Source organism: Paramisgurnus dabryanus, chromosome 7 (genome assembly GCF_030506205.2).
Source record: "Paramisgurnus dabryanus chromosome 7, PD_genome_1.1, whole genome shotgun sequence".
In the NCBI taxonomy this organism is placed as follows: domain Eukaryota; kingdom Metazoa; phylum Chordata; class Actinopteri; order Cypriniformes; family Cobitidae; genus Paramisgurnus; species Paramisgurnus dabryanus.
The window spans coordinates 2349418-2421506 of record NC_133343.1 but is presented as its reverse complement, the minus strand read 5'-3'; the positions used below and the strand labels follow the sequence as shown (position 1 = coordinate 2421506).

Genomic DNA, 72089 nt, shown 5'->3' with positions numbered 1-72089 from the left:
GTATTATTCAGAACAAAGACATTTATACGGGTTTGTAACAACATGAGAGTGAGTAAATGACGACAAAATTTTCATTTTTGGGTGAACTATTCCTTTAAATATATGCTAAATTCATTTTGTTGAAAGTAAAGCTTAATTAAATATATTTTTACATTTGAATATATTTTTACATTTAGTTTAAACCCTCATATATTAAAGGAGTAGTCCACTTTAGAGATGGGGTCCATTGACTTTTTATAGTAGGAAAAAAAATACTATGGTAAGTCAATGGGCCCCATCTATAAAGTGGACTACTCCTTTAACATATATTTCAAAATGTGTTTAAGAAGGCAACAAATACATTTCTAATTTTACAACCAATATAGACGGTTTCAGCAATAATAACATAAACAAGCGGCTGTCGCGGTCCGCACGTAACTTCCGGTAAACTCCGCTAATAATACATAACAACAAAGTACTTTAAACGAAGTTTATTTATATAACAAGCAAAAAAACAACACATAGATTACCTAGGAAACCAAAGCATGTGTTATTTTCGACGAGGCATTTGTTCAAGAGATCAGTTTAGCAACTAGTCAAAACGAAACCGGAAGTAAGGTTCGGATCCAGACGTGTATCACGTGCATCAGGTGAAACCGTCTATGGCAAAATATATATATATATTACTGTCTTTTGCGGTTGAAAAATTTAAAATTTTAACCTTTTCAAATCTATTATTTTTTACAGGTTTATGACATAAAAAGTTTTTCTTCCAATGTGATGTAAATATAATGCTTCAAAATATACTTAAAAATATCAAAAAATATATATTGGTGAATACGGAGCCCCTAAGGGGAGATGGAGAAAAATGTAATAAAGTTTAGTTTCGCGTGCGCACGTGAAACTATTGCGTGCACACGTTAACGCAAAAGTTTCATGTGCGCATGCAAATCTAAACTTTTTAAAAAAAATTCTGCAAGTGAAGGTTTCGCATGAGCACATGCTCCAATGTCACCTTAGGGGCTCGGTAGGTGAACAATACATTAAGCAAATATATTTTTTGAATATTTTAAAAAATATATATTTTTTTATTAAAAAAATTATATTTACATTTTTTTTTGCCAAAAGTAAAAAAAACTACAAATTTAATATTTTTGCCATATGGGGCAGGTGCTCCGAAAAGCTTTGGATCTCTGCTAAGATCTTCAGAAGCATGGAAATAATTTGAGATTTTTTTATAAAGCATCAAGAGAACATGCAAAAGCCGCAAAACGCCACTTCGATCAAAAATGAGATAATGATATTAGCCGAATGCTCTGGGCTAATAAGCTCTATATTATTTGATAATATTATATAAATTACTTTTCCTTTAAACTGTTTAATTTCGGCCTCAGTCCATTCAGAAATTGTCGGCAAAATCCCCTAAACGTCACATAGATTTTTCAGTTATAAAACTTCACAGAAGACAAATGTGCAATGGACTGAATATGGCCCGAATGTGGTATCTGCATGCATCACAGCGCCCTGTAATGTGTGGTTCTCTTTCTTTATTTTTTAAATTAATTTGGCTTTATTTTTACTTGCTATTATTTACTATTTTGATTTCTCACTTTCATCATTGTAATGTTTCTAGTTGCATCTTTAGTGATTTTTGCAACTGTTTACTGTCTAGTCTAAAGAGGTGGATTTTTTTTTTTTAAATAGAGGTTTTGCAAAAAAGCTTGCATGCACTGTAATTTTTTTTACAATCAACCAAGATTTACAAGTCATTTCAACTTACTATTATTTATCTTGACTAGAGATAAGTTGTTATAACTTAAAAACAATCCAGCTATATTTTATAAGTTGTACCAACTCATCTCTTGTCAATATAAATAATAATATGTTGACATGACTTGTAAATCTGAGTTGATTCAACAAAAATATTTAAGTTTTTTTTACAGTGTGGACTTAGAGGTTTTTGCATTGAAAGACACCAATGAAATGACTTTGAAGTGACATTTGTGAAAATAAGGCATTGCAGTAACTGACTAATAACCTTTTTATTGCCATTAAAGTGAAATTGCTGAACCTAAGAGCCTGCTTAAATTGCTGGTTTACAAGAAAACACATCAGACGCACTTAGAGGGTTTCGCATCGGAGCTCCTCATGTTCTCTTCACTTCGTAAATTAGCGAGGTGTTCATTACGTTGGCAGTTTCTTAGCTTTGCCAGTAAAAGCACTGTAATATCATCCTCACATCTATTAAAACAGGAAACAGATCGGCCGCGCCATTTATCTCTGAATCCATTACTAAAAGGCTGTAAGGCTGCTAATGTAATTTATTTGTGTGACTCAAATATTGAGCGACATCTTGTTTCCTTAAATCTCTAATAAATACGCACATATGGTGTATTAAACAAGGGATGGCCATGAGCAAACACACGCACACACAGATGAGTTTTCCATCTGTCTATCATACTTCACGTTCCAGGAACTAAAACACATCTGAATATTCTCTGGTAATTGCTTACTGCGAGAGGAGGCGGTGACTCTGACTAATGGACGCCTCCGTCGTGTGAGCGCGAGGTCGAGGGCGACAGACAGAACTAAAATGAGAAGTAAGCTAATACCAGCAGTCAGAGACAAAGGTCAGAAATGATTACCAAACACTGTTTCTTACCATTTGGACTGTGCACTTTTGGGACTTTTAAATAGGAGTGTGTATTGAGATGTATTGTCCTTATATTCAGTACTGTGCAGGTTAAGGCCCTCGGTAGTCCTTGAATTCACTATTTAGTCATTCACAACGCAGAGAGCCCGATCAGACTCGCTCATCATAATTATGACTTTAGAAGTAAAAAGTCAATTCTTCCATAAAGCATGTGAAGACAGGATTACTGTGAATGTTACCATAGCAACCGGAAGATTATGAGTCCTGTCAATGATGCTGCCGGAGAAAGAAAATCAGGAGAGATTAAATCTTACCTTTTATCCATGGCTTTTTTCTCATGTCAGAGTCGTCTTTGCATTGCATTTTCCATTTTGACATGATATTATATTAGAATCTTATTTTTAACATACATATTGTGTTTTATTTTTAAAGTCTATTTGTACAGCGTGATGCTCTGTTATTGTTTCATTTGCCCTTCTGATATATTTAAACATGAACCAAGACACTTTTCCTCTCATCTTGCTAAATGTGCTCATTAAAAGATGATAGTTCATTATCTTTTGGAAACATGTGGGCTGATATTTTGTGATTTTATTACAGGTTTAAAAGTTTGCTCACGTTTTTAAAATAATAATTGTAAATACGGTTAACAGATATTACAGGTTTTTAAACTACAGTAACCTTTTTCTTATGTCATGTTGGTTAACACTTATCTTGGTGTGTTGTATCAGTTGATCAATTATAATGTTTGGGTCTATTATATGGCACTCCCCGGACCGTGACCTAAAAAAAGAGACGCACACCAATCGTCTCAAGTTCATTCTTAGGGTATTTTATTTGATTAAAATTTTAATAGATGTCGAACATAAGTGCGACGAGGTGACAGATTGGGACAATTGCCTTTAACATTGATGGACCAACACCAGCACTCCAAACACCGCTTAAAGCTACTTCCTGCGCACAAGCTTGCTCTCAAGTGGCAATGTTGCCAGATTTGCATAAAAACTACTCAATGCAAGATAATGACTCTAGCCAAAATGCCAAATCTTTACTTTCATAAATACAAATAAAGATAAATACACACAAAGGTAACAGATACAGTGTTACAGCAGTGGCGGCTGGTGACTTCTCTTTCAAGGGGCACGAATTCAAAATATGTTGGGAGTGTCCTGTGTGTTGCTCATCATTTCAAAATATGTGTTCGTTGACGTTGCGCAATGTGAACCATGTGCATCATGCATCTTGTCAAAATATGTGCGGCACACACATCAAAAGTTTGTGATAAAAGAGATTCACAAATTCCTCGCAAGACACTAACTTAACATTAAGCTTTGATTACATGAGATTAAGCGAGTATCTGGCAAACACAATATCTTTTATATTAAACCCATTCGAAGCATCTGCAGCAAACATGTATTTTGACATCATGTGTGATGCACGTAGGTTCACACGACGTGCCGAACACATATTTTGACATGACAAGCCACACACATGACGGGCTACATACATGTTGTGAGGTGCTTCACATCGTGTGCCCTTAAAAAAATGTCACTGGCCGCCATTGGTTAACTCTTTCCCCACCATTGATGAGTTATCTCATCAATTAAGAGAAAACGCCTCCCAGCCAATGACAAGAATTTCTGGCTTTTTGCAATACCGCTATTATCCAGCAGGTAGCACACTTCAGCAACTTATAAAACCCGGAAGTATCACCCTAGGGCAAGCAGCTGCATGATCGCCCTACATCTGATCTTTTTCAAAATTCATTCACAAAAATGGAATTATCTCAGCTTTTTGTTCAAAATTTTGTGTTTTTGAAGAAACCTACCCATACTTGAGAGTTGATAAAAAAGAACTAATGAAGGTAGGATAAAACTGATTTTTTTTAAAAGCAAAGGATCGGTTCTTTTATTTGATATATTGTATGTTTATATATTTAAAGAAGAACATTTTCTGGAAGGTATTAAACTTGAGTGTGGGGGGGCAACTTTTTTCAAAAATGCTGGCGGCGAAAGAGTTAATGTGTGAACTGTGTGTGTACTGAGCATTCATTAATATCAGTCAAAGTACATTTCATCTATTACGCCGTACTGTAACAACATCTCTGTTTTTCTGAACTACTGTACCTACATGTTACCTTTAACTTCACTTTGGTGTAAAGTGTTTTTGAATGCTGTGACAGATCAGATCTTCTCTCAGGATTGTTTACATGCTTTTCACATTGACTGTAACCTCTGAATCACGGAAGAAACAGACAGCATTTGTTGAAAGCAAGTGTTGCTTTAGCGCTGTACTGTACACAGGTTTGTGGATTTAATAAGGATATAAAGTTTTATTTCCAGACAGTGAATCTCTGAGTCAAAGTCAGATAAATATAGCTAAGTAAAATTAAACTACCTTTCTGGATTATGGTGAAAACAAAATGGTCAGAAAATTGTTGCTTGCTGTCACTGGACCGGTGCCTTTTAAAAAAATACATCTGTGCACATAAAGAGTTCATTTAGTACCTCAAACAGAGTTTCTATACATATCTGTACCTATATTAAGACCTTTTAAAGGTCCCCTACTTCCTACTGACAGCTTGAGACAATTTTTGAGCATTTTTTCTGTCAAAGTAGTTTTCCTCAGTGCTGTATATCAAGTATAAAACTAACAGGAACATGAAGCTTCAGCTCTGTTTATTGGATTAAGATGCAGTCATTGAGATGAGTGAATGATACTTTCATGGATGTTACGCTCCTTTGTCTCTTCTGAGGACTTTAACAGTGCATTTAAATTAAATTACAAATGAAAATTGAACGAGAGATTACAAGTGTCTGACTAACACCATTACATCTGGGCCTGCACTCTGTATTTTCATTCAAGACATTGTTACAGACGGAAACATTGATTCAAGATGTTGCATACACCCATAAAAGAGATCAGCTCAATAGCGTATTTCTTTTTACAAAAGATATGTTTTTGCTAATGGAATTAAAAGTGATTTTTTTCAATCTGATATAACATCTCAGAACTGTTTAGTACTTCCTCAAGTTCCCAACCAGACAGAATAAAATATGATATTGATATAATGAATCAAATCCTCTCAATAAAGCAAAACATTTCAACACATTAAAAAATAACAGATCTGTGCGGTGCAAAATAAATGGGAGAAAACAGGACGCTTAATATGTCTGCTGTGAGATTTAAAGTGTCAGCAGTATTATAGGCGATTGCACTTCATGCCCGGGGTGCAACATAACTCGCTGCCTAACAACCACAACACAAAGCATCGTTCAAGAAACCAACAACCTACGACTATTTCACCAAACCGTATAAACTCTTACAGAGATTCATGGTTTGAACCATGTTTGTTAAAACATAAAGCTGTGGGATTAAATGTTCATTTACATGTGAGCAACAGATGCTATACAGAACTTCAAATTTACATGCTGGAGTGTTTTATTTATTTTTTTGTATTATTTTTATTTTAGTATTTTTTATTTGGTTTTTGTGTACGTCACTTTTAAGTTTGCAGTCATACTCTTCAAAAAACATAAACATTTCAATTAAATATATAAATGTATGTGTTTGTTTAGGCTATATATACAAACACATTGTGTGTATGTATATATAATATATTTACAGTTTTATAGTAAAAATGGTGTTTATATTTACAAAATAATAGTCATACACACATAAAATAAAAGACTGTCTCTCTTAAAATAAAAACTCAGTGACTGATCAAGCTGTAGCGCACATGTTGCTGGTTTAGTTGAAAAAAAAAAGAAGGTGGTATTGTATCCATACATTTTCTTGAATGCAAATAAAGATGAAAAAAAATTTTGGCAATCCTAAGAGATCCCTACACTGTAAAAAAAATCAGTAGAAATTGCAGCTGGGTTGCCGGTAATTTACCGTAGATTTAAATTTATGTTATTTACTGGCAACATTTTGTTCAAAGTTAAATGAACATTAAACATTTACAAGTCTTTGTCTTTACAGAGTAAAACTTAAACAACAGCATCAAGCAAAACGTTCTGGGAAACAAAATCTGAAGCAAAAAACAGAAAAAGGTTGATGATGATTTCTGGTTCCCAGAATGCTTTGCATGAGGCTGTTACTGTATAGTTTATTCTGTAAAGATAAAGACTTGTTAATATTTAAAATTTATTTAACTTTGAACAAACTCTTGCCAGTAAATAACATAAATTTAAATCTACGGTAAATTACCGGCAACCCAGCTGCAATAACATTGTAATTTCTACGGATTTTTTTTACAGTGTACCCAGGTAAAAAAAAATAGTAAACACTCATAATGTACTTAAAGTGAGCTATGTTTTCATTCACTAATTTGTATTTAATATAGTAAATGATTCTTAAGTACTTCTTTTAACATATCTCTATATTTTAAAAAAATCATTTACCACTTGTTGGGGCGGTTTCCCGGACTGGGATTAGATTACTCCTAGACTAAAATAAATGTTAGAGCTGTCAAAACTGAAAACAACGGCATTGACATATCTTAAAATACATCAGTACCTTTGGTTTGCCTCAAAGTGCACACAAGTAATGTTTTAGTAAGGCATGTTTGTTAAAACTAGCTATATTTCCTAATTAAACTAGACCTAGTCCTGGCCTAAACTAATCCCTGTCTGGGAAACCACCCTGTCTTTCATACAAATGGGTTAAAATTTACTACAAGTGGTACCTAAATATATTTTTTTAATATATTTATAGCACATTTTAGTTCATATTAATAGTGTCTCAAATCTCACAGACACAAGTACATTTAGATGTTCTTAAAATTATCTTAAGAAAAAAGTCTTTTAAGTATTATAAGTACAAAATTAGTACGCAAAAATACTGTAAAGCACTTTGAGTACATTATGAAAGTGTACTTTTTTCACCTGGGTACAAGCATAACACATGTGCTTTAAGACAGAAGAGACAAGATCATTATTTCTTTTTTAATATTTAAAAAAATGTATGCAATTTACGAAATACAAAATGCACAAACTGTAAACACAAGCATTGAATGTTAATGTAAGGTTTGTGACCCTGGACCACAAAACCACTCTTATATTAAATCAATATCCAACAGTTCAATGTATGGGTCAAAATTACAGATTTTTTGCATATGCCAAAAATTAGGATATTAAATAAATATTTGCACATTTCCTACCTTCAATATATCCAAAATGTATTTGTCATTAGTAATATGTCTTGCTAAGGACTTTATTTGGACAACTTTAAATCCTCAGATTCCAGATTTTCCAATAGTTGTATATCAGCCAAATATTGTCCTATCCTAACAAACCACACATCAATGGGAAGCTTATTTATTCAGCAAAATATGGACCCTTAAGGTATGTGGTCCATGGGGGTCACATATAGCTTAATTATCAGCTGACTCATGGATGGGCAGTATTTTTGATACAAAATGGTATTTTGTATTTGATGGGGTTGATAAAAATGCCTAAATATTTATTTTGTATGAAATGTTTTTGATTTTTTAAATACTGTAAAAAACTTTGTGAGAGGTCTACATTATGACATAATAGAAATGCGGCCTCTGATTGATGCCTACTGAGAAGTTTGCTCAGCACCAGACCAGAAAATTGATCCATAAGAAGGGTGGTGGTTTTTGATAAATAAATAATTGATTGCTAAATATTGTAGTTGAAGTAGCTGTTTAATACGATCATAATATTTTGGTTTGCATACAATTGCATGAACGACTGCCTGACACACAATATATGATTATATTTATGATAACAATCAAACACAATAAATTAGTTAGAAACTAGTTGCTATGAATACAGGTGTCTTCTTACGAATGATTTGTTTGTGAAAAGTAGGCCCTTCATTACCGGTTGCATGTGTCAGATTTTTGCATGATTCAATGTAATGGTGAAGCAATAGATCAAATAGTCCAACTGATGGAAGGTTTGAAGAAGTTTCATGCTCCCTTGTAAAAGGATTTTTAAGTATTTTCAAAATACATGAATAGTTTATTTTGATACACTTAAAACTAATGTATTTGGTATTTTATTTTAAAATACATGTTGATGTATCTTTGCCCAACCCTGACCTGACTCCCCTGAGCACATGAGATTATTAAGATCTTTGTGACATAAGTCATCCTGCCAGCAGATGGCGGTACAGCATGTCATGCAGGTTCATTTCCATTTCACTAAACACTTCTGGAAATGTTTTTTAGTCTTTATTAACTTATTCTATAACTATAATAAAATATAAACCATGGCTATTAAATTAAAACAAACCTCAATGGTATCTGAAACTAAACAGAAATGTGGGGTAAATTTAAGCATTAAAACTAAATTTAAAATGCAATAGCATTATTCTCATAGTATTTTTCCCACTCTTTAATTTTTTTCTATACCAAATAAATAAACTCACAGGTGGAAAACGATCCAGTGTTTACAAGAATCATAGTATTTATTAGTCTGTTAGGAGCAAACTGTGTAAGATTATCAAGGTGACCTTGCTGAAATATACAGCCAGACGCTGCCAAGACTTCCCGAGGAGTTATTTATCAAACACTGATCTTCTGTATAAAGCTGTAAAACTATAGACGTCAACACAAGTCTGCAAAAATACACAAACACACACTGCGTCTTTCAATACATCTGTCTGCATAAAAAGAGCTTCTAGAGAATTTACGACGGCACATATACATTTAATCAGCAATTTAAAATCACATTTACTTTGCAATTATCCAATCACTTTCTGTCATTTGGTCTTATTTTATTCACACACACAGAGTTATCATCTGTATCTCTTGCATTCACAACCTCCTTTAAGACTTTAGGAAATACATAAAACCTTTAGAAAAGTTTCACATTTTATCTCACATTTTGTAATATTTTATGTTTTGTTTTTGTGTTGTCAGTCATTTTCTCCGACTCAATGTTTGGATGAAGCTCTGCGTCCTCTTTCTTCTCAGAGATAAGCGCCTCTGTTTAAAACATGAGTCTGTGTGTCGCGGCTCGACTTAAACCTCTGACCTTCACATGAGAAGCTCTGAAGGTCAGCTCAGATTCTTACAGTTTGTTTGTGGAGTATTAAGATAACACATCCAGAGGAGATTTTCTGTGCAGATGGAACGATTGATCGATTTTGGATGGCAGCTGGTGGTGGATGATTAATAATTCACAAACAGGGGGAGAGTTTTAAAGATCTGGGATGAGCGAGTAGAGGACAACCGTTCTGTCAATCACTTCATACAGAAAAGAAAAATTACAATCGCGATTTAATTAATATCTCAAAAGTTTTTTTCAAGAAGTTATAGATTCTACATTGAGACCAAATGGAGAGAACTACTTTTCCTAAAATCTGCCACATCATAGATGCTCATTTTGAGAATGTCTACATTAATGTTTATTTATGCATTTGCCAGATGATTTTATCAAAAGCGTCTGGCAGGGAATTACATTGAAGGTAACATTTTTTTTTCTTCTTTATTATAGATTCTTTAGAGCAGGGTTTTAAAAAAAAAAACTGGGGTCCAGGGACCCCCAAGGGGCCTCCAGGAGGTTCTAGAGGGTCCCCCCAAAAATGTCAATTATTCACTGTAAAAAATGATTACGGTTAACTTGTTGCATTAAAATTTTGAGTAAATTCAACTTAAATATTAGTCGTTTTAGTAAAATATTAGTAAAATAACCCGAACAAAGTTGTGTAAAATTGTGTCAAATAATATTTTTAAAGTCATGTTTTAAAGGCAACCTAACTTACCTAAGTTACCTTTTTAGTTTCAACCAACTGTTTTTTACAGTGAATGTATTTTTTTCTAATTTCTTGCTACATACATTGCAGAATAATTAATATAATTATATAAATTGTATCTTTGTTTTTTTCTTATTCGAATCCATTTTATGTTACTGGGGCTTGTAAGGCAGAATTATTTGTAAAGCTGATATGAAACCTGATTTATTGTCATTATTACGGTTAACTTATTGCATTCAAATTTTGAGTTAATTCAACTTAAATATTAGTCGTTTTAGTAAAATATTAGTAAAATAACCCGAACAAAGTTGTGTAAAATTGTGTCAAATAATATTTTTAAAGTCATGTTTAAAGGGCAACCTAACTTACCCAAGTTACCTTTTTAGTTTCAACCAACTGTTTTTTACAGTGAATGTATTTTTCTCTAATTTCTTGCTATATATATTGCAGATTAATTAATATAATTATATAATTTGTATATTTGTTTTTTTCTTATTCGAATCCATTTGATGTTACTGGGGCTTGTAAGGCAGAATTATTTGTAAAGCTGATATGAAACCTGATTTATTGTCATTATTACGGTTAACTTATTGCATTCAAATTTTGAGTTAATTCAACTTAAATATTAGTTGTTTTAGTTAAATATTAGTAAAATAACCCGAACAAATTGTGTAAAATTGTGTCAAATAATATTTTTAAGTCACGTTTTAAAGGCAACCTAACTTACCTAAGTTACCATTTTAGTTTCAACCAACTTTTTTTACAGTGAATTTATTTATTTTTCTAATTTCTTGCTACATACATTGCAGAATTATTAATATAATTATATAATTTGTATCTTTATTTTTTTCTTATTTGAATCCTCTTTACGTTACTTGGGCTTGTAAGGCAGAATTATTTGTAAAGCTGCTATGAAACATGATTTATTGTCATTTTTGCTGCAGTATTGAATTAAAAAATGTGTCTTTGGGTTTATACATCCAGCTTTACTATAAGTTTACCCAATAATATTTTCGTTATAAAATATGTCAATTGTTACATATTTTAGGAAGGGGGTCCCTTACAAAAGGACAGTCCATCGTATCTGGGGGTCTTTGGCATCGTAAGGTTTGAAAACTCCTGCTTTAGGGACCACACAACCAAAAATGGTTCTTCTATGACATCATGAGTCAGTGTACCCTATGTAATCAATTGCCTTACTTATTTGTGTCTATTTATTATTAAGTAATTTTAAAAGTCAAAGAACATACAGATATTAAACTCATAGGTAAGAAGTCCATTAGGTTTCCTGAGCTATAAACGGGCAGCCTATGAGTAACAGAAATGTCCTCTACAGTAGATCCTCATTCGACTGGCAGACTGGAAAATCAGCAGTTACCAAAAATTATAACTGTAAAAAACTGCTCAAGGTAACCAAGACAGAGCTGAGCAGACCAACCTGAAGCATTGAGATCTGTCATCTCTCAGCTCTCTGTAAGTCCCCGCGGCTCTGGGTCGTACAGAATTAGAGTCTCTCCGATGACGCAGGTCTGTTCGATAGCCGACTCATCCTCTGCGCACAGGAAAAAATGATCTGTCAGAATGTAGTTTTGAGTTACACAGCCGCTCAACTGCATAGAGAGAGAGAGAGAGAGAGAGAGAGAGAGAGAGAGAGAGAAAAGAGAGAAAGAGAGACTTAATAGAGCTCAACATCCAGAGATCACTCACACCAGAACCACACCAGACGGGCGTACAGAAACACCATCACCTGTCCATCTCAGCATCATTCAACTATTGGTCTATATTTTAGGAGGATCTCTTGACAGAAATGCAATATAATCTACTTAACTATATGAACAGTGGTGTATGAAGACCTTACTAAATAAACTGTATTGTTTTTATTAGATTAGAATGAGACTTTTTATCTACATACACCGCAGGTCTCCTTACATGATAGTCACCATATGAACACATGAATGCAGCAAATCTCACGTTACACAACTACACTCTAAAAATGGTTGTGTTAAAAACAACACAATCTGTGTTTTTTTTAGGGACAACAGACTAAATGTTTTGTATTAAACTGAACACATCTCTGTGTTATTGTTAAAACAACACATTTTGTGTTACCTGTAGCTTTAAGTTGACACTGTTATTTTTCAAATTAAAAATATATATTAAATATCATTAGGTATTTATTTTTATTTATAGTGTTTTTGAGTTTACACTTTAATTTAATTTACTTTTATTTTATTTATTTATTTGTTTTAAAAGGACACATAGTGTGCTAAAAACAAAAACAAAATTAACACATCCTTATTTTAGAGTGTTCTTAATAAATGTATTAATTTGAAATATTGATTTGAGTTGAACATATTCATATTTAACAAAAACTATTTGTTAATCGAAATCAGAAGAAAATAGCCCTACACATTAGTAGAAGCAAATGAAACTTAGAAATTCTGCCAGCAATAAACTGATATAAGGCACTAAAATAATTAACTGTACAAATAAAACCAAACTAAACCAAAATAAAGTAATTAAACATAAATAGAAAAATTAGTTAAAATAATAATAATAATAATAAAATGACAAAAGTTCAAAGCAGTTTTACTAAAAATGTAACTCAAATTCATATGAAAACAAAGAATATAAAAATGAAAGCATATTAAATTATTAATAAATCTACAATAACATTAACATTAAAACTTTGTACAAATAAGTCTGTACTTTGTACAGTAGACAACCTGGGATGACAGTCAATTATACACAGCGGCCATAATATAAAAATATACAAAAATCATGTTATATTATTGCATCTACTTAATAGAATTGAAAAAGATTTTTTATTTGGCAAGTATGTTTGTGAAACAGATAGCAGGGGTCTATAGTCTACAGCAGTGGTCTCCAACATGGTGCCCGCGGGCATCGGGTTGCCCGCATGGAGTCTGTAAGTTGCCTGCCAAAGCACATTCTAATATTAGCCTTAGTTTTAATATTTATTTATTATATATTTGGCTTCTTTTATGTATGTTAACATTTTAAACAATGATAAAACATATCAACAAGTAAAATAAAATAAAATCAACAAATAAAAGAAAAAAACTTTTGAGCAGACTATATCAAAAAGTAGATCCCAGATTGTTTTATTTATTGTGGTAGCCCTTGCTCACAAAAAGTTTGGAGACCCCTGGACTACAGTATAGGCGGTGATTTTTTTCAGCCGGTGGGCACTTTGTCACACAATGCTTAGGTTGCTTAATAACGACAGATGCTATACAGGAGCACACAAAAGGAGAAAAGGGGCGTAGTCACGCATTCCGCATGGTTTTAGAGCCGAAATGTTTAGCGCCCCTGTTTCAGCTTATTCATCAAAGCATTGTAGGTGTTACAACTTGTGAGATCCACCAATCACAGAGTCTCCTGAATTTCAGAAGTGTTTTTGATTTTAATTAATTGAGCATATCTGGCGTTTTTCCCTGGGTACTTGATCATGTGATCGTGCCTATGCCAATGCAGATGTCCTCATGTAAACTTGTTCTCTGTTCTCTTATCTGTCCTCTTATCTTTTCCTCTGACTGTCTAAACAATAACATAACAGCTTTAGCTTTACACAGATCAACACGATGTTACTTTGGCCCAACAGGCTGGGATTTGTTCGACAAGGGTTAAGCCGTCTGCTAGTGATCCGCCCAACATGGACAGAGGTTTTCCCTCAATGCCAATGAGAGAAGACACGGCAGGTCTTAGTCGAGGATAAGACCCCGGCTTATTGTCTTCATTCAGTCACCTGTTGGCCTGACCTCCTGGCTTAAACCGGACGTGTTACCCATCATTAAACAAAGCAATATGTCCGAAATCCGCTTGGCTGCTACGCCGGTCTAAATCGAAGGATTACCAAGCAGATTTCCAGGCTGGCGTTCCTGCAAACAGACCTCGGCATCCAGCCGATATGAATGCTGGCTTTTTCTGACCTGTGGCTAAATTTCACAGCAGGGAGATAAAGGAGAACTCCTGAACTTTATTGAACAAACCCAGAGTCCACAATTAATCATAGGTTACCGTACGACCCAGAATCTGACCCAACTCGATTTATAGTCTACTGTTCCAGAGATGAATTCCTGCCTGTTTTTACTATGGTGTCAATCAAATGCAAATAATAAAAACAAGTCTCTCATGATCTGCAGACAGGAGTAAAGAGTCGACCTTCAGCTTGTCATTCCATCACCATTTGCTTTCTTATTTAATATGACAAAATGCAAAGCATGTTCAACATCTACATGACCTGTGCTCTCTCATGAGTCTAATGTTCCTGTAATCAATTAGGAGAACAATGCGTTAGGAGCCCAAAGGTCATGGATTCGGATCCCAGGATAAAAGTGTCTGTGTAACGCAAAATATACAGTGTTTAAATAAGGCTGTATAACTTTTCACCGTCATCTCACATTGGAATGAGAAAACAAGAGGAGGAACTCACACTATAAAAATATTTGTTGGTTCAACTTAAAAAAGTTAGTTCTTGTTGTTTTAATCTATTGAGTTATTTAACTTAGAAATATAAGTTTCTAACTCAAAAATTCAACATATCCTCCAACCCATACGATGGGCTTTGGTCGTTTGTCCATTTCACCAAATACGATCAAAAGATGCGTTTACTAAATTGGCGCATCTGCCGGTAGCAGGTGAAACTTAATATATTAGGGTATAAAATTATATTTTGGGGGGGGGGGGGTCATTTTACTATTATGATGTAGGGATAAGATTTTTAATTTAAACCGCCAGGAGGATTAATTGCACTTTTTATTACACATTACATTATTCAGGCATTTAGGGCAAATAACGTACCAATTTATTTATTATATGATATAAACACAGCATAACTATGGAAGTCTATGGTTACTATCTGCTGTGTGTTTACTATCAATTCTCAAAAGATCTTCTTTTGTGTTCATCAAAAAAAAAAAAAAAAAATTCATACAGGTTTAGAACAACATGAGGATGAGTAAACAATTTTCATTTTAAAGTGAACTATCCCTTTAAAGCACGTTGTCAATGTCTAAATACTGAGCAGGTGTTTACCTCTGGACTATATTAAAGGGTACCCCAACTATAAAAACATATATGGTGTAATAGATTAACATTGGCTATATGAATGTGAAATTAAAACATGAAACTATTTTTTTTTGAAGTCTAAGTCGCAATTTTGTTTACATAACATTACATTTATGCCTTTGGCAGACACTTTTATCCATGGCGACTTATAGTGCATTACAAGTTATACATTTTTTAAATCAGCAGCTGGGTTTGAACCCATGACCATTTGTAATGCTAACACGGAGCTATACACTATGGTTGCAATCAAAACCCATTATACTACAGTAAGGTAAACATGGTAAACATGTCTTATTCTGTAAATTAATGACGTGAAACAGAAAATGTAAGTTATACATGCACACAGACAGTAGGTGGCGATATGTGGTGATGCCATTCAAAATACAACAACATTAACGTCTTCTGTTCAGGCCTTTCAATATGACAGAGAGTAACATAAATGATGAAAAATACACATAAAAGATGAAAAATAAAGACGATCTGAGAGGTAAGAAGGACAAAACCTTCTCACATGTAAAACTATAGTAGATAACATCTACTATATGGATTTTAGTAGTAAAAGGCAAATACAAATTATTAAAGCAGTCAAGTCTTCATAGTCGAGATAACCTTTAAAAAAACTATTCAGCCAAACATGAAAATGATCTCATAATTGCCTCACTATGTTCTATCTAGATGTATCTGACTGGCTTTCCTCAGCTGAACACAAGCAAATAATTTCATAAAAATGCTGTCACGTTATCTTCTTATTTGGACGCTAACATGCTGAAACACATCCGTCCATCATTAAAGTAATCCGGTGGGTTATTATATGACTTCTGAAATGAAACATGTTGAGCCCCATATAAGATGATAACAGTAACATGATGACATTGTAACATAATAATATTCATTTGTGTTTAGCTGTAGAAGGGCGGTCATATGTCATGATGGTCAGTAAAGGATTTTCATATTTCTTTAAGCCACAGCACTGTGGGTCGGCCATGAGGGACTGAGTTGAAAATACACAACCATGCTGATTCAACTAAAGAAATGGGCTTCAATCATTGCAGATTGAAAGAAATTGCAGACCAATCGTCCCTGAGCGAATCTCAGTATAGAAGTTATTTGCAGGAGGGCTGTAATTCAGTGTGCTGGACAGAGAAGAACAGGTGACCTAATGCATTTTGAAAGTGATAAAACTGAGGTTGGCATGTAACTCATGAAGTCTCCTGAAGCTATTTATCGCCTGCTGGTTGTGTTCTGGGTGTAAGCGGTGAACATCTGCAGAGTAAATTCATACACTTTAAGATTGATGCCCATCTGATTAAAGACACTTTGATTCTCATATAAAGAAAAAAAAGTAAAACCATTTTGGTTTTGCTCAACTGAGTGACCATCCAGCAAGGGCGTTTTAAGTACGAAGATTGCACAACGTGTAATGAAAATGTTTTTGTAATGAGGTCACACACTTTGACATCACTTTCAGTCATGTTTGGATGAAATAAAGCAGCAAATGAAATGATCCAGAAGTACAGTTTTCTGTTCATGTTTTTCTGTGTTTTCTTTACTCCATGTTAAGGAATGTACAATTGTGAAACTCACTACATATATTTAATACATTTGAATTAACCTAAATAGTGATTATTATTTAAAATAAAACTGTTTAGTGTTGAATAAAATAGAATTGTGTCTTTTCTACTGTAAGTGAGAGAGAGAGACAGAGAGATTCAAGACGATTTCAGTGTTGCAAACAGGAAGTTCTTTATCTTTGCTTAAGCTAAAGATGAGCAGTAAGGAGAGGTGTGAAAGACAGAGAGAGAAATAGAAAGAGAGAGAGAAACAGTTTAGGACGACTTCAGTGTTGCAAAAAGGAAGTTCTTTATATTTGCATAACCTAAAGATGAGCAGTAAAGAGAGGTGTGAAAAGAAAATTTACCTAGAACAAAGATGCATGTTGAGTCAGGAAATGGAAACGTAACACAGTATTTTTTATAGTGAAGGATAACAGAACAAACAATAGGCCAAAACATTCCTCAACATATCGGCGATTAGTAACTTCTTTCTATTATTTGCAACTTTTGTGCAATTTTTTTGACACCTCTAACCTGTTTATGACACCCTGGTCTCTTAGCACAGCTGTGTGTTCCTGTGTGAACATGTAAAAGTAAAAACAAACATAAATCTTTAAGTGTTTTTGTGCGTTCTGTAGATATAGGTTCATATAAGGTTTATATTAACAAAATAAAATGTGGCGGATAAAAAATGAGAACTATATTGAATGGCGGAAGAGCACTTAGTTTGCAGCCAAGTCAAGACCGAGTCTTTGAAGGGTCAAGACCGATTCCGTTAGTTTTCAAATAGAGTCGAGTTCGAGTCAAGACCAAGTCTGAGTTAAGACCAAGCCCTTTAGGAGTCGAGACCATGTCAGTTTTCATATTCATGATTTAATATCACTCCAGTTAATAATCAATAGTTAGGTCTACAGACTAAGCTAGATTGGGAATTGGTTAGAGCAGTGGTTCTCAAACTGGGGTCCGGGGCCCCCAGGGGGACTGCGAGATTGTGCCGGGGGGCCCCAGTTTTATGACATTTTATAAAATACATTAATTTATCATGAATTCTGTGTAATTAAACCTTAAAAAATAAGGCTACTAACCAACAGCACTACTTTGTATAATTGAATATGTTTTGTTTAATCTTTTAGAACAAATTTGTCTTAATTTTCTTTGAGGGGCCGCGAAGGAATGCACCGTACACAAGGAGGGCCACACACTGAAAAAGTTTGAGAACCACTGGTTTAGAGAAGCAGTCTTAACGTCTTAATATTGACTATGCTTTTACTATGATTAAAAAAATCCCTACCACATGCATCATCTTCTGCCTATTTTTCTCGAAATAAATAAATGGCTCTGATGGCAGTAAACTTGCATTGCACCATGGGATGTCATTTTCAAATCATGCCCGTCAACACTGCATTTTATTATTATTGTTATGTGGTGTGTGGTTTTTTTATATGAACATAAAAAATGCGTTGGTCTCAAGGACTCGGCCTGAAATTATGAGTCCTTCTCCTCCCACTGTGGTGCGAGATGAGTCAAGACGAGTCTTTGAAGGAACGAGTCCGAGACAAGTCCGAGATGGACTAGAGTACTACATCACTATTTAGCACAAATTTTTTTTGAGTGTAGTTCTCATTTTTATTCGCTAATTTTTTATTTTATTTTGTGCCACCATACTTACTCGTGTATGTAGTTTAAATAGGGAAAACATGGAAGTGTTTGGTGTCTTCTAAATTCATCCCTGTTTGGATCCTAAGGAATGAATGGGGCTAGGCTAAATGCTAACACATTCACGATGTGCTGTACAAAGATTAAGTGCACGCATTGAAAAAAGATAAGTATGTGTTAATTTGTCTAAATTGAGGTAAGAACATAGGAAAATATTGAAAAACGGTGGTGTTTTTCTTTAACATGAGATTAGCAGAAACACTGTGTGCTATCTGACCTTTAAAATAATGAGGAAATGTTATAAACTCACAGTGTACACTGCAGTCTCCAGGCTCACGAAATCACAGACAACAATATATGAATAATTTGTAAAGAATCCATGTCTGGTCATCTCGGATTTTGATATGGAGATAAAAATTAGGATTGGGTGTTTTTGATAGTTTTGCAGTATAATACAAGTGTATATTAGCCAGGATCTGGAAGCGTTGCAGGACAAGCAGATCATGGGTGTGTACTGTTGGAGGGGGCTCAGTGATCTGGCCAAATATTTTGCAATGTTTTTAAGTTACAGAACTATTGAAACCTCAGGGCGTGAAACTAATGAAGAACAGATGTCAAAATATTTATGTCAAACTGTTACAGTATAGATATAAAATATGTTTCTATAGATAATAACAGATTAAAATGTCTTTACCAAGATTTTGTAAAAAATAAAAATAATGCAAGTTTCATACTACACTCTTAAAAAAGGGTGGGTTTGGGGTCAGCATTTATTGGCAGAAAACTAGCAGTCAAAATAGGAAGAAGATGAAATGTTTTCAGATCTTGAAGTTTATATTAATTTTTAAACAACACAATAATAATGTTTTTACATGTATTTGACTACATGTACTGGAGTGAACACTGTAAGGGTTTGTCATGTTTGTTTAGTTATTAAAGTTGAAGTTTTAATATGGATATTTCTGCATTGTCTTTTTTTAACACACAGGGTGCGGCACTTCTCTTTTTCGAGATTTGGCAGTACAGACAACAAAGAAAACAGCACAGTTTAATGGATTTTATTTTAAGAACGTTGTACGAGTAAGGTGAAGACTTAAAAATTTTTTTAGATGTTGTATTACATTATTTAGCATCTAAATCAGAGTAAATGTATGTTACAAGCACATTATTATTACTGTTATTTCAGTCAAAGTTGCCCTTCTATCAGCTTGAATCAGTCGGCCCATTCTCCTCTGACCTCTAGCATCATCAAGACATTTTCGCCCACAGGACTGCCGCATACTGGAAGTTTTTTCCCTTTTCACACCATTCTTTGTAAACCCTAGAAATGGTTGTGCGTGAAAATCCCAGTAACTGAGCAGATTGTGAAATACTCAGACCGCCCATCTGGCACCAACAACCATGCCACGCTCAAAATTGCTTAAATCACCTTTCATTTCTCATTCTAACATTCAGTTTGCAGTTCAGGAGATTGTCATTGACCAGGACCACACCCCTAAATGCATTGAAGCAACTGCAGTTTGATTGGTTGATTAGATAATCGCATTAATGAGAAACTAAACAGGTGTTCCTAATAATCCTGTAGGTGAGTGTTTATGCAACTGCAAAAATAAGTTAAATAGGTAGAGAGTTAGAATTTCAATATCTAGAAAGATAGCAAAGTAATCTGTTACAATACATATCAAAATGTGCCTTGCTAAATGCATAATAACACCACTAATGCCACACTGGTTAAAATAGTGATACTAGTACTCAGATAGGAAATGCCTTGGCACAAATACAACAGCACAAAAGATATGACCGCACAGCAAAAACAGCAATTTCACCTTTATTGTCCCAATACTTATGGAGGTCACTGTACATGTATGAAGCAAGATTATGACAAAGAGATTTAACGACGGTTTTCTCATTTATATGGAGCGTTTCCAAATGATATATGATGGATGTAATTATAAAATCAATCATAACTCAAGACACGATCTACAACCCATTGTGCATAAATAAATACCTGTAAAAAATATAGTTTAAGATTGTCACTAAAATGTAATTATATTATTGCAAACAGTATCTATGCCACCCAAGTAGTGTGCGCTGATATATTTTAAGAAAACAGGAAACTCATCTGTGGCTTTGCAGATGGTTACTGTGTGTGTTTGTGTTTGCATGTGTGTGTGTGTGTGTGTGTGTGTGTGTGTGTGTGTGTGTGTGTGTGTGTGAGTAGGGTAGAACAGAACTGACATAAAATCAGATCTTGTGTGGAGGCGAGTACATCTTTCCTAAAAGGTAAGACAATATGAATATCTTTCTCTGCTTATGTTTTATGACAGTCAGGCGTGATTAGTACCAAATAAGGGTTACAGGTCTGCTGTTCTTCTTGAATTATAGGATCTTCACGTCAAAATGTCTAAAGCAAATTACTGGACATTCTGGAATGAGTGAAGGAGATGCACAAATTGAGCCTTTACATTACATACAAAAAGATCTGTTAAAGTATTTAGAACGTTGTTAAGGACGACTAAAAAACAGATTGAAATGAAATACTCCATTGAGAGTCCATGAATGGACAGAAGGTGCGATAAAAAGAGCTTGGGAAGAAACACAACAGATGAATTGGCAAAAAAAAGGTCATCTGGCTGCTGCTGCCAACCACAAGTGGTGTCAGAAAGCAAGAGATGAAACAAACCTCCTCAGCAACATCGCACCACGGCATAAAGACCTAAACGGGGAAAAATGAAAAACATCTCTGTCGAACATACGTTGATGGCGTATAATCTAAAGCCTAGGTCTTACATATAATGCATTATTATATTTTGAAATATAAATATGTAAACAAGGACTAGATACAAGTTTCTTAACACACGCATGTTCACTGGCGCCAATTTCTTTTGCTAGGTAGGTAACTAAGAAATGGCAGACGCTCTGGAGTGCCCAAGCACGGTTCTGGCTAGAGGGGATACAACTACGGCCAAAACTAGCAAAATGTTGGGTTTAGTGTTAGGTTTAGGGGAAGAATTAAAATGAAAACAGCGGTTCTGACTACACTGTTAACCCAGATATTGTCTTTACTTAAACAATCAAGTAAACATCACTTAATATTAATAATAATTAATAATAACTTTCTGTTTTGAAGCCAAGCTTTAAAAGTTTAGTTGATTTAACTTTTAAGCTTACAAAATCCATTAAACTGAAACATTAAAGTAAAATGAACTTAAAATTGTTAGTTCATCTTGTGAGCAATACCCATAATCCTTTGCGCCTGAATATTTTAAGCTTTTTCACAGAATAAAAACTGATAAGAACTTTCACTACTTAAATATTTGTTAATAAAATGTCATATACTGTAGGTTCAATCTTATATTATTGATGTTGTTTTGTTATAAATTATAATTTTGTGAAGTCACCGTTCAGGTGATCAGTATTTCCGTACATGAACCCTGTTCAGAAAATTTTATCGTATTTCTCTCCACAGTACTGACAATGTATGTCAAAAACATAGTTTTGTGTGTGTTTCTGTGGAGAATCACGTTTATTCAATGATTGACTTAAAGTCAGTGATTCATTTTGTGTTATAATACCACATCAAAAGTAATGTAAAGTGATAAAAACAAAAGTTATATGCAACGAGTTTCCTCACAAACTTCTAGTAATGTCAACTAATCCGGGTTAAGTGTGCAGGAATATTGGAAGAAATTAAAACATTAAGTCTAGTCAACTTAAAATTGTTGTTAGAACAACTTATATGTTTAAGTAAACTTCACTTAAAGGTTTTAAGTATCAATACTTAAATTTTTAGAGCAACAAGTTACCTTCATTTTTTTAAGTAAATTAAACTTATCCGGACTTACAGTTTACAGCTATAGCCTAAATCCTGTGAAATGTTGGATTTAGGGTTAGGTTTGGTGGTAGATTAAGATGAAAAAGCAGCACAAGATTTTTCTGTTGTATCCCCCTTCTAGCCACAAACCCCAAATGCTTTGAAAAGTATGTATCAGTGAATGATGCATGGTCAGATGCTTATCTTGTACTGTGCGTACTGTACTGCTAGCATGAGCTACTAATCTCTTCATGACCAAAATGATCTTTGTCTAGTTCTTCAGGAGCTTCATGCAAATACAAATGTTTGTGGAGGATTTCACAGCTGCAATGCGTTAAACTTTGACATAAATTTAAGATCTTCCTTTATATAACATACACTTCTGCAAATTTTGGTGATACCCAAAAAGAAGAACCCAGCAGTTTTATAGTGAATGATACGAGAACAAACTTTTAGCAACATATCGATGCTTAGTCCAGCAGACACACCCTACTCTCAAAAATGTGGCTAAACAGCACTAAAAGTGTTCATAATCAGATGGGAAATTAATTTTTAGTGCTAAACATCACATAACACCTGTGTAGATCAATATTGTGCAACGTTGAACCATAAGTGTACTTTAGTCATACTTTAGCACCACTTTAGGCTCTACAGGGGTGCTATATAGTGTTAAAAACGGTTCCCCTATGATTTTTTACTTTTAGTACTATTTAGCGCATTTTTGTTGAACATGCCTGATCTCTTATAACATCACATCTGTGTGTCCCTGTATTGTCTATATATACAATATAGAATATATATTGCAAAAATAGAGCAAAAAAGTTACAAGTTGACAAGTTATTTTTGCACTCCTTGCAAGATAGAAAATGGGAAGTAGATTAAAAAACTCCATGTTCAAAATATTATTTTTTATGTTCAGTGAAATAGTTTTGATAATATCTAATATTTGATATACTGTATGGCCACGATTTATTTACAACATTTAACTTTGTGTAAAATCAAGTGGCTCAAGGGAGAAAGATTTTAAAACAAGTGCAGCATTTACAGAAGTGACAAAATACATATTCACATTTATGCATTTGGCAAATGCTTTTATCCGAAGCGACTTAGCATGCTTTACATGTTATCAGTATGTGTGTTCCCTGGGTTTGAACCCATGACCTTCTGTCCTGCTCTACCACTGAACTATAAAGGAGCAAAATATAAAACAAAGGGAAAAAAGGAAGGATTTTAAAATAATCTGTAAAAACCAAGAAACAGATTTTGTGGTGAGAGGGGTGGAGATTGTAATAATGGGGGGACTGAGGGAGGGCTCAGTGATCTGGTCAAATACAGTTTACAATGTTTTTAAGTTTCACAGCTATTGAAAGCTCTGGGCGTGACACTTATTAAAAACAGCAGATGAAAAGAAGATCTGTGGAACTGGACTATATAGATTTTAATGAAGAAACCAGCACAGTTTCTTTAAGTTAGCAGAATTTCATTTTTCATTTGTTTGTGAAAATATTACAGTGAAGTTTGCTTGAGTTTATAAGAACGCTGCATGAGCAAGGTGAGGACTTTAAAAGCTTCTTTTCACTAACAATGCAATGTAAACAAAGACTGTCATATTGCATTAGCTCATTATTTAGAATAAAAGAAAGTCAATTAAATAAAATAAAAAAGATAAAATAAATGTATGTTACAGAAATGTAACACATAAATGTTTCTGAGTAGATGCAATAGTGCAACTATAATTATAATGCACGTTATTGAAAACATTTTATATATGGAGCTTCACGCTGTTGTCAGATCAATTATAATTTAAATAGGGTATAGAATAACCATTTGAAATGTATAAAAAGGGTATTTTAGAGCATAATTTATGTTAATTTTTCTCTCTGTTTGCATGTGATAGAAGAAATGCAGTTTCTTCTCCAACCAATTAAATAATGAACTATAGAAAACATGGGAGGAAAAACTATGTCTAGAAAGACAATACAATGACTATAGTGCTAGATAGTAGCCTACTACACCTCAAAGTCTTGTGTTTAGATTAAGTAAATAAGTATATAAGAATATAAGAAATAAGAAATAAGTAAAAAATATAAATTGAAAATGTTTAAATATTTAAGGTCTTTCCAATTTTTAAAAGTTTGTAACATTTTTTAGGTGTTACCAATTCTGGCCCGGCTCCACGAGGGGGCAAAAGGGGGCATTGCCCCCTCAGATCTGATTTGTGTCCCCTCTGTTTCATTTTTGTATTCATGGTTACAAATAAAATGTTCAACCTTTTGAGTTAAATAATAATTTAACCTTATCCTCATATGGGATTTAGAATGTTCACTGACGTGACATTACTGCCAGATTCAAACGTCTTTCGCGTTTGTTTGGCGCTGAGCTAGACGGACGAGCTCAGCGCTGTCATATAGCAACACTATGCAGTGTTTTCATAATGATTATTTTAGATTTCAGACATTTTAATACACATAAACAAGCACTGGTAAAACAATAGCCTCCATTTAGTTTGTAAAATACACACTGATGTCTGTGGAAGCAGCAATACAAATCTATTTAAATAAGATAATTTGCAAATAATAAATAAATATTATTTTCTAATAATTTGCCAACGTTTATAAAACAGACTCTCTGTAATAACGTAGAAGACGTGCTGAAACAGTGGAGACGGCAGATGATCATGATGTTTATAATGTTTCTGGCATTACATTTGCTGCAACTCGCGGACGCTGTAGATACACAAAGATAAAACCTAATTGAAGGGAATATATCATGAAAATCTGACTTTTCCATGTTTGAGTACTAAAATTGTGTTCCCAGTGCTTCTATAAACCTAGAAAATGTGAATAAAACCATTAACTAGTCTTGGTAAACCATTCTCTGCAAGCATGTGGAAGAATAGGTAATTGAAATGTGGCTCCCCTTATGATGTCATAAGGGGATGTTATTAAGTAACACTGCCCCTTAATCTGCACTATCCAACCACTGCACTGCCATTTAGTGCAGAGAGAGAGAAAGAGAGAGAGAAAATAATTGACAGCACAGTTGAGTTTCAATTTAAACAAACCACTATTATGGTGATCAGTGTTTGCATTTCATCAGCTCATTTGCATTTAAAAGGACACATCCAAAAACGGCACATTTTTGCTCACACCAACATTTTTGCAACTGGCATTTTTACCATGCTAATAATCTATCTATATGGCATTTTGTGATAAAACTTCACATGCGCACTCTGCGGACACCAAAGATTTATTTTACATTTTTTTAAATCTTGAAATGTCCCATTTAAAGTGTTTTTTAAGTTGGCAAGCAATCAGTTGTATTATTGCACTTTGTATTTGTGTTGATCAGTAAAAGTAATTTTAAACTTTCAAACAGCATTTAGAGGAAGATGATGCTAATTCTGTCATCTTAAGTTTCACTTCGCCTGCTTAAGGCTTTTCACACATCCGCTTTATGATTTGACGAGATATGAATAGCCTATTTGAATAAAAAAATATGAAAAACAATTTACTCTCTTAACTCTTGACAATTTATTTGCCCTTTATTTTACATGTATGATGTGTAAAACAAGAATGGCATAGCTTAATGAATTAAATGTGAAAATTGTAGTTGTTGCGGTTGCTTGTCACCCATGAGGTTGGATGGTCAGTAGTGCGGTAATACAGGTGGTTACCGCAACAGCAAAACAGAACAACATAACCAAAGCACTCAGTTACCACTCTAGGCATTTATTATGTCTATGTGTGTGTGGTGCTCGACGCAGGAACTGGGGATCACTACACATGAGGTCAGAGTTCGCAGCACGCAAGGCGAACACACGTCAGAGATTAACACGGTAGAGAAGAAAATTTGGAATTAAGTCATTCTTTTTCTAAATCTGTTTTAGTGGATCAGATCATAAGTTAAGACCTAAGACATGAACATTTTCTATTATATGCCCCCTGCTCTTCAAGTGGCACCTGAACATCACCAAGAGAAATCTTTTTGAATCAAAACATCTAATGATTTAGTTAGGAGATATAAACACTTATCATATAATGTAAATATGTGTGTGTGTGCAGGTTACAACAGAACAGACTGAACTGAATCAGATCTTGTGTGGAGGCGAGTACATCTTTCCTACAAGGTAAGACAATTTGAACATCTTTCCCTGCTTATGTTTTTATTACAGGCATAATGAGTACAATATAAGGGCTTGAAGGTAACCATAATATTTATGACTAATAAATAAAGTGGGCATCTTCTTTCTTTCTTTGACATAGAAGAGTTGCTGACCAAACCTTTTTGTCTTTGCTTTTCTTCTTAAATTATAGGATCTTCATGCAACTACAACTCCGTCTAAGCTCAAAGAGGATTTAACTGGATCAAATTCATATGATTCTCCAGCAAAAACACAAGATTATTTAAACAGTGCAGTATACCTGAAAAGTCTAAACCCAGAAAGTGGAGGGAAATGACAGAAATGGATTCAGAAAATAACAAAAAAGAATCGAAAAGAAAGAAATTAGCTCCAGATAGTGGTTCTCGTGGAATCTATATCCCTCTTTCTGAATTCACCAATCTATCACTAATCACTAATCCCAAAGACACCAATATACAGAAAAAAAACACTAAGCCTAAAGAAGAAAAAAGGCTCGTACTTATAGACGGAGAACCCACATTTCAAAATCAGGATAATGATCAGAACTTGTCAGGGAAAACGTCTCAAGTTGTGCAGCACGACAATGAAACCAATAATGCTGCATTGGTGTTTGAGATACTCAACAAAGAAACTATAAAAGGGCCTGCTGTACAATCAACCTATCGTTTGGACCGCAAGCGGTGCCAGAAAGCAAGAGATGATACAAACCTCCTCAGCAACATCGCATCACAGTATGAAGACCTTAACCAGGAAAAATTAAAAGATTTGGAGGAACTCTGTCGACTATACGTTCAAGGCGATTATTCTAAAGCCTATATATACACTGGTCCACTTTACCATACTAAAAAAGACATAACAAAAAAGGAAAAGAAGAAAATAGAAGAGAGGTCAAAGAATGGGAAAGCTCTGCCAACTTATTTCTTTAAGATCATCATTCTGGAGAAGGATAATGGAGAACGCGAGCTTAAATGCTATGAGATACCCAATGAAGGAAAAGGACAAGGACAAGAAAAACAACAAGAAATACAACACCAAAAACAACAAGAAACACAACAACAACAAAACAAACAAGAAAAACAACAAAATCAACAACAAAAACAACAACTAAAATTACAACAAAAACAAGACAAACAACAACAAAAACAAGAAAAACAACAACAACAACAAAAACAACAAGAAAAACACCCAAAACAAGAAAAACAACACCAAAACCAAGAAGAAACACAACAACAAAAAAACCAACAAGAAAAACAACAACAAAAACTACAAGAAAAACTACAACAAAAACAAGAAAAACAACAACAAAAACTACAACAAAAACTACAACAAAAACAAGAAAAACAACAACAAAAATTACAACAAAAACAAGAAAAACAACGAGAAAAACAAAAACAACTACAACTACAACAACAACAAAAATTACAACAAAAACAAGAAAAACAAAAAGAAAAACTACAACAAGAACAACAAAAACAACAAGAAAAACTACAAGAAAAACAAGAAAAAGAACAACAAAAACTACAACAAAAACTACAACAAAAACAAGAAAAACAACAACAAAAACTACAACAAAAACAAGAAAAACAACAAGAAAAACAACAACAAAAACTACAACAAAAACAAGAAAAAGAACAACAAAAACAGCAACAAAAAGAAGAAAAACAACAAGAAAAACAACATGAAAAACTACAACAAAAACAACAAGAAAAACCACAACATCAAAAAAAAGTTACAATAAAAGACATTGAAAATGAACTTAGCAAATTCAGTAGAGATATTCATTACATCGAAGAAGTCTCTGGACTGACGTTCACAGAAAAGAATCAAGAGATTCTGAGAAAAAGAGAGGAAGTAATGGCAGTGAACTTCAGAGAAGACGATAAAGACACCATGAGTAATCCAACACATAAAATAGTTGAAACAGTTAAAATAATCCCTAAACAAAATACATTACACAGTGAGGTGTAGTCACAGGAAGAATTGAATCTTCTGGAGTCTAAAGACATCTTATTTACTGGGTAAGATCATGCCAAAGACTGACATCAATGAGAAAAACTTTGTGGGACATAAGTCTGGATTTCACAAACATGAAGTGATTCTGTGTTATTGTATGCTTATATTAATTCAAATATATTCTGTTTGCTTATATATATTCTAATCTGTCTGGATTGATTCTGCAATCTGATTATTTGGCAATTAGCGAGTTTGAATTGGTTTTGAAATCTGTACATTTATCTACACACAGTGACTATATTTCCTATATTACATCATTTTAGGTAACCACATTATATCTTTGCATTGTGTGGTATCTTAAATAAAGAAACATTTAACTGAGTTTTGTGTTTCCTCATTATGAAAGTCTGTGGGCCAGCTAACAGACTCATTAAACTGGACCATACAATTATACGCACACATAAAGCACAAACTTTTGATTATATAACAAATCCATAATCTCAGTCATATTTTTCTTTGGGTCCATTCATACAGCAGCAAAATCCAGCAGTCACTTTTTTTCTGCGTTTATATCTGTATGCACAGAGATATTAAAGTGTCCATATTATGAAAAACTTTTTCTGGGTTTTGGGGTGTTCTTTTGTGTCTCTGGTGCTTCCACACACATGCAAACTTGGAAAAAAAATCCATCCATGCTGTTCTCTGCCTTGAGACTTAGATTTCAGGTTTCAAAATCAGATTTTTTAATTTTTGTTTTTAATTTGAAAAAACGATTGAACCCATAATACACGGACCCATCATATTCCAAGATTTTAGGCCCTCTTGCGGGTGCAAACAGACAAAGAAACACCAGAACAACCATTTTTCAGCTATTTTTAATGATGTCTTTCGTCTTTTAAATAGGAAATAAAGACAATGTTGCTTGACGAAAGATCAGATAGCCTATAGGCTAATTCAAAATAAGACACGCAAGTGTGGCAACAGCAGCTGGTCCGCCATCTACTGGCTAAAAAAATATTGGCCCATGGCCAAATTTACTTGCACACCCCTTCATTACAGTATCCCACGGCCGTTCACATGTTACGTCTAAAAACGTGTGTTAAATGCGGGTCAAGGCGGGTCTTTCTTCCATAACGCTTTCGTGGCGTCTTTCGTAGCTAAGCAACCATGAAGTAAACTTTTTTCTACGGCTTTTAAAGTATACTCAACCGTGGCTACACGCAGATGGCCGTGTTCAACACGTACGCAATACAAATTATTTCTTATTTAAATTATTGCTCTACCAGGCCGTCAGGGCAGCACAGATTCATGACATTTACAGTACATTTAAAAATTTAGTATAGATAAAGAAAAGTTTCGGATCCACCATTGCAAACAAAGTTTAGAACAAACAACAAGAAAACAAACACTATGGTGACGAAAATGTTTCACAGCTTTCTGTTCTAAGAAGTGAAAACAAAAGAAAAAAGATGATATACGTGTGTGTGTGCAAATGCTGTCTATTGCCTTTGTGTAATTGTTTGTAAAATTCATACAGTTATCGGAGTTATACCGTATCGACCGAAATTTAGAAGTATATACAAATTTTGCCCATATCTTCCAGCCCTACATTCAGGGGCGGAGCTACGTCGTGGCCAGGTGGAGCCCAAATCAACATAAATTGTATGTTACTTTTACTTAAAAAATTAAGTTAAACAAGTTATCTCAGCTTTTTACAAGCTAAATCATAAAATAGGTTTAATTGACTTGCAAAAACAAGTTATTTCAATTTCATGCTGCTTTTTATTTTATAGTGTAAGGGGATGGGTGAAGTGGAAATTTACTAAGAATAAAGATGAGAGACATGCCAGGAACTTGAAACTTTATTAGAAAGAGGAACAAAAACTGAAGGTTATTTAGAGTGAAGGATAAAATAACAAACAAAGGGCAAAAACATTTTAAAACATATCGATGCTCAGTCACTTCTCCGTTCTATCATTTGCTGATTTAATATTTTTTAGTTAATTTTTTATTTATTTATGCATGCTCCTGTGATAAGATGCCACACTTACAATAAGTAATTTTGTAAAGTTTCATTTCTGCTGGATTTTCCACAGCTAGGCAAAGCAAGTTTATTTGTAGCCTATAGCACATTTCATAGACAAAGGTCATTCAAAGTGCTTTACATGAAAATCTAAAAAAAAAAACATCTGTAAAACCATTTAAAATGTACAATAAACATAAATGATATTTTAAAATAACAATTAAAAGAAAATGAGTATGATTTTAATAAAAACAGTTTAAAATATGTTAAAAAGATTCCAGCTACAGGTGGCATATTAGCTAAATGCTGACACACCTATGTAGGGGTAGGATTAGGATAAAAAGGCAGCGCTCATCCGGCATGATAACACAAGATTTTTCCGTAGCTGTATCCCTTTTGGCCACAAACCCCAAGCGCTTTGAAAAGAAGGAGGAAAACAGCGCTATCATGTATGTATCATTTAATTAATTTAATTGCAATTCATTGCCTTTATGCGGTTAATTAATAAACAATCGGTATCTGCCTTTCTCGTTCTATTGCCGATATACCGATGGTTTCAAATTCATCAAAAATCGGCAGATAAATATCGGCGGCCGATACATCGGTGCATCACTTATGACAAGTTATTTTCGCACTCCTTGAAGGATAAAAAATGGAAAGTAAAACTCCATGTTCAAAATATTAATTTTTTATGTTTAGCGAAATATTTTTGATAATATCTTATATTTGATACTGTATGGCCCAGCTTTATTTACAACATTTACTTTAACTTTGCATGAAAACAAGTCTATTGCAAGGGCTCAAGAGAGAAAGATTTTAAAACTAAAAAGTGCAGCATTTCCAGAAGTGACAAAATACATTGACACATTTATGCATTTGGCAAACGCTTTAATCCAAAGGGATTTACCATGCTTTACATGTTATCGGTATGTGTGTTCCCTGGGTTTGAACCCATGACCTTTTGTGCAGCTAATGCAATGCTCTACCACTGAACTACAGTATACAAGAGCAAAATATACAAAACATTATGATGGAAGAAAGTATTACAGACTAAAGCCAAAAGAGAAGAGACTAGAGGACTACACACACAAATACGCACACAAATTCATGCACACCCACAAAACACAAACTGACCTAAACTTTTAGTAACCTAAAAACAGCCGATTATGTTTATAAACCTGGTCAGTAAACCTGCTCATCTTTCCAAACATTTAACTGATACTTTACTTATACTTTTTTTTTAAATAGACAGCAAGATCCAGATTTCCTTTTACTTACTAATTTAAAAAAGACCTTTAAAAAAATGAGGAAGGAAAAGTGTCTAGACAAGAAAAAATACTACGGTATGTAACATATTGACAAAGTAAAAATCTAAACATGCAATGTTTATTACACAATTAGCAAACATGCTTCACATACCGTTTAATAATTTAGATTTTAAAATAATCTGTAAAACCCAAGAAACAGATTTTTGTAGTGAGAGGGGTGGAGATTGTAATAATGGGGGGACTGAGGGAGGGCTCAGTGATCTGGTCAAATACAGTTTGTAATGTTTTTAAGTTTCACAGCTATTGAAACCTCTGAGCGTTACACTTATTAAAAAAAACAGCAGATGTGAAACAATTCTCTCTGTAAAGCTGTGACAATATAAATGATAGTGAAGAAACCAGCACAGTTTCTTTAAGTTAGCAGAATTTCATTTTACATTTATTTGTGAAAATATTACAGTGAAGTTTGCTGTATAACTGTACAAGAACGCTGCATGAGCAAGGTGAGGACTTTAAAATCTGCTTTTCACTAACAATGCAATTAAAAGGACGTCTTATTGCAAGATAAAAAAATAAATGTTTGTGACAGAAACGTAGATGCAATAATATGAAAAGCAGAGTTGTATAGTACTTAAGTATTTGTACTTTCTGCATAAAAGTACATTTTCATTTAATCGTATTTTATTAGTGTTTTTCTTTGGAAAACATACATTCCAAAACACATTATCATAATTTTTACTCCACTACATTTTATAATTTCACGTTTTTGGTTTATATTTAATATTTCAGTACATTTAACATCTAGTAATTTTTTGTACTTTTACTTAAATAAAAAAAAATCGTACTTTTACTCAAGAAAGTAAAAGTAAATCATTTTTATGTAATTAGGCATTAAATCAATTTTAATATGCAATATATAATGAATACACAGTATGATTCTATGCTTTAGAATGTCGTGAAAAAAAATTGTAAAGAAAAGTAACTTTTTTCCCAAGACAAACACTCTAATAAAGCACAGATGCTTGGAAAATGTAACTAAAATACTTAAGTATTATACACCTCTGATGAAAAGTTATTGAAAACATGTCATACTGTGAAGCTTTACGCTGTTGTCAGATCAATTCTAATTTAATTAGGATATTATAGAATTTATAACTATTTAAAATTTATAAAATGTATATTTTAAAGCATTGTTCATGTGTAAATTTCCTGTGATAGAAGAAATGCAGTGTTCTTCTCCAACCAATTAAATAACTATTTAAACTATAAAAATCATACTGTAGAAGGAAAAAACAATGTCTATAAAGACAGTACAATGACTATAGTACTAGATACTACAGCTCAAGATCTCATGATTTGAGATTATTATTACATTATGAATATTTTATTTAAACATTTTGTGCGCCACGAGTTGCTATACTCAAAAACACTCAAAAACAACCCAGATAACCGGTACAGAGTTTTAGTTGCGTTATTTTTGTCAAATTGATGTTTTACCCACACTGCAAAAAGTCCTTTTTCTATTTAAAGTGAAAAATATAAATTGAAAATGTTTAAATATTTTAGGACACCAGTTAAAAGATTTGTTAGGTGTTACCAATTGAAGTAAGTTAAAGCAGCTTTGACTATTTAAAATGTTCAGTTTTGAGATCGCCTTACACCTCCATATTTTGGCGCTCTAACTCTAACTTTATGTGCAGCATCTCATTTTATAACATCAACACAACAAACGATGTGTGCAGAGCAAAAGTTGAAGTATACAAATTTATAATCATTAGAATTGTCAAAAGTGGCGATCTCTGCAGAAAATATCACTCGCAAGTTAACATTTTTGGTCGCAAATGCAGCATTTTTTTTTGTGCAGTATGGAGCTCGGTTTAGTCATATGTGAAAATGGCAATCTTTCTTGGATTCACATTAAAACAGTCCAAACAGCCTGGGTCTCACTAAAGATTGCTGTATAATTTCCCTTTAACCCTTTTATCAATAATGTTACCACCCTACCCCAAACCTTACCCTAAACCCAAACATGTTTGGGTTTACAAAAATGTTAAAAATATGTAATGTATTCTTTTTATATATGCAACGTAACAGACAGAAATTGAATAAAGCAATAAACCCCGAGAAGCAGTGGGTTACCAGTGCATTTTATAACAGCTAAGGGGCGTTGTTAAACCCCCTTAGCTGTTATAAAATGCACTGGTAACCCAACGCTTCGAGGGGTTTATTGCGTTTATAAAACGGTTACTTCATATGCATAACGTTAGCGGGATTTTATAAAATAAAACCCATAAAAATTGTAATTATATTAGTACAAATATTACTCTTCCGCCAAACAAAGTAGTTCCTCAGAATCAAGTGTGACTGAAACAGAGCGCAGTTCCCAACCAACACAGACACAGCAAAGACACAATGAAAATATGATTTAAGACTGTGGTGTTTATTTTATAAATCACCATTCATCTAATTCATACATTAACATTTATATCGTGCAACTGTTGAAGTGATGATCAAATATGTTTGGAAGCATGCTGAACTCTTTCCACGTCAGCGTTTTTTTTTTTTTTTTAAGTTGCCACCCAGTTTTAGTTTAATGCCTTCCAGAAAATTATCTTCTTTATATAAACATAAAATATCAAATGAAAGAACAGACCATCCGCTTTGAAACAAAAACAAACAAAAAAACATTTCATCCTACCTTCATTTGATCTCTTATCACCTTTCAAATTTTTTTATTAAAAGCGGAGATAATTCCATTTTTGTGAAGAACTTTAGTAAGAGATCAGATTCAGACGGAGCCATGAACAGTACTACACGGTGTTTTCAGTGAATGCGTCAGTGTTTAAGTTGGGTAAGATCGCCACCCAGTGGATAATAGCGGACGTATGAACTTGAGTTATAAAATCCTCAGACAACGTTTTCTCTTTATCGACGAGATGACTCAACAATATTTATTGACATTCATCTGGATATCGCCATTAATTGTGCAATTGTAGACAAATTAAAAATATGATTTAAGACTGTGGTGTTTATTTTCATAAATCAATACGCAGTAACAGTGGCGCAGTGATACTTATGTAATGTGGTCTGAACCGTGAGGTTACCGGTGTATTTTATCACGGCTTAGAACGCGTTTCAACCAATCAGAATGAAGAACCAGAACTGCCCGTTTTATAATAGATATTTTAAGCCGATAATACAGTCCTAGCCAAAAAAGTTTATAAAATAATTTACATAACAAACAGACAAGTGTAGTCACAATAATTTATTTATTGTGAAATTTCAAAAGCAGTACCAAAAGTAGTTAAAAATGACGATGTGCTGCAGCAGCAGTCCTCTCTGGAATATATGATGAAGTACAGAGAAGTATTAACGTTATTAATCCACAAGAATGGTAATCCAGCTTCTCTTTGTCAAGGCGCACATTTTACATCTCAAAAGCGCATTGCCTAAAAGACAACGTCGCAAATCTGTGATGTAGCACGCAAGAGTTGCACAAGTTTAGGCCAGTACAATCAGCTTGTCTGAACAATAGCAGAAAATCATTAATCTTTCTTGTGTGTGTGTGTGTGTGTGTGTGTGTGTGTGTGTGTGTGTGTGTGTGTGTGTGTGTGCGTGTGCGTGTGCGTGTGCGTGTGTGTGTGTGTGTGTGTGTGTGTGTGTGTGTGTGTGTGTGTGTGCGTGTAGGGTACAACAGAACAGACTGAACTGAATCAGATCTTGTGTGGAGGCGAGTACATCTTTTCTAAAAGGTAAGACAATTTGAATATCTTTCACCTCCGTTTATATTACAGGCATAATAAGTACAATATAAGGGCTACAGGACCTTGAGGGTAACCATAAAACTGAGCATCTTTTTTCTTTCTTTGACATAGAAGAGGTGCTGACCAAACTTTTGCTTTTCTTCTTGAATTTTAGGATCTTCAGGTCAAAATGTCTAAATATCAAATTCCTGGATATCAGAGTAATCCTAATGACACTCTGCATAAAAGAGGAAGAGATGCACCAAATGTGCCTTTACATGAGATACAAAAACAACTGCTTGAGTATTTAGGAACTATTAAAGATGTACGAAAAGCTAAAGAGAAGATTGAAGAGAAATATTCCATTAAAAATGGGTTGTGGTCAGTAAGTCATATTAAAAAAGCTTGGGGAAAAACACAACGGATGGATTGGCTACATGAAAAAAAGAGAAAATACTGGTCTATCGTGATAATAATGCAAATGTTACAACAAAGTAACATCAATATACTATTACAACAACATCACCCAGATAGATCAACAAAATGTAAAAAACGACCAAATTCTAAAGAGAACACAAGCCAAAACAGTGATCCAAAAAAACCTAAAAACCATAATTGCAAGCAAAATGACAAAAACACTAAAATAAAAAATGGTTCTGAAGGAATTCTTATACCACTTTTAATGTTTTAAAACACTGAACCGCCACTGGCAATGGAAAACACAGATCACATATCTAGGATTAAACTGCTAAATGGAGAACCCACATTTCAGAATACACAGGTAGTACCTACACGATATCAGTTGTTGAATAAAACGTCTCATGTTGTGAAGTACGACAATGAAACCAATAATGCTACATGGGTGTTTGAGATACTAAACAAAGAAACTATAGATGGGCCTGCTACTGTACAATCAGAATATCGCTTAGACTACTCAACTCATAAAGATCACAGAGCACCTGAGAGTTTGAAGAAATATACTAAAACAGGCTTCCAAAGAGGTCATCTGGCTGCTGCTGCCAACCACAAGTGGTGCCAGAAAGCAAGAGATGATACAAACCTCCTCAGCAACATTGCACCACAGCATAAAGACCTTAATCAGAGAAAATGGAAAGATTTGGAGAACCTCTGTCGACTAAACGTTCAAGACAATTATTCTAAAGCCTATATATACACTGGTCCACTTTACCATACTGAAAAGTACATTACTGAAAAAGGCATTACAGAAGAAACCATTGTAGAAAAGGAAAAGGAGAAAATAGAAAGCAGCATGAGAGATTTTATGTCAAAGTATGGGAAAGCTTTGCCAACTCATTTCTTTAAGGTCATCATTCTGGAGAAAGATAATGGAGAACGTGACCTTAAATGCTATGAGATGCCTAATAAAATAGAAGGAGAAGAAGAACAAGAAGAACAACAACAACGAGAAGAAGAACAACAACAACGAGAAGAAGAACAACGACGGCGACAACGAGAAGAAGAACAACGGCAACAACAAATACAATGCATTGAAAACAAACTCTCTAGCAACAGTAAAAATATTGATGAAATCGAGAGAGCTTCTGGACTGAGATTCACAAGAGAGATTCCAGAGAATTTGAGAAACAGAAAAGTAGAAGTGACAGTGGAATTCAAAACAGAAGAGGAACAAAAGAATATTCCAAATATTGACATAATCCCTATACATTATGTGCGGAGTGAGATGTAGTTACAGGAAGAATTGAATCTTCTAGAGTCTAAAGACATCTGTGATGAAAAATACTCTACCATTGATTTCAGATGCAGATGTTTGTGCTTCTCTCCTCAACCAATCCAAAGGGGGAAGTTTGACTTTAAAATCAAACAACATATTTTCAAATGTATTACACAGCTCTCTGAAATACTCTGACAATGACACTTACAGTAACGTCTCTATATTCACTGTAAACCACTGCATTTTGAGACGCATTGCTTTAATAATGCCTTCATCATGAGTATATTTTAGACAGTATGATTATTCTAGACATTAAATCCTTATATTTTTCTTACACAATATATTAATTATGCCTGTTTGACATTTACAGTGTATAGCCATGTTAAAGTCATGATGCTGATGGTGAGATATGTTTGATAAACTTTTAAATGTTTGGATGCAGAATACTGATCCTCTGTTAAAGTAGATTTTTTTGTTTTTCACTTATTTTAGCCTCTGATTGTTTCACTGGAGATTGTTCTGATTAATCTTAAACTGTACATTATGTAAAGAACATACTGTTAAAATATAACCTTGATAACTTTAATATTGACTGAGTAAGGTCATGCCAAATATCGAAGTCAATGAGTAAAACTTTGTGGGACATAAGTCTGGATTTCACAAACATGGACTGTACTGACAGCATAAGTGATTCTGTGTTATACAACAGTTCTTTCTGGTTCTCGAATCTGATTGGCTAAGAGCTATGCGATATTGTGCTGATAACGGCACTGTAACCGCATCACCTTTCGTATCATTCCGCCACCTAGTGAATGGAGGTCCTAAGCAGGCTCATCTCTGAATGGAAAAACACAGACGCGCTGTTTTGAATCACTCTCCGTGTGTCTCATTAGTTTACTTGCTCATAAATCAGTCTGTGAATCCCCAATCGGAAGTAATTATTCTGTCAAAGATCAGCGCTCTTGGATGTTACGTTAAAGTTAATGGGAGAAATGTCTTGTCACATCGTGTGGACGATTAACACTTGGAAAGAGGAATATAAACACTCGTTTTTTTCTGGAGCTATATCTTTTATCAGAACGCGAAAACACCGTGGAAATGCAGGTAAGCACCGCAGCTTTTAAATGTGGACATTGATCATTTACTTTATCGTGATGTGACTATTAAAACATGTTATGAGATATCGCCACTGGTATATTTATAAGCAGCATGCAAAAACATCTCTCTGACACTTATAAAAAACCGTTTTGTATAGTACTGACAAGAACAAAGTTTAATAATAATCGAGTGCTCGTATCGCGTTAAGATTAAATGAGAAAGCAATAGTAATGTTATACAAGTATAGTTTTATTAACTTTTACCTCGCGCCAAAACAATAACAACACAAAAGACACTAAATATGAATAAAAAAACAAGTAATAGTTTGATCATGACACCAAATACTGCTGATTTGGTCTCATTTTGACGATCATAAACAAACAAGGCCAACACGAGAGCCAGGAAATCCCAGTCAGAGATGTAGCCCAGAGAGGGCGGTGGTCAGCGGGGCGAGTAAACACTGACGTCCGCTCATGCTTTGGTTCTCATTCGTACCGAATCTCAGTAAGCAAACGTTCAAACAGGCGCTATCTTTACTAATCGACTGCAGATTTAAATATAATACATATACATTCTCGACTGAACTAATCTTAAAACTACACTTTGTGACCAAGAAACGTTAATATAAAGAAACGCCTATCCGTCCATTGAGTTATTATGAGATTCAAAGCAGCCGAAATTTTACCTGTCATTCTGGCCGCCCTCAAATCCGTGGCGGAAGAAGTAGTTCTCAAACAAAGAGGCTTTTAAAATAACTCCGTTGTTGTTTTCTAGTTTTCGTTTTTCAAACGTGTGCCGTCGAACTGTTGTATAAAAGCAATATCGCTCTCGGAGTCGTGTGATATAGCTCTATATCATCACGGCTGTGATTGCCTACGGCCTCATGCCTCTGGCCTAATCACGGCCGTGATGATATAGAGCTATATCACACGACTCCGAGAGCGATATTGCTTAATTATTGTATGCTTGTATTAATTCAAATATATTCTGTTTGCTGGTATATATTCTGATCTGGATTGATTCTGTAATCGTATTAATCTGCATTTCGTGAGTTTTAACTGGTTAACTTTGTACATGTATCTACAAACAGTGACTATATTAACAATATAACACAGCCTCTCAGAGGTTAATTATTTTTTTAAGTAACCAGATTATATTATATATATATATATATTTTAAATAAAGAAACATTCAACTGAGTTTTGTGTTTCCTCATTATGCTCATTATGAAAGTCTGTGGGACAGCTGGATTCAATAAACTGGACCATACAATGATATGCTCACATAAAGCACAAACTTTTGATTATATAACAAATCAATAATCTCACTCATATCAGTGTTATTTTTCTTTGGGTTCATTCATACAGCAGCAAAATCCAGCAGTAACTTCTTTTCTGAGTTTATATCTGTATACACAGAGTTCAGATATTAAAGTGCCCATATTATAAAAAACTCACTTTTTCTGGGGTTTGGGGTGTTCTTTTGTGTCTCTGGTGCTTCCACACGCAAGCAAACTAGGAAAAAAATCCATCCATGCTATTTTGAGTTAGATACGGGTTTTTGAATGTCCTCTGCCTTTAGTCTCAGATTTCAAGTTTCAAAATCAGCTCTGTTGTGAGGTTACACGCCTTGTCGTCACATTACATTTGAATATTCTCGCTCAACACCCCACTACCCAGGTCTCCACCCACCAGGTAGCTACAGAGCAGTCACTTCGCTGATATCCTCCATACTGTTGTCATCATTGAAATCCTACATATTGTTATCATGTCTCACAGAAATAAAATAAAAATGTATTTTGTTAACATGCACACACGTTCGTTCTTCTTATTATTTATCCTTATATTAGCATATAAAATGCAGTTTCCACACCAAGAAATTAAACATCACACAAAGATTGTTGGATTCGTTATCTAATTGGCTATAGGTTCTGTCTTTCAATATTTTACATGAAGTCATTGGATGAACGAGCAAGTCAAATGATGTCACGATTTCTGACAGCGCTGTTTGGATATAATGTATTATACTCCTGCCTACTTTTAAAAACAAAAGGCTTGTTTGAGATGAGCAAATTCTGCGCAGAATCGATCATCGGTGATCAGCACGAGATGCATGCCGGTTATATTTGTTTTTTTTTTAAATCAGACTATTTTTTATTTTACAATAACAGTTTACAAATAGGGCCCCGTGTTTCATTCCGTCAATTGTTTTTTCAAATTAAAACCAAAAAGAAAATAAAGAAAAACTACTTTTTCCATTATTTTCTTCTGAACTTAAAAAAAAAAACAAAAAAAAACTTGTTTTCCGATTATCTTCTTGTGCACTCAGATCAAAAATAGAAAAAATAAATGAAACAGGTTTAGACAATTTTTTATTTAATACCTTAGCAGACATACTACCAATGAAATCATTTAAACAGATCAGGTACTATTGTGGTAACAGATTACAGCAATTTTAATAAGGGTTTGAATAGCAACCATACTCTCCTGTAAGTCTCATTCACTTAGGGGGCGTGCACACCAACGCTTTTACGCCCGCGGCCGGCGCATTTTTTCAATTGTTTCCAATGGAAGCTCGGCATTTTTCAAATAAGCCAGCAGCTAGCGGGTTTTTTCCGCGCTGAAAACCGGCGCTCAGCGGTTTTTCCGCGCTCGGCGCTGAGCGTCCAGAGTTGAAAGAGATTCAACTTTGGAAGAAAAGCTCCTCTCGTCAATGTCAGTTCTCACACGGCCGCCCAATCACAGTGGTGGAGGAGGGGCGGGACATTACCACAGCTACCAAAGCGCTCAGCTGAAGAAAGCTGGCACTCAGCTGAAAAACAGCTGGTATTCGGCATCCTCAAGGCGTTTTCAGACGCGTTTAAGGGGCTGGACACACCAAAACTTTTAAACGCGTCTGAAAAGCGCCGGTTTTCAGCGCGGAAAAAACCCGCTAGCTGCTGGCTTATTTGAAAAACGCAGAGCTTCCATTGGAAACAATCGAAAAAATGCGCCGGCCGTGGGCGTAAAAGCGTTGGTGTGCACGCCCCCTAAAAGTTTTGGTGTGTCCAGCCCCTTACAGTCCAACTTTTGAACTTTTTTCATTATTATTTATTCGAGTATAACACACTGATAAAATTTATTACCTGATAAAAAATATTTGCATTAAATGCTGCACAAAACTCTTCCACCAGCCTACTGCGCAAACAGACAAAGAAACACCAGAACAGCCATTCATTTAGCTATTTTTAATGAGGTCTTTTGTCTTTTAAATAGGAAATAAAGACAATATTGCTTGACAAAAGATCAGATAGCCTATACTAGGCTAATTCAAAATAAGACACATAAGTGTGGCAACAGCAGCTGGCCCGCCATCTACTGTCTAAAAAAAATATTGGCCCGCGGCCAAAGTTATTTGCCGATCCCTTCATTGCAGCGTCCCATGGCCGTTCACGTTACGTTTAAAAATGTGTGTTAAATACGCAAATAGGCATCTTTCGTAGCTAAGCAACCATGAAGTAAACTTTTTTCCGCGGCTTTCAAACTATACTCAACAGTGGCTACACGCAGAGGGCCATGTTCGACACGTAGTGTTTAGAACAAACAAGAAAACAAAAAACAGTAATCAAACATTATGGTGACGAAAATGTTTCACAGCTTTCTGTTCTGAGAAGTGAAAAAAAGACGATAGCCGTGTGTGTGCAAATGCTGTCTATTGCCTTTGTGTAATTGTTTGTAACATTCATACAGTTATAGGATTCATACCGTATCGACCGAAATTTAGAAGTTTATAAAATTTTTGCCCATATCTTCCAGCCCTAAATTCAGGGGTGGAGCTACTTCGTGGCCAGGTGGGGCCACGGCCACCACTGGTCAAGGCTCGGCCCCCCTGCCGCCCCCCCAACCTCACGCCCCACCCCCAGTCTGAGGAGGGGGAAAATAAATTTTGTAGTCTACGCCGCGCTCACGCAGTGAAAAATACATCGTGGAGCAGAGAGGAGACTGACAACGCACCGACAGACAGGACAGAAAAGCATGAGCGGAGCATGTGTAAGGCTGGGGAACGCTTAAGCCGTTCCCTGGACATGGACTCCATGATAAGTGATGAAGATTACATTTTTTCCACGCATATCACGCATATCTGAAAGGCAGCGGTTTCTACTGCTTTTACATGAAAATGCTCACAACTGCTCAAAACAGTTTTCTGTGTCCCAACATCCAAACAGCGGTTGTTTCTCAAACAGAAGACTGCATCCTCCAGAGGTCACATATGCAGGCTGCATATGTCACCAAGCCTGGTTCATTTCAGTAAACTGACTATTGCATATGCAGGTCATAAATATATTACAACAATTTACGATGAATTAAGTATAATAGTGAACTTTATAGTTGATAATTTTCTGAAAATAAGACAGTCTTTATGATGTATGCATCCTGCAAATGCGAGGATTCAGCCCTCCCTCGCCCAACAAAAAATCCAGTCATCAGCAACAGAGCAACTGTGCTGTAAGCAAGCGCAAAAGTTGTTAAAGCAATAAGCCCCAAGAAGCAGTGGGTTACTCCGCTTCGCGTCGTGCCTAACAACGCCCCTTAGCTGTTATAAAATGCACTGTAACCCCACTGCTCTGCGGGGTTTATTGCTTTTATAAAACGGTTACTTTATATGCATAACGTTAGCAGGATTTCATAAAAAAAAAAAACACAAATAAGTTGTAATTATATTAGTACAAATATCACTCTTCCGCCAAACAAAGTAGTTCCTCAGAATCAAGTGTGACTGAAACAGAGCGCAGTTCCCAACCAACACAGACACAGCAAAGACACAATGAAAATATAATTAAAGACTGTGGTGTTTATTTTTATGAATCAACATTCATTTAAAATATACATTAACATATCGTGCAACTGTTGGAGTGATAATCAAATATATGTGGAAGCATGCTTAACGTTAACTCTTTCCCCGTCAGCGATTTTTTTTGAAGTTGCCACCCAGTTTTAGTTGAATGCCTTACAGAAAAATGATCTTCTTTAAATAAACATAAAATATCAAATGAAAGAACAGACGCTTCGCTTTAAAAAAAAGTTTCATCCTACCTTCATTTGTTCTCTTATCACCTCTCAAAATTTTAGCTAAAAGCTGAGATAATTCAATTTTTGTGAAGAACTTTTGTAAGAGATCAGATTCAGAGCCATGAACAGTACTACACGTTGTCTTCAGTGTTGAGTGAATGCTTCAGTGTTTAAGTTGGGTAAGATCCCCATCTAGTGGATGATAGCGGAAATACGGATTTAAGTTAGAAACTCCTCAGAGAATGTTTTCTCTTTATTGTCGAGTTGACTCAACAATATTAATGGACATTTATCTGGATATCACCATTAATTGTTCAATTGTAGAAAAAAAAAAATATGATAAAGACTGTGGTGTTTATTTTCATAAATCAGGACGCAGCAACAGTGGCGCAGTGATACTTCTGTAATGCGGTCTGAACCGTGGGTTTACCGGGGTATTTTATCACGGCTTAGACCATTTCAACGTTTCAACCAATCAGAATGAAGAACCAGAACAAAAAATGTTATAATATTTTTTATATTCTTTCATAGCAAAGGCTATATAAGTAATTTATGTGTTTTTTAATCTAATTGTGATTATGTTAATTAAAAATTAATTCAAATGAAATCTTATTAAAATTCTTATTATATTTTTATGACACATATCCAGTGTGCGCATAAAAAAAGTGGGCTAATGAGCGTAGGATATTATTAACTTTTGCAGGCAGCCAACATTTTAAGCATTTACAAACATGGCTATAGACCAGTTCAAATGATGTAAACAACACTGGTCCAGAAACACTTCTTGTTACAGTTTGTGACAGTTATTTTTTTATTTCACATATATTATTATCTTTAAGATGTTTGTTTAACTTCAGTTAATTCAGGTTTATATGTTCTGTTGGTTTATTTTATCCCAACGTTTATCTAGTGTTAAAAATCGGAAACAGGAAGTGCTTCTGGACCAGTGTTGTTTACATCTTTTGAAATGGTCTATACGCACATATTTCAAGACCAAGACGGATAAGAACAACAACAACGCGTCAAATTCAAGTTTGCGGTCGACATAACAACAGCATTAAAGTTTGAAGACATCATTAACACATACGAGGTCCAAACGCAGGATTTTGCCTCATTTGGTAATGCAATGGCTATTTATTATTATTGGCTGTCCTGGGGTGTATTCCAGAAAGCAGGGTTAACTTACCATTAGATTAACCCTGAAGTTTGGGTTGATCAACCCCAAACTTGCTTACTCTGGGTATGTCGGTTCCAAAACACAGTTTAAGAGTTAGTTCAATCAACCCACTGAAAGTAACCCAGAGTTAATGCATGCTCACGGTAACAACATAAAGGCATTGTCAATGGATCACAGATTTCACGAGTCACCATGGAAACGTCAGAGAACTTTAAAGTTTTTAAATGAGAAATAACATTATAAACCAATGCTTTCTGTCAAAATCAACGTTTTATAATCGGCTTAGAAGTGTGTGATTACAAAACAGATCAAATTAATTAATTAAATAATTAATATGAACCTATTTTACCCCATTTAAGTCCAATATTATATGTGTCTCAATGAAAATACACATAATATTATTTAAATATTATTTAAAAGCCTATAAAAATAATCATAGATTTTATATATGATTTTAAATATATTAATTATATCTAATAAGATATAATTAGACATAATTAAGATTATCTTTTCTCTTACAAAAATTAACAATGGTTTTACTACAGTTAAAACAAAAAACATGGTTACAGTAAAACCATGGTAACCACAAAATAACCATGGTTTTGACAACCATGGTTTTCAAAAACCATAGTTAAACCATGGTTAGTGTAGTAAAACCATGGTTTTGCTGATCAATGCCCCCCCCCCAAAAAAACATGGTTACCACAACTTTACACCAATAAAACCATGGTTAATTTTCGTAAAGGTTGTGGCACATCAAGTGCATAATCTGTTATAAGGCTTATTTTCAGTTTTTTTTTTAGATATGATTGTATTGTGTATGCATAAAATGCTCTATGATTATATTCACTACATTGTACTTATTTCACTTCTGCTCCTTTGGGTGACCCTGTTTAGTTTTTGGACTTTCCATTGTATGACACTGTATCACCTTGGAACTTTAGATTAATCTGAAATTATCTAGTAAATGAAAGTGATTGATACGGAAATTGACAAAAATTGATACGGAAATGTACTTTATTGTTAACATTAATTAACTGATGGAAATGTGTTTCATACATCCACTGATATTTGGAGATATATTAATAATGAACATAATTAAATGTATAGTATTTAGTCCAATCACAAATATCAATCCATGTTATTAAAAAACTGTTTCTTTAAAGAAAATATCATAATTTTTTAAGAAAGCAATAAATATTTGCGACTGTAAATGTAATAAAATAAATGCTTTAACATTGTAATATTATGCAAAATATATGCTTCCACGCCCGCTGCACGCTCATCATATGTACACGCATGCGCAGACATCCTCTGGAGCCTCATTTTATTAACTAAAATGAACTTACCCTGCAACATAACCTGGTCCGGAGCAGGTTATCTTCAGAGAGTCAGTTGCTATGGTTACTTACATAACCCGAAAGTTACCTCCGTTTTTGGAACCGAAAGCAGAGGTTATCCGCTTATTTACTCCTAAACTTACCCGGGTAAGTCACATAACCTGCTTTCTGGAATACACCCCTGACAAATCACCCATACACTATACCTGCTTTATTTTAATAGTAATATTACTTTCTAAACATATAGCTGTTTTTTTTTTAAAATAAATGTATGGGGAGCGTTTATGCTTGGATGTGTAGATTGTTGCTATGGCAGGTGGCACGCACCTTGGAGGTTTTGGTAAAAAATTATTTGTTTTGCATTTTAAGTTTGACTTTCTAGGGACAGACCGCATGTTTACGTCTTAAACTTTTAACAAGCCAGCTAAATATCCTGCATTTATTTAAACCATAGCCTTTGGTTATAGATTTTGGCTTTTATACAGATATATAAGGTTTTGGTTCAAACTTTACAAGTGGTGATTTAAAAGACAGTCAATGCTCGTAAACCCTGGTTGGATAAGGGTTTAAAGTTGGATATGAAGATGAAATCTGATGCATTTAGCTTCATTGTTAAAACTAATTAAATAATTCCTGTCTGTGGTTCTATATGGGCTATAATGGCAATATAAAAAATAATAATAATATGGGGAAAAAGAACTATAAATTAGTTCATTTTTGGAACTGTGAACTAGTTCAAAATTTAGAAATATGAACTATGAACTGAACTAGTTCATTTTAAAATTTGTGAACTGTGAACTGAACTAGTAGAAAGTGAGCTTTCCTGGCAATCAAAACCCATTATATTAGCACTTCAGTGAGGTAAACATGGTAAACAAGTCTTCAATCAGTAAGTGAATGATGTGAAACAGAATATGAGAGTTAAAAATGCATACAGACAGTAGGTGCCGATATGTTGTCTTGACACCTGCATGTGTCAGGGTCCCGAATGTTAGTAAGTGTATTTTGTCTTGTTTCTGGTGCCGGGATCCTGACACCCCCGTAAACGTGTTCTGTATTTGTATGTGTATGTTACACCATCGTCAGGAGTCCGTCTAGTTTTGTCATGCCTGTTATTATTTCATTCTTGCCTTGTTTACCCCCTCGAGGGAGTTTCTGTTCAGAGCTGTCTGCACTTGGGTTCATCCACCACCATCCCTGATAGCATGCCATTTAAAATACAAGAACATTAATGTCTTCTGTTCAGGCCTGTCAATATGAACCAGAAAGTAACATAAATGATGAACAGTACAGAAAACATACCAATGAAAGATGAAAAATAAAGATGATCTGAAAGGTACAGTACGAAGGATGGAGTGAAGAGTAAAACTATAGTAGATGACATAGTAAACTATATAATAAAAATATTTTATGTGTTTCTATCAATAGGGGAGAACTGGAGAGAAAGTAACACCGGATGAAAGTAACAAAGTGATTTTCTCTGAGCCTGACTACATTTGCATTCCAAACTATGACATCATCTTTAGCACACAAGCCTTGACAGAGCTGACAAATATTGGTTTATATCGTCATCGTTTTGGGTGTGTAGGTCCAGAAAGCTGTTTTCGACCATGAGTACAATTCGTAAAGCGATAATTTTTTTCTTATAACGGTTTTGACTTCTCAGAATTTAAAAAAAGTCAATCGAGTTTAAATGTCAGGAGTTCCTGTCGGGACGAAAGTAACACTTCTTACTTTTGTCCCGCTGCTAATACTGTTGTGTTTCACGTATTGGTTACTCAATTGTTTTTCCTATTTTTAAACCATTTTCGGGATGGGTTTGGGGTAAGATATGGGGTAAGGGTTAGGATGTCACTTTAATTATTGGTTTATACTATTTTTTCCAGATTTTTAAACAATTGTCGCCTGACCTTAGGGTTAGAGTTGGGTTTGGGTTAGGATGTCATGGTATGTTACAGAAAGTCGTTCTAACCCCAAACCCACCCGAAAATGGTTTAAAAATAGGAAAAACAATTGAGTAACCAATAAGTGAAACTGACACGGAAAAGAAAGTCTGTGGTACTGACACGGAAAAATGAGTATCATGAGTAAACCCACTAAGACACATTTAGTAACTAACCATCATGATCCATGATCTGAACTGCGTGAAGTTAATACAAACACAGCTGACATTACTCTTATTCAAAACATACCATATAAAGAACAGGAACAAGAACTTCTTTATATTTTATCTTGTTGATCAAAACTAAATATGCAGCACTTTTGTCAAATTAACTTAAATTGTATGTTTTATTTAACTTTAAAAATTACGTTAAACAAGTTCTCAACTTTTCACTAGCCAAAACATAAAAAAGTAGGTTTAATTGACAAGTTGTTTTAATTTCATGCTGCATTCTTTTTTTTTACAGTGTAAGTGGATGGGTGAACTGAAACTGTACTAAGAACAAAGATGAGAGACAAGCCAGGAAACTTTATAAGAAAGAGGAACAAAAACTGCATTTACCAAGAGTTTTTAGATTGAAGTATAAAATATCAAAGGGCAAAACATTTTGGAACATATTGATGCTTAGTCACCACTTCTTTTTATCATTTGCTGATTTTTTTTTTTTTTTGACAGCTCACTACTGACGGTCAGTCATAACTTTTGTTTCAGAACACTGTGAGGTGAAAATGTGAGTCAGAAAATAGTTAGATTTGGGGGTAGGATTAGGATGAAAAGGCAGCGCTCATCCGGACAGATTTCACAAGATTTTTCCGTAGCTGTATCCCTTCTAGCCACAAACCCCAAGCGATTTAAAAAGTATGTATCAGTGAATGGTCAAATGCTTATCTTGTACTGTGTGTACTTTACAGCTAGCATGAGCTATTGCTGTGTAAAATTTCCTTATGACCAAAAAACTCGCCTGTATGTATTTTAAATAGCAGATTCTACACTTACGAGAATACTTTGATTAGTGGGTGGAAGTAATTACACATGAATGAACACATACTTTTGAAAGAAAACATGGGTTATTGCTAAGATTTAACCCCAAAAACTACACCGTGTGGCTTTAAACTTTGATCTTCCTTTGTATAACATACACTTCTGCCTTTGAGTGGATGAGTCTCCCTAAAAGTTGCTGTAAAATGAAATAATAAGCCTTCAGAGCTTGCATAATACTATTATCCCAAACTCAAATTTGGTTCAAGTGACAGGTCACATACTGAAACAAAAAGGTGACTATTAGAGCTATGAACATCAATATATTAGGCCTTGCTGTCTACAGCTGTCATCCAAATTTTGGTGATACACAAAAAGAAGAACCCAGCAGATTTAGAGGGAATGATAGGGGAACAAACAAAAAGTGGCTTAACAGCATTAAACATGTTCATAATCAAAGCGGAAACCATTTTTAGTGCTAAACATCACCTATGTAGCACCTGTGTAGATTCATATTGTGCTACAGTATTTTGACCCATAAGTGTGCTTTAGTGATGTTTTAGCATCACTTATGGCTCTACAGAGGTGCTACATAGCGCCAAAAATTGGTTCCCCTTATTTATCCCCATATTTTTTGTGTGTTGAACATTCCTGGGCCGGGTTTCCCAAAAGCATCGTAAGGCTAAGTAGATCGTAAAAACGATTGTATGAATCATCTTAGAATTACGGGCCGTTTCCCAAAAGCTTCGTAGCTTAATAGCACTTGAAAATCATCGTAGATCTACGAGTGCTCTGGAGTAATCGTTCATTCATAAGTGCATCGTAAGACAGCAGTGTTACAAGGTCACCTGCAGGACAACCAGCATATTGCACTCCTGCAATAACGATAATGTAATGTTTTAAATTTATATTTATTTTTTGGGGGTTTTCTTTGTTTATTTGTTTAAATTACTTTAATATAATATATTTAAAATTCAAACAAGAAATAAAATTTAAATGACTAAACATAAATTAATAAAATAGGAAAACGTATTTGGTACAATTCTGGTAAAAGTTGGTACTAGCAAATTGATAAATGGTTCCTACCAATTGCTGCTATAATTCATCTAGGCTACACTAAAAAAAATATGTTTTTAAGGGTATGGCATCTGATTAAAGAAACCAAATAAATTTTGACGGTACAATGCAATAATCCCTAATAATAAATAAATGACAAATAAAAAACAAATAATAATAATAATAATCTAAACTATAAGATAAAATGCAGAAGGCATTTTGCAGTGGGACGAGTCCTAACTAAATACGGAAAATAATATTTCATTATGAACAATTTTAAAACATTTAAAAGGTCATTGAACAATAATAAAATATATTATAAAAAATATTTGTGCACATCGACTGAAGATCATTAGCCTAAACAAGCTTCTGCTACAAATTCGAGTCATTCTATTAGTGTCATTTCAGCACTTGACAAACGGATAGCGACTCGTAAGTAGCACTTAAAACTCAGCTGTGAACGATCGTTTCACGTGCATCTTTTGGAAACGCACGTAAATGAACAACGAATTTTCGTTAAGTAGCTCTTAGAAAGTGCTCTTAAGTGCTAAGTTTAATTGTTATCGGGAAACCCAGCCCTGATCTCTTAGCACAGCACTATCTAGAAAATATATTGCAAAAATATATAAAAAAAAAAATACAGATGACAAGTTACATGGGAAAATGGGAAGTAAAACACGATGTTCACTAAACAATTTTTTTCAAATATTAACATATTATCATCATGTGTGTTTACTGAATTTGAACCCATGACCTTTTGTGCTGCTAAAGCAATGCTCTACAGAAACAAAATATAGAAATATTCAAAAGATTATGAAGGAAGAAAATGTCACAGACTAAAGCCAAAAGAGACAAGACTAGATGACTACACACACTTTCATGCATACACACAAAACACAAATCTTTAGTAATTTAAAAACAGCCTATTATGTTTATAAAACTGATGATCTTTCCAAACATTTAACTGATACTCTACATCTCAAATCAAAAACCAAAAATTTATTTTTTAAATAAACAGCAAGATTCAGGTTTCCTTTTCTTAGTAATATAAGAAAACTTTTAAAATAATGAGGAGGGAAAACTGTCTAGACAAGAAAAAATACTAACATATTAACTTGACACACTGTTAAATAATTTAGATTTTAAATAATCTGTAAAAACCAAGAAACAGATTTTTGTAGTGAGAGGGGTGGAGGTGGAGGACTCAGTGATCTGGTGAAATACAGTTTGTAATGTTTTTAAGTTTCAGAGCCACTGAATCATCTGGGCGTGACACTTATTAAAGAACAGCAGATGAAAAGAAGATCTGTAGAACTCGACAATAAAGCAGCACAGTTTCTTTAACTTAGCAGAATTACATTTTTCATTTGTTTGTGAAAATATTACAGTGAAGTTTGCTTGACTTTACAGAAACGCTGCATGAGCAAGGTGAGGACTTTAAAATCTGCTTTTCACTAACAATGCGATTTAAACAAAGACTGTCATATTGCAATAGCTCATTATTTGGAATGAAGTCAAAATAAAATAAAAAATAAATGTATGTTACAGAAATGTAACACTTAAGGTTTCTAAGTAGTATGACAGATTAAATGATCATAAAAAAATGACAAATATAATAATGCAAGTTATTGAAAACATTTCATACTATAGAGCCTCGTGCTTTTGTCAGATCAATTCTAATTTAATTAGGATATTATCGAATTTATAACTATTTGAAATGAAGAAAATGTGTATTGTAAAGCATAATTCATGTTAAAATGTCTCTGTATGCATGTGACTTATAGAAGAAATGCAGTGTTCTTCTCCAACAAATTAAAAAACGATTTAAACTATAACATAGGAGGAAATACAATGTCTATAAAGATAGGGTTAGGGTTGGGAACGAAATAAATTTTCCGCTTCCGATTCCACTTCTGCCTAACTATTCCCGGTTTCGATTCTGGTTCCATTATAATAAAAGAAATATAAAAAATTATGCACAATAGTTAAAAAATTCAATTTGTGTTTATTAATCACTGTAAAAATATTTTACATTTAATGTTAACTGATATTTTCAGTCACTATATCATTTATTCCTGTTGAAGTAAGATCCTACCTTGTAAAGTGGACATGTTAGGAGCAGTAGTTAGTTCTCAAACTTTTGAAAACACTGCATGATTTGAGATTTATAGATACTGGAGCAAGTGTTTTGTCATATTGTTTGTATAGCCGCCTTTGCAGGATATAATTTTATATGTGCACGCAATGCATATAGGCTTATATATAATGCATAAATATATTTTGAAATATTAAAATAGAAACGAGGATCAGATATATATTTCTTAACAAACATGCATGTTCATAGGTGTCAATATCTTTTCTGCCGGTGGGTGCTCGTCACAACATCAAGCAATGCTTAGGTTACTTAGTTTATGCTTAGACAGACGCTCTGTAGCACCAAAACGCTTTGATGAGGGTGAAAGCGGTCATGTTTTCTGCTTGGTTTTAGACAAGAAATGTGTCATCATGTGAAATCCAATGTTAAGCAATTGAGACTATGAGCAATTGAGACTATGAGCAATTGAGACTATGAGCAATTGGCCATTTCGGTAGGTGCCTATGTGTGTGTTTATTGTAGCACTTCCGTCCATGAAACAACACAGAACCGGTTCTAAATAAGAAATGGGTTTCAATGTTTTTTAACTGCAGTGCTTAAATACGTGTACAAAGGTTACGTTTTCGTGCCCATGTCACGCTGCTGTCATGCTATCTTCAACTTTACACCTTACCATTCCTTACCATTGCCAAGATTTATTATTATTAACAGAGTAAGAAAGTTGCTTACCAACACATTAGCACAAAAGACTGCAGCAAAGATTAAGAAACTTTCTATAATACACTGCCTACTCTTGAAGTGGAACATTTCCAAGACAAATTATTTTGAAATAAATCATTAAAGAAAAACACACCTAGGGCCCTATTTTAATGATCTAAGCGCATTGTCTAAAGCACACATCGCAACGTCTAAATGGGCGTGTCCGAATCCGCTTTTGCTAATTTAATGAGGGGAAAAATGGTTTGTGCGCCGAGTGCATGGTCGAAAAGGGTTTGGTCCTATTGTAATGGGAGTATTTTGGGCGTAACGTGCAATAAACCAATGACAGTCTCAGCTCTCATCCCCTTTAAAAGCCTGTTGCGCTGGCGCTATGTCTAATCCCTATTTAGATGACGAACTTTGTAAACTAAGTGGAGGAAGAAGACCACCAGTTTAAGATTAATGTTAAATAATTGTGTTGTTTTTCACTTGTATTGAAATTGTTATTTTTTTATTAAAACCTTTAAAACCCGTTTTCTTTTAGTCATGGAAGTAAAAAAGCAGGCTTTTAATTGCTTTAAATGTATGGCTATCCAATATCATCAAAACATAATTTACAAGTATGTAAGATAAGGTTTGTACTCTAAAAATACTTTATTTTATAACAAACAGAAGATAAAGAATTTACAAACGGCTCTCCGCACGTTTCAGCACTTGACAGCGTCACAAGTTTTTTTAAGCATTACTTAAAAATGTTTCTCATCTCACTATATCCACAGCTACAGAGTCATCATATACAATAAATCCGTGAGGTAGCATTTAAAAATAGATGCATTTGTTTAAAGCAAAGCATTTATTTACTTACCAGGCTTTACATCTTCTAACGTCTCATAATTAGTCCTCATATCTGTCCAAGATATTAATAATCTTTTACATTTTACAATCCTTGAATTTTTCATATTTAAAAGCGTTTTTGTGCTGCTGCGCATCCATGTGTGTGATAAGAAAGCCGGCGTTGTCGTCCCGTTTATAGGCGCATATTACTAATGTGCTCTTTAAATAACATAAAACACATTGCGCCATTGACTTTAGACTTTATAGCAGGTTTTTGTTGGTCAATGGCATAGTCTATTTTAGTTGCCTCAAAATAGCAACGCGCCAACAATGCGCCTGAACACACCTCATTTTCAGATCAGACCGCCCATGGGCGCAAAAGGGGGCGCAAATGCATTTGCTATTTCAACAACGCAGCGCTAAACGTGAAAATTATAATTGCACTGGGTGGAAACTAGCAAAAGACACTTGCGTCGCGCATTGCGCTGCATTGTAGAGGTCTACAGAAGACCCGATACCCGAAGACCCAACCCGGGACCCGTACGGGTTCGGGTCTATATTTTAAATGATCAGCCGGGTCCGGGTCGGGTCTCAATCTATTACTTCGGGTCCCGGGTCTGTTTAACATTGTGGGTAATACCCGAGGTCGATCGGACTCAGAGAACACACACTCACATTTAAATAAAATATTTCAAAAACAGCAACATAAACTTAGATGAACTGCCGCCCACATTTTTTCTATGACGCTAAAATTGCGTTAAAAAGTTTATATTTGGTTGCTCCAACCAGGCAGCTAATGCACATGTGCTCTTAATGTTTCTCTGGCTACCAGTCAGGAGCTTCTGCAGTGAGACGCAATGACTTTACCTTTGACAATTGGCTCTTTTATATAGAAGGCGGGACCTATTCCGCCGTACCGCGCATTTTGCAGTGACTTCTCTAATTTTTATAATAATATTATAAATGGACCGTCTTGCTGTTATATCTAAAGTTTTCGCGACTCTGCTCAAAGAGCACAGAGATGATAGCAAAGAAGCAAAGCTAACGAAAGCAGCCATGGCACTGAACGAGCAATCGTTATTATAATCCAAATGGGCAAACATTATTAAGCAAGTTGACCCTATACACAACAAATGTAAAACTGCGTTATTAATCACCATGACTGTAAAGTGGACTTTTAAAGCTGGAATAAGCATTAACATTTCAATCAAGAGAGGAATAACATGGAACTTTCTTGGAAATAAGGATTGTGCATCACACAGTCAGGTACAAGGAGGGAGAAGACTAACTACTAACTTCTATGGGTAAGACAAAAAGTTTAATTTTCGCTACTTGTTTATTGACTTATTAATAACATTTAGCTAAAGAATATTTGCCGGTCAGGTCTGTGTCTTCCCGGACGGGTTCGGGTCCAGATTTTAAATAATAGAAGGGTCCGCGTCGGATCCGGGTCCAGCTTTTAAATAATAGACGGGTCCGGGTCGGTTCCGGGTCCAGCTTTCAAAACAACACACAGGTCAGTTCAGTGTAGCACATTTACGGGTCTGATCGGGTTTGGGTAGGAATTTTTTGACCCGTGTAGACCTCTACTGCATTGCGCCGGGTGTAAGATAGAGCCCCTAATGTTTAAGTATAAACAGGTATCTCAAAGAGGTGTTTTTATAAGAAATAATTGTAAAAACTACTTAAATGTCCTAAGATAATTAGGGGCAGAGACCAAGGGCCCTATTTTAATGATCTAAGCGCATGGTCTAAAGGGGCGTGTCCGATTTCACTTTTGCTAATTTAATGATGAGAAAAATTTTTATGCGCAAAGCCCACGGCCTAAAAGGGTTGTTCCTATCTTCGTAATGAGTAATGGGTGTGTTTTGGGTGTAACGTGCAATAAAGCAATGTGCCATGCGGAATTTATAAACTAAAAAACTATGTGGAGGAGGAAGACCACCAGTTTAAGATTAATGTTAAAAAATGGTGTTGTTTTTATTTTTATTGAAATTATAAATTTTGGGATTAAAACCTTTAAAAGCCGTTTTCTTTCAGTCATAGAAGTAAAAAAAGCAGGCTTTTAATTGCTGTAAATGTATTGATATCCTACATAATCATTGTAATCTCATAAAATAATTTGCAAATATGCAAAAAAAGGTTTGTATTCTAAAAATACAAACAAGAGAGAAAGAATTTACAAACGTGCGGAGAGCCGTTTCAGCACTCGGACAGCGCCATGGATTTTTTTAAACATTACTTAAAAAATTTTCTCATCTCACCTTATCCACAGGTACAATGTCATCATATACAATAAATCCGGGGGTAAATGTTTTACCAACACTGTAAAAATTATTTTTTAAGTTTATAAAACCTATTTTTTTAGGTGTTACTAAATAAAGTAAGTTTTTTAAGTAGACCAGCTTTCACTTTTTACCATGTATAATATTATTATAATCATTATTATTAACATTTTTATACACTGCAGGACATGAAGCAACTTCTTTTTCTTAATTACTCCTGTAAAAATGTTTACATTGCAAATAGGCTCACAAGCAAATTATCATACATTACTGAAAAATGCATTGTTGAAAATGATGTACATTATGTAAAAATATTATACGACCTAATGGTTGTGTTTTCTTTGGACAAGCAAACATTAGATCCTCTTTAAAACTTTAACGAAAGCACAAAGAAAATTAACTTTCCACACCTGTAAGACCTTTGTAAGTCTTTGGAACACAAATGAAGAAATTTTAATGAAATCCAAGAGCTTTTATTGCAGAAAGGCAGTAAAAACATTGCTAAAATAGTCTGTGTGACTACTTATGGTCTTTGTTTCATGAAGCAATGCAATTACTTTTTGTGCACAAAAATAGACTTTATTCCATATGTGTGTGTGTGTGTGTGTGTGTGTGTGTGTGTGTGTGTGTGTGTGTGTGTGTGTGTGTGTGTGTGTGTGTGTGTGTGTAGGGTAGAACAGAACAGACTGAACTGAATCAGATCTTGTGTGGAGGCGAGTACATCTTTCCTAAAAGGTAAGACAATTTGAACATTTTCCCTGCTTATGTTTTTATTAAATGCAATGAAGTACAATATAAGGGCTACAGGACCTTGAAGGTAACAAGAAGAGTTTATACTAAAGTGGGCATCTTCTTTCTTTCTTTGACATAGAAGAGGTGCTGACCAAACTTTTTTGTCTTTGCTTTTCTTTTTAAATTATAGGATCTTCGGGTCAAAATGTCTCAAACAGATGCGCCAAATGTGCCTTTACATGAGATAGAAAAACAACTGCTTGAGTATTTAGGAACTTTGAAAGCTGTACAAGAAGCTGAAAAGGAGATTGAAAAGGAATATTCCATTAAGAAAGATGACACAGGGTTATGGCCAGTAGATGATATAAAAAAAACTTGGGGTAAAATACAGATGGAGATGGATTGGCCAGATGAAGAACGAAGAAGAGCAGACTGGTCTATCGTGATAATTTTGCAAATGTTGCTACAACGAATCCAGAATGATGCATCTAAAACTCAGTCAGAGCTCAAAGAGGATTTAACTGGATCAAATTCATATGATCCTCCAGCAGAAACAAAAGATCATTCGAAGCACAGTGAAATAAATATATCAGAAGAGACTAAACCCAGGAAGGGCACAAAAACGGATTCAGAAAATTTAGAAAAGGACAATGCTGAAAAAATAAGAAAAAATACAGATACAACAGATAATAAAAAGTATGCTTCAGAAAAGCTTTCAAGCCAAAACGGTGACCCAGGTTCTCAAGGAATCTATATCCCACTTACCGAATTAAAAGCCACTAATCTAGAGCAAAATATAAAGAAGGAAGAAGAAAACACAAGACTTAAACTCATAGATGGAAAACCCAAATTTTCCAATCAGGATGATGATGATAAACAGTTGTTGTTAGAGAAAACGTCTCATGTTTTGCAGTACGACAATGAAACCCATAATGCTGCATGGGTGTTTGAGATACTTAACAAAGAAACCATAAAAGGGCCTGCTCTACAATCAATTCATCGTTTAGATTACTCAACTGATAAAGATCACAGAGCACCTGAGAGTTTGAAGACCTATACTGGTACAGGCTTCCAAAGAGGTCATCTGGCTGCTGCTGCCAACCACACGTCGTGCCAGAAAGCAAGAGATGATACAAACCTCCTCAGCAACATCGTACCACAGCATAAAGACCTAAACAAGGGAAAATGGAAAAGATTGGAGAATCTCTGTCGACTATACGTTCAAGACGATTATTCTAAAGCCTATATATACACTGGTCCACTTTACCATACTGAAAAATACATTACTGAAAAGGAAAAGACATTCAGGAGAGATTTTAGGTCAAAGTATGGGAAAACTCTGCCAACTCATTTCTTTAAGGTCATCATTCTGGAGAAGGATAATGGACAACGTGAACTTAAATGCTATAAGATACCTAATGAAAGAGAAGAAAAGCAAAAACAAAAAACCCCACAAAAAAAACAAAAAAACAATAAAAGAAAAAATAGAAAGCATTGAAAAAGAACTAAGTGAATTCTTTTCAATTATTGGTGACATTGAGGAAGCCTCTGGACTGACGTTCACAGAAAAAAATCCAGAGATTCTTGAAGACAGAGAAAACCTAGTGAGAGTGAACTTCAGAAAAGATTATGAAAACATCATGAGGACTCCAACAGATACAATAGCTGTAACAGTTGAAATAATCCCTGGACAGGATACATGGCAGAGAGAGGAGTAGTCACAGGAAGAATTGAATCTTCTGGAGTCTAAAGACACCTGTGATGAAGAATAATCTACCATTTAGATTCAAGATGCAGATGTTTGTACATCTCTCTTCAAGTTTTACTTTAACATCAAACATCATATTTTCAAATGTATTACACAGCTGTCTGAAATATCTGATTCCGACAATGACACTTACTGTAGTGTCTCTATATTCACTGCATTGTGAGACACATTGCTTTAATTATGCTCACACTATATTTTATATAGTGTGAATATTCTAGACATTACATTCTTATAGTATATTCACTATAGTTTATACTATTCTTACACAAGATTTAAGTTATGCCTGTTTGACATTTATATGACTATGTTAAAGTCATGATGCTGAAAGGTGGTGAGATATGTTTGATAAACTTTTAAACGTTAGAATGCAGCAGACTGAACATATGTTAAAGTGAATTTTTTTGTTTTTCACTTATTTTAGCCTCTGATTGTTTTACTAGAGATTATTCTGATTAATCTTAAACTGTACATTATGTAAAGAACATACTGTTAAAATATAACTTTGATATCTTTAATATTGACTGAGTAATGCCATGCCAAAGATTGAAATCAATGAGTAAAACTTTGTGGGACATTAGTCTGGATTTCACAAACATGACATGAACTGATAGTATGAGTGATTCTGTGTTTTTGTATTTAATCAAATATATTCTGTGTGCTGATGTATATTCTGATCTGTCTGGATTAATTCTGTAATCGGATGATTTTGCAATTAGGGAGTTTTAAATGGTTAAATATGTAAATTTATCTACACACAGTGACAATATTTACAATATAGCACAGCCTCTCTGAGGTTAATAATTTTTAAGTAACCAGATTATATCTTTGCATTGTGTGGTATTTTAAATAAAGGAAAATGTAACTGAGTTTTGTGTTTCCTCATTATGAAAGTCTGAGGGCCAGCTAACAGACTCATTAAACTGGACCTTACAATTATATGCACACATAAAGCACAAACATCATGATCTTACTGCACTTCAAGGTTGAATGAAAATGTAATCCCATCTGCAGCTTGTGAAAAGAACCAATCACAGTGAGGCGGCCACTTAAGTTTGTAATAAAGTACAGGCTGGAAGAGCAGGAGACTGACTGATTCAGGGATGCTCTTTAACAAGACAGGTTAGTTATTGTCATCTCGCTGCCCGAAATATTTTTGTGGGAAGACCAGGGGCTACCGCTGAAGGTGTTGTCATGTAAGCTTTTCGTTGTACCTGCGCGCACACTGCCGCCAACCTCAAGGATGCATTTCAGATGGGAAGCAGCAGTCGCGAGTGTGTAGTAATTTTCAATAGAAGAAAACGTGGAATGTTTCACACGTGGTGGGTGGTGCACCCAAAAATATTTACACTATAAACGCTTTCACTACATGAGAAAAACAGCAGCCACACGTTGAATCCACCGCTTGCCGAGTACAATTTGAAACACACATGCAGTCAAAATCCCGGTCTTATTTTGAATAACACACTGGAAAAGGGACACAACTTATGTCTTGAGCATTACAGTCCTGCCTACTGTTGATGAGATTTCTACAGTAAAGAAAACATGCTTACAACACACTTTTAGTACCCTTATTTTAAAGTTCTGTCTGTGTCTTCCATTTTTGTAGTCTTGAGTAGTTCTTTTGTTTATTGGTCCGTGTAAGGATTGTTCCCCAGGTCTTGTTTTTCCCTTATTACTCTGTGTATTAAAGCCCCAGTATTTGCATTGTCTGATGTCAGTCATTGAATGTAACTGAGTAGATGTCTGTGTTTATACACTGGATTAAGAAAAAGTTTTCAGAAAATCAACTCTAAAGTCAGAGAGAGAACTGACTCCATTTGAAGTGTAAACAGGATAAAACCAAGAAAATTTTCTGGCTCTGTAGGACCAGAACTGTTTGTGTGACCCACAAGGCAACAGCTATTAAGAAGAAGCTGTGACCCACGGCGGTCCACTGAACACAAAGTGATACAGAACAACTAAGACACAAAGACAGAAAATCTCAGATTCAGTGAGAAAGTTAAAGTGAAAGAGTGACAGGATAGATCAGGATTAATGGAGTGTTGGAAAAGGTCAGAGATCCCTTAGCACCTGGAAACCACAAGCAGTGACTCAAACCTGAGAAACACAACAGAGTCACAGCACTGCATGAAACACCCAAATCATAATATAATGTGCATATTAAAGGGGACATTTCACAAGACTTTTTTAAGATGTCAAATAAATCTTTGGTGTCCCGCATGTTCATGCATGAATGTTCAAGTGTCCAACTACACGCAAATAGCACGATTTATTCACTTAATTCGCATCTGGTGTGAACACACAGTAACAAAATGATTGCAGCCCTTAACAATACTTCATTACAGACAAAAAGCATTAAATGTGCTTTCACTTATTTTCACTTATTTCTGTAAAGATGAGACCTATGACCCCCAGGACAATAAATGCAGGAAAGACAAATCTGAACAAATCCTATATGGGTGCTTTCAGTCTCCTGCAGCAACATCTCAGCCAATAGCAGGAGAGCATTAAAACCCAATTCCCTCAGAACAAATCCTTTCTATTAGATCACCAGCATCTGATTAAAACTCTTCAATGTAGAGGAAAAGAATTAATGAAATGTTGTAAAAAAAATAATTACAAGACATCCATAATTCATCCGTGGAAATGTAAGCTCATGAATTTTGCATGATTTACACTAAGATATTGCTGAAAATGCTTGGGAAAATTTGTTCTCACTTAGAGAAAACGAGGAGCTTTTTTGCATCTGTGAGGCATCTGGGATGTTATTTAAGACAGAAAGGGACAAAACGCTTTTGGAACCATAATAGAAATGGACCAATATAAAAAATGAGTATTACAATCATTATTATTACTTCCATTTTATCCAAAAGTTATTAATGTTTACACATGATGCCAACTGAGTGGAGGTTAAAAGGTTATGTACACCTTCAAATTAATACAACTCTGGCATTTTTTTGGTATAGAAGCCTAATCTTGGCCTTGAAACTTTAAAGATTTTCACAAAAGTCTCTGGAGGTGAAAATATTGAACAAAAATTTTTTTTATAGCAGTTTAAATTTATTGTAATTAATAAAAATAAGGTTTTTGTTACATTTTTTTGTGGTTTTACAAACAACAGCCACTAAGTGTCAACGGTTTGCTGCATATTCTTGTCACAAATTACTAAATTGCTGTCACTGCATTTCATTTTGTTACTGCTAAAAGGTGTTGAAATATGAAAACTACATTCTTAGACCTTTCCAATGATAGATAGTTTGTCATGATAAATTAACATTTACATGCAAAATATTGACCTCTCATGTGTCCCGCTTACAGGACAGAAGCCTGTTAAAGGTTAATATTTCAATATTACAATACTTAATAGAATAATATTTGTTTTCCTACTTTGGAAGTCAATGGTTACAATCAGCTGTGCGCTTACATTTATCAAAATATTTCTGATGTGTTCATCAAAAAAAGAATTTCATACAGGTTTAGAATAACATGAGGATGAGAAAATTCAACGCTATCTCACGAGAATTCGTACATATTTAACAAGTTGGCTAATTCATATTAATTCATATGACCACATTTGTAGATTTTTGTACGATTTGCCTTGACCCCTGTGACTTGGGATTAGGGGTTGTTTTATTTTTCATGAAAAAACATACGTTTTATACGAATTTGACAACTCATAAAATATGTACGAATTCTTGTGAGATCAGGCTGGAAAATTATGAAATGATTATTTTTTATTATATTTTTGGATGAATTATCCCTTTAATTTACAGCAACTTTATTTAATAAAATGAGCTTTCTGCTGTATGCTAAATTATTCGCGCATAAATGATGTGTCACTCCTTCATAGATGCATCCAAGTCTCCATCAATCATAAATGATATAAAGAGGGCTGAAAAAAGTTTGTGTGCTTTCTTTTTTTTCAATGCATTTGCAATGAACGCAATAAATTGGGCGTATGTGGTGTTGTTTGCTTATGATCATATAAGTCAGTTTTTCTTTTAAAAGTACGTCTTTAACTTGAGCATGAACGGCATATATACATAAGAATTATGTATATATAAATATGCACACATGCATGTATCATTTTAAGAAAACAAATATATTTATATATTAAGTATTTATATTTATATAATATAAATTATGCATAAATGTACAAATGTATAAACACATGTAAACATTTCTTAAATATATACCATTATGTTCTTCTGCATTTATCTATACAAAGTTATTATATACAGTTGACACACATATGATGTAAACAAAAACGTTTATTCTGCTATAGATTAATCGTGATTAATCGTTTGCATCCCTAGTCTTGACCACACAAATGTTCACAACCTTTTCGTACGGCACCCGCCTCACACTGCTGGGGTTACCTGTCCTGATAAAATGAGCGAATGGCGAGAGAAAGAAAGGCATTTGCAGAAAATATGGTTGAAGTCTAGACCCCTGCTTTTATTATTTGTCCTGTTATCGATCTATACGGTTTTTGTCTCTGCATTTTGGGCAAAAATCTCAATTTAAGATTGAGCCTGTTTTAGTACCATTAAAATTTGAAGCACATTTCCTCCCAAAATATTCATGAAAATAGATGTGACTGTTTATTGTACTGTTGAGTACTGTTGTAATTCCCATTTGCTCTCAATATTGATTCTCATTAGATTCAATGTATTGTGATACAGCAACTTTTTTATTGAACCCTGAAGTGGTTTATTTAGCGATAAGGATCTGACTCTTCATTATCCTGCTTATTACACAGCTACTCAAACAAATAGACATAAAATATTGATTTGAAGCTAACTATTTATATTATTATTTTACTAACAGACACCATGGAGAGCACAGCGATGCAGCAAACACAGCTTTCTGTTGTTATGAACAATCACTGCTTCAAGAAATACATTTAATAGAAAATTTCATTTTTTATATAAATTTTAATAAAGCGTGAACTAATGAAATTTAACCGTATGTTTGTAATGTAATTTCATCAGTATTGGATTCAAATGTTTTCAGCTTTCATAAAAATAACACTAAAAGAGATGATGAAGATTAAAGATCTGAACATTAACTTTGTTTCTCAACACACAACAGAGTGATTTGATCCCACATGCATTTAATCCACAGCTCCAGTGGACGTTTGCTTTAATCCCTTTGTGTTTCTTTAGTGTTGTCGAACATCTATTTCTTTGGCAAACAGATGTCTTAAACTAAAGCACTGAGAGAGAGGATGGTATACAAGCTTAACGCTATAAAAAGAAAAGGAAACTTAATTCTCTCCGGTGTCTGTGTTTCATGTAGTTTGTCTTTACGAAACAGCACTTTGCTTTATACTTATTGAACTGTGTCTTTATTAAAGACTCTGGTGTGTTGTAATTAAATTTGTTCTGCTCGCCTGCTACAATAACTGTTTGTTCGGGCTATTCAATTTCTCAAGCACTGTAAAAAACAAAGACAAGCAGGAAAGTTTAATTGAACATCCATTGGCTGAATTGCCGGCTATTGTGTGGACAGCAGTAGAGCTGTCTGAGATAGATGCTGAAATAATGGCTGACATTGTAAAGGAATGGAGGTTTAATCAGAGGTTCCCATGTCTACACATACACAACAACAACAACAACAACAAAGAAATTCATTGCCGCACATCTCACAATACTCCCTGCTTTCTATAGGACTAAAAAATAAGACTTTGTGTTAGATGCACCAGCTCGACTTTTCATTACTCTTAAAAAGTACAACTAATATAATGTATGTTTTATTACGATACAAAGTAGGGATGCTTAACGATTAATCGTGATTAATCGTTAGCAGAATAAAAGTTTTTGTTTACATCATATATGTGTGTGAACTGTGTATAATAACTTTGTATAAATAAATGTACACACATGCATGTATATGTTTTAGAAATGTTTACATGTGTATATACATTTGTATATTTATGTATAATTTATATTATATATAAATATAAATACTTAATATAAAATTTTTTTTTTCTTAAAATTATACATAAATGTGTTCATATACACATATTTATTATACACAGTTTACACACATATGTGATGTAAACAAAAACTTTTATTCTGCTAACGATTAATCACGATTAATTGTTTAGCATCCCTAATACAAAGCCAAAACTCATTATATATTACATGACTACATGTGGAGAAATGCAAACTTCATTATTTCTAATTGCCCACAGCAGGCATATAGTATCAACAAAACACACAATAACACAACCCTGACACATCCAGGCCACTATGAAAACTAAAATTACAATAATTAGTGTATATATGAAAAGTTTGTTTCCAAAACGCAATAAGTCCATTTTGACTAATTTGGGTAAAAACTTGTTTTCTATACCAATAAAGTGACAAGAAGAAAACCACTATTTTCTGTTACAAACTTTCACATAGCATCTTTAGGTTATACTTGTTTTATAAGTTTTTTTTAAATGCTATAAATCTATTGAATCAAATTATAAATGTGCATTAATCTTTGCCATGTTATATTCATTTAGTTGACTGGTGGTATACATCGATTAAAAAATAAACATTAAAGGCATCAATCAAAACACTTACTTTGTCATATTAAGAACACTGTCATTGCTGCTGTCATCCTTGGGACGTCGTCACTGAACTTTTTAGACAGCAATCAGCTGTAAAATGTTTTGGTCCTGCTCGATTTTTGTTGACTTTGAGTAAAATAATGCAAAGTTTTTCATAATATCCCCTTGGGTAAATGTGTTAGCATGACAGAATCTTGATGCTGTCGTGTAAGAACAAGCAACAGCCGGCATTTTTCCTTTGCCCGAGTGCCTCTCACGTAAATTTTTTGATTTTGATGGCTTACGTTTTTTCCCTGCCATAGAAAACCACCACAGGTTTATTAATGCCATCAAAAGTATTACTTTGTTTTTGTTTGTTTGTTGATCACGAGGTACAAAGTAGGGGAAACTAGGATTCTTTGTGCATTCAAAGCGCTACCATTATTGTTTAAAATACGTGGAATGGTGCGATGTGATTGGTTGAGTGGATTTATTGCATTCTGCAGAGAAGTAGGACTGGCGTTTGTTGCAGTTTTGATAAAAAGTGAAAAAAGATGACAGAACAAAACTGCGAATATTGGATTTTGCGTAAAATTAAGAATTTTCTTTTTAATACTGACCTGATGCAATTCTGATTTTGGTGGCAACTAATAAAAAAAGGCATTTATCTCGTTTTGGAACCAAACTCTTCATACAATATGTATATGTAAATACAATAATGTACAATAATAATAATAATAATAATAATAATACTATAAATAATAATAATAATGTGACCCATATTAAAAATAATTTAAAAATACTGCAAAATTTGCATCGCAACAGTTTGCAATAACTGAATGACTTTTATATTTTAAAAAGTTTCAGTGTAGTGAAAGTTTCAGTGTTTCGTTTTGCCTAAAAGAACTTGTAATATCTATCTTGGTTGTATTAATTTCATATCTTACATATATTTTATTATAACTTTACTACTATATTTTACTATCATTTTACTTTTTTATAATTTTACTTCTGATATTTTATTAATACATTTTACAAACTTAAAGTATTATCATACTATCATAATATTTATTGCCTTCTTTTCCAATCATTTGTATTAATGATTATACAGTCTACTTACCTGCTATACATTCTACTACAATTTATTACGGATAACTATAAAAAATAAAGACTAAAGTATACTACAGTATTTTATAAATTTGTAACAAATGTCACAACGTGAAATGACACGCATGGCAAAGAGAGAGTGTCGTGTTAAAGGTCCAGTGTGTGGGTTTAAGTGCCATCTAGCAGTGAGATTATGAATTGCAACCAACAGCTCAGTCCACAGCTCACCCCTCCCTTTCAAAACACATAGTGAAACTACGGTAGCCGCCACAGGACAAACTCGTCATCGTCTGAGACAACGTAGTGACAAAACACGCTCTATAAAGCAGTTTGTCCGTTTAGGGCTACTGTAGAAACATGGCGAACAAAATGGTGACTTCCATGTAAGGGGACCTGCCGTGTATGTAGATAAAACGGCAGATTGTAAGGTAATAAAAACAATACAGTTCATTTTGTTAGATCTTTATACACCACTTAGATTATAGTTATGTAGATTACATTGCATTTCCATCAAGAGATCCTCCTAAAGTTACACAATGCACCTTTAACCATCAATATCCTGAATATTTCATTTAATCTACACTGAAACAATGCAAGAAGTCCTCGCTGCAGCCTGCAGCGCGATGACGTAGTGGATTAATCCAATACGTAGTGGATGTTCAAACACGCATGCGCAGTAAATATAAATCCAAATCCAGTACGTACTACGTAGTGGATGCTGTAGTACACATGCTCGGTTGTGTGTATTTGAACACAAACATTAACACATTCGCCGTTATAATGCCGATAAACGTATTTGCTGTGATCCTAGCTTAGTTAAGAAGTCATAAGTTTACGTGGATACCCCCGTGCAAAATAATACCATGTTTTCGCGTGTTCAGTGCAGTTATTATCACATAATTCATCCCTAAAAGCTGATCGTATTGGATGAGTAGGCTACTGTAAACTCATATTACATTTTAGTAATGTAGCCTATTATCTTAACATGTGGCGTACACAGACGGTATTAAACATTCATCTTTAAACAAAATAAGGTATATTAGCAATGATATGCAACGTTTTAATTAATAATTTATTTCAGTGTTGTATTGGAGTTATTAAAAAGATTATATATATATATATATATATATATATATATATATATATATATATATATATATATATATATTAAAGTTATTTACTGTTAAACCGAAACAAAAATAACTTGTCATTTATTTAAGTTGTTTATTTATTTAACTTTTACCCCACAGCTTATTCAATTCACTGATGATCGGTGACTGCAAATATCAAAACATTTTAACAATAAACATTAGGCCTAAACATGAACTTAGTGAAAACCCAGCTATAGTCATCTTTCTGTGAGTGAGTTTCTACATTAACTCATCCTACATAATGTAAACAACATTCTGTAAAATTATAACCTTGATATCTTTAATATTGAATCAGAATCTGCTTTATTGCCAAGTATGTTTTTCTCACATACAAGGAATTTCTCTTGGTGACATGTTACGGACATACATAGAATAACTAAGTAAAATGAAAGACAATAACACACTAGTCATATAAAAACAAAAATAATTTAAATAAGCAGTATGGTACAGTAAGTATATGTATATATATTTTCTCCTTTTTACAATTGTGTGTAGTGATGCATGTATGGATGTTAAGATGCTGTTATTGTACAGATAGATAATAGGTGATATTTACAGTTTAGAATAGTATTTACAGATGTACAGTATGTGGTGATTATAAACAATATACAGTTATGACAGGTGTGGAAGTTATGGGTGCTTTAATTGTTTAGGTTTTAGCCTGAGGAACAAACTGTTGTTGTGTCTAGTATTCAGTGCTCTGTAGCGCCAAAGGGCAAAAGTTCAAAGAAAGTGTTGTCTGGGTGTGTGGGGTTTGACTGAGTAAAATCATGTCAAATATCAAAATCAATGTGAGATTAATGAAACTAACACTTTGATGCTCATTATATCATAATTACATTTCAAGACTTATCCTGTTTTTTCACAGGCAGGGTCACATATAACTGACTGCAGTCAGGTCAGGTAAAGCTTTTGTCACAGTTTGATCTTAAATACTTTAAGGTCAGTGCCACGCCACCACTGCTTTAGAATAGATGAACAATTCGTCCCTGGGACACCCTTCCTCCAACTCGACCAGGTGGACAATCTGTAAATAAATCTCTACACCATGGAGAATGTGTTACAGTTGACAACACCTATTTTAAGAAAGAGAAGTAAATATTAAAAATTAACTTAAATGTATAGTCTAAGGGCCAGATTTACTAAACAGGGCAAATTAGCGCATGAGCGCAATTCCAAAAATGCGCTGATGGGAGTGGTGATATCTGCGGGTTATTTACTAAAAAAGCGCTTTTTAAATAACACAGGCGCAACAGCTGATTTCCATAATGACCAACCAATCTACTAAGAGCAGCGCAAATTAGCGCATGGTTGCAAATAAGCAGAGATGATGCTCCTGCAGGTGCATGTGATATACAGGCCGATAAATAAAGGCAGAGAGACGCGTGAACTTATCTGGTAAAATGATCCTGGAAATCCTCTCCCTTCTACCATGCAGTCTCTGATTTCTGCGATGTCTCCTCCTAGCAACAACAATTGCAGCCATTTCGAGCGCAAAATGATTTAAGACATGCTTTTTTTCGGCGTTAAATAGTCGCGCAAATGCCATACATAACACATGCGCAAACATTAGTAAATCGCGTTGCGTGAATCATTTAAATAGTCTCCTCCCAAAATGTTTGCGTCTGAAAGGGAAACTCCTAGAAATGCATATGCAATCAGGTCAGTCGCAAAAAGAACTAGACCACACCTTTTCAGCGCTAATGATCCACTGCGCGTCTTTAGTAAATTCCGACATCGCTATTTACCGCCAAAATGATGGTTTACGCTGGCGCAAGCGCTTAGTAAATCTGGCCCTAAATCTAGGGATACTTTATATGAATAAAAAAACACTGTTACTACAGTATAAGCATACACACCCATTTACATTTACACGTTTGGCAGATGCTTTTATCCAAAGTGACTTAAAGTAACATGCTTTATTTAGTATGTGTGTTCCCTGATGATATTTGCTAGTAATGTAATGCTCTACCAATTGAGCTATGGGAAAATGTTTAAATTAATAACTCACTGTCAAGCCAGACAACATGAGCCTTTTCTCTGAAACATGCTTCACTAAGAACATGGTGAAAAAGCTGGCATGTCAGAGACAGTCTGAGGAAAGCCACATCTCCATCTTCTTTAATGAGCAAGGGCATCTTGCCAAATCCAGTCAAATCTACAAAAAAAAATCTCAGTAAGTTGACCTTTTCAAATAAAAATGCAAAGGATTATTAACATACAAGTACTAAAAAATACAATCCAGATGTATTAATTTAAGATTAAGTGATGGTTACAGTATGTGCACCTTGAAATTGCTGAGCAAATGTCATTTTAAAAGACATTCATCTAGAACAAAGCAATAGCAAAAAAAAGCATTAGTTAGCCTAGCAAAATCAGGTTAGTTTTACATTAGACCTGCAGTCTGTCCACGGTGGGCATATATGTTCTGAAGTAATGTTATAAGATTTAAATGAGAATCGCTGTGAGCATATTAAGTCACCTTTATACCGCTTCGGACACCTAACACTAACGTTACACAAGACTATACATGTTGAAACAACAAATCAGTAAATAAAGATTAATTACCTACCTTTATACAATCACTGTTGTTAAATAATCCATCGTTTTTCCATCGGCAGATTCTTCTTGAAATACCAAAGCACGTGCGATTGTTCACCAACAACAACACACCACCGCGCATGCGCGTTACATTATATTCACTGCGCATGCGTGTTTGAACATCCACTACGTATTGGATTAATCCACCACGTCATCGCGCTGCAGGCTGCAGCGAGGGGTGTCTCAAACAATGGGTTGGTTTAGGTTATACTGGGTCACTTCTGAGTCAGCAGAAATACTAATCGGCAAAGTAAAGGTGACAGAAAAACAATAAAGATTTCTAAACATCTCCTCACATTTTATGAGGTCTGATTTTGTATCTGATTTAGGACGAGTACCGACTGCTAATCCATTTCTATAACAACAATCTCCTTCTTTTGCAGGGAAGTAGCGAATAAATCAAAAGTTCAGCCATAACTCCATTTAAAAAGGAATCGATCTGTTGTGTCGTGATGAATCTGAGAGAAACCTCAGAAGAGAAAAGCAAAATTGACCGTGTCTCACTGCTGACACGCAGCTCTGATATCAGGAGTGCACAGCTTGACCAAAAGACAAAAAGACCAAATTTAAAGGGTGCGGCTACAACAACAGTCCAGTATACGAAAATCATCTACAATGCTGCAGAAAAGAGTCATCATCAATCCTAACCCCAGTGTCTTTATTTGACTTTTCACTTGAATCGTCATGACTTAATCAGTATACTTTTACCCCCCAATCACCAAATTAGTTTTCGGTATCCAAAATATTACCAGTGACCATATGCCGTATTCATATACATTTTTCAAGCGACTCAATACTGGTTTTACTCTTCCATGTGCGCATTCAGGAAAATAATTGAATGGATTCCAATTATCTCAGATCAGTTTCAGGCCTCATTCAAATAAAGAAATAAATTGGATATGAACTGGATAAGTGCATTTAAGTCTACAATGTAAGCAAACAGATTTACAGGAAAAGATTTTGACAGTGGTTTTGGTAAACCAACAGTGTTAACTACACAGTGGTGCATTTCCCAAACAACGACGTAACTCGCTGCTGAACCACCATAGTGCGATGCATAGTTGGAGAAACTAACTACCTTGTCAAGACTGTTTCCTGAAAACCTAGTAACTTTGTCGCACATTTGTCGTTTGAACCATGTTGGTTCAACAACATAGTTGATGACGTCACGTGGGAGGTGGAGTACTAATTAATCTGTGCAAATAATCTATTAATCTATTGCTGTAAATAACATATATTGCACCGGACGACTGATTTTGTTATCGTGATTTAGTTATCTGCCTTTTAAGATATTTAAATAATGCGCAAGTTCCCTCTTACGTTACTCCTCCCAGGGATTCCTCAGGGTCTTAAAGCTCGTAGGACTGCGCACATACAGTTTTCGAATGCAGCGCTTTAATTTGTTTTATAAACTTAAAGACGTAAAATCATTTTTTATATGATAGGTACAGTATAGAATGCACTACCTGTTTTTGCTTATTTTGTTCAAAAGCTTAATCAACGTAAGTCTACATATTATAATAACAAGAACTTTGCTTCTAACGACAGGTGGAGAGCTGTCGTTCAAACCACACAAGTTTGCGATGCAGCTTGCAAACGTTCATTTGAACATTCGAAAATCGCACCCATCCAAATCGCGATTTCGGTTTAAAAACTATTAATCGTACAGCCCTAGTTTGAACTATGGTTTCGGGAAACACCAAATCATTGAACAGTCGACAGTAGTTGGTCAACAATGCTTTTGGGAAACGCACCCCTGGACTACTAGTTTAGCAGCATGCATCAGTTTGTACTCTGACCATGACACAAATGTTGCGCAAAAACCATCTGAATTCACTGCCGATTAGTAATATTTGACATATGCAAGTTGCACATTAATTTGATAGTTTATATTGTCTAATAAGACTGTGATGGGACAATTTAAGAGTCACATATGTTAGTAAATACAGTTGTCATTTCCATTTTCCTACAAATTGCGCAAATTTAAAACATAGCTAATTGAAAATGCGCCCAATGAAAACACAGCAAATTCTCATAAACTGCTGTATATTGTAAAAAAGGTCACATGATCATTCTTTAAATATGGCACGGTATGTTTGGTTGGCAGATGAGGTGTGTTCAACTTCAACGGCGTCGACAAGAACCGACAAATGCATGGCCTTAAAATACAGCAGGAGTGATTTGGGTGTCGACTGAAATCATCCGCATGTCGGTCTACACAGTACCGTGTAAAGCCGAACACACCCGTGGTAGACGCACTGGAAGTCAAACACGTGGAATGACTTATCGCGGGACAAAAAAATTACACTTACGTCGCATCATATTGGTTAATG

The 72089-nt window shown here is 34.4% G+C and overlaps 2 protein-coding genes across 5 annotated transcripts; both read left to right on the top strand.

The window, feature by feature from the left end:
• Positions 1-20885: 20885 nt before the first annotated feature.
• LOC135783209 (endonuclease G, mitochondrial-like) lies at positions 20886-37997 on the top strand. Of its 4 annotated transcripts, none has more exons than XM_065293846.2 (3): positions 20886-20946; positions 26542-26606; positions 26794-28626. In XM_065293846.2, exon 3 carries the CDS (start codon positions 26934-26936, stop codon positions 28587-28589), a length of 1656 nt encoding a protein of 551 aa, XP_065149918.1. In that variant the 5' UTR covers positions 20886-20946; positions 26542-26606; positions 26794-26933; the 3' UTR covers positions 28590-28626. The 4 variants fall into 4 exon arrangements, with proteins under 4 accessions (XP_065149918.1, XP_065149920.1, XP_065149917.1 ...); XM_065293848.2 differs by lacking the exons at positions 20886-20946; positions 26542-26606; positions 26794-28626 and adding exons at positions 23734-24029; positions 35553-35617; positions 35784-37997; XM_065293845.2 differs by lacking the exon at positions 20886-20946 and adding an exon at positions 23825-24029.
• An 18513-nt stretch (positions 37998-56510) lies between these two features.
• Positions 56511-59210, top strand: LOC135783207 (uncharacterized). Its single transcript, XM_065293844.2, has 2 exons — positions 56511-56588; positions 56776-59210. Exon 2 carries the CDS (start codon positions 56791-56793, stop codon positions 58081-58083), a length of 1293 nt encoding a protein of 430 aa, XP_065149916.1. The 5' UTR covers positions 56511-56588; positions 56776-56790; the 3' UTR covers positions 58084-59210.
• Positions 59211-72089: the final 12879 nt, after the last annotated feature.

Bases quoted from the DNA above. Each gene is read 5' to 3' on its own strand.
- LOC135783209 (XM_065293846.2), top strand. From the start codon at position 26,934: ATGACAGAAATGGATTCAGAAAATAACAAAAAAGAATCGAAAAGAAAG.
- LOC135783207 (XM_065293844.2), top strand. From the start codon at position 56,791: ATGTCTCAAACAGATGCGCCAAATGTGCCTTTACATGAGATAGAAAAA.